At 37.3% G+C, this 72,089-nt stretch overlaps 1 protein-coding gene across 1 annotated transcript; it reads right to left on the bottom strand.

The window, feature by feature from the left end:
• Window positions 1-50,968: 50,968 nt before the first annotated feature.
• Ubqln2 (ubiquilin 2) lies at window positions 50,969-54,427 on the bottom strand. The gene has a single exon (XM_048336334.1). The coding sequence runs from the start codon at window positions 54,137-54,139 to the stop codon at window positions 52,250-52,252; it is 1,890 nt and encodes a 629-aa protein (XP_048192291.1). The 5' UTR covers window positions 54,140-54,427; the 3' UTR covers window positions 50,969-52,249.
• Between the last annotated feature and the right edge of the window lie 17,662 nt (window positions 54,428-72,089).

Here is a 72,089-nt window from a genome sequence, read left to right as displayed (position 1 = left end):
GAGAATAAGAGGAGGAAAGTCCTCAGACAGTCCTCAGTGCTGTCCCAGGCATGCATAGCTAGAAGTTTGAGGTCTTGTTATGCTGGCATGTGCACAATCGTACAGGAAGAATATTTTTTCTTGTCTCCAAGCTTATATAGTTTCCCTGCTTTGGTTATGCCTGAATCTTGCTTGTTCACACATCTCTGATAAGATTTGGTGAGTCACAGAGGGAAAGTTGTGATTTCATTCCTACCTTTTCCTGGGAAGTATTTGGACTTGTACTCACAAGAGCCAAATTGGGAAAATTGCTTTAGGTTCCTTATGATGACTGGAACAATTATTGAGACAGGATTTAATATCAACAGTGCCGTGGAAAAACCTATCATCTTAGTAGGGGCCATCACTCCCATTGTAACACTGACCACACAGGATGCACATGCTGCCATCTATCACATTTCTCCCTCAACTGTTAGTGCCCCACAACTTATGTGACCACATAAGTAGTGGGTATATCTGCCACTGACTCCGAACATGCTATGGACAAATTTACAAATCACAAAGACACTATAAGCAGTTTATATTATGGTACTAGCTACACATAAACTCTGTATCACATAGCAAACCTATAATCCAAGACACATCTTTAAGTGAAAACTGCTTACTACACAGACCATCCCATAAATGTGGTAGATATTATTTGGACTGAGTGTGTAAATTAACATAGCAACATAACAAATATGAAAAGGCATTATGAATTCTCCAAAAGTTCATGACCCTTTAGTAACAAATTTCAAAGATATCAAAGTAGATTACATTCTTGATAAAAGTTGAAAGGAATAATTTTCAAAAAGCTTAAAGATATGCAAAAGCACATAGATAAACTGCTAAATGAATTTATGACAATAATGCAGGATGTAAATGGGAAATTTAACAGAGATGAGAGTTTGAAAAAGAATCAATGAGAAATCTTACAAAGAATGCCCACATCAAATAAAAATTGATTAAAACTCAACATTCAATCAAGTAGAAGAAAGAATATTAAAACTTAAAGGCAATACTTTTGAAATATCACATCTAGGCATAAATAAACAAAAAAGAATAAAGACAACATTCAGTATCTTTGAGATAGCATTAAAAAATCAAATTGCACCTTATTGGCATACTCAAAGTGGAAGGAAGAAAAGTTAAAGGCATGGCTAAAGGTTAAAGGAAACTTATTCAATGAGATTAGAGAAAAAATTTGCTTAATTTTAGGGATAAATATGAACAGCAATATAAAACAGGCCTGTAGAATGCCAAATAGACATACACAGTAAAGATCTTCAGCATTAAATAATGTACACAAACTTTCAAAATACAAGATAACGAAAGCATTTTGAAATCTGTAAGAGAAAACACCGAGTTACATTTAATGACAACCACACTGGATTTACTAACATCTCAACAAAAATCCTATGGGCTAGGAAGGCATGAAATGATGCAAGAGATTACATTGTCCTGAAAGGTAATCCCCCACCAAAGGAAAACTAAAGAATTTTCATGATAAGCAAAGACTATGGAAAGTCTTAAGTACCAAATCAGCTTTCCAAAAAGTTCACAGGACAGTCTCATACTCAGAAGTCCAAAAAAGGTAATGTCCATCTTGATAGTATGTGAAAATATAAATTCCACTATACCAGTAGATTCACAAAGAGAAAATAACCAAACTATCACTACAGTAAACCATTGAACCACAGTGATAAGCTAGAGGGGAAGAATGGAACAAAGAATATTCAAAACAACCAGGCTCAGCTAAGCACTGCTGGCTCTTGCCTGTAATCATAGCTACTCAGGAGGCTGGAATCTGAAGGTTGCAGTTTGAAACCCACTCAAGCAGGAAAATCCACGAGACTCTTACATCCAATTAACCACCAAAAGGCCAGAAGTGGAGCTGTGTCTCAAGTAGTAGAATGCTAGCTTTGAGCAAACATGCTCATGAACAGAGCCCAGGCACTGAGTTCAAGCCCCAGGACTGATGTACACACACACACACACACACACACACACACCCCAACCAATCTAAAGTCCATACTTTTTGTTAACACTGAACTTAAAATGTTTCAGTTCTATAATTGAAAGATACAGACTGGCCGAATGATTTTTAAAAATAAGACCTTGTAACAAAAGAAACTTACCTCACTATACTGGACACATAAAGACTGAAAGTGAATAAATAAAAATTACTATTCCAAGAAAATTGAACAGTCAATTTATATCTGACAAAATACACTTTAATATAAAAATGAAAGAGATAATCACCATAAATTGACAAAAGGGTCAATTCATGCAGAAGACATACTTTATATATTATATGTTACTTCATATATTGTTATGTATTATATTAATATTTGACATTATTATATATCTATTATATAATATACAATATGTAACATTATGTATATATTATTTGACACAAATTCAACAAAAATAATCAGAGTTAAACTATACCAACAGATGAAATGGGCTTACCAGACATTTATAGAACATCCCATCCAATGGCTAATTGGGTGGTATGGCACTTTGTTTTCATAAGTGCCTAGAAATTTCTCCAGAACAGACCATATATTAGGCCACAAGAATATTCTTAACAAATTCATGAGAATTGAAATAATATCCAGTACCTTTTTTGATCACAATGAAATTAAAGTAGAAATGAACAGCAACAGAGACTTGAGAAATTATGCAAATACAGGGACAGTGAACAACAAACATTTGAAATAACAATTGGTCACTTAATAGGTAAGAAAGGAAATGTAAAAATTCCCTGAAGAAAATCAAAATGGAAACACAATAAATCAAACCCTGTGGGGTACAGTCAAAGCAATACTCATATGGAAGCTGATAGTAAGGGAAACATACATAAATAAATAGAAATAGTTACCTCTTGAGACTCAGTTGAGATGAAAGACGAGCAGTTTTCAAAACAAGCACAAACAAAACTTGATACCACTGCATACATTAAAAGCATGTTGTAAGGAAAATAAGGAAGTCTGGATTCTCAGTATGAATTTATCTCGATCTAAATCAGCTCAACCTAAAAACAAGAGATGGCAGTAAAAGTATCTCCACAGAGAAGAAGAATATCAGTCTATTCATGAACTTAATGATGGTTATTGGCTAATCATAGATCATAATTGTTTAGGGACCTATGGAGAAGAAACATCAGAAATACAGTAATGATTAGGTGGAATCAAAGAACAATTGGTATCTCAGCCTGACTTGAGAAACAGGACAAGAAACAGATACTTAGAAATTCTCAGGAAGTTTTAAACGAAGATTCTCTGGTTGGAATTGTTCAACACCTTTCCTTGCACAGGAAATGTGACTCAAAGTTGAATGGGAGCCAAACTTGGAGAGCTGTGAGTCAAACAAATCCAAGCAGTAGAGCGTTTCATTTTAGTTTGGAAATCCACATAAATCATGCAAATAGATTATTTGAATTTCATGGAAAACATTACATGGACATTGCAGTGTCAGATATTAGCAGAGATCATACTAGAAATAGATAACCAAGTCCTGTAACTAAACAAACGCCAAACCTCAATGAATTTCATTCAGTGGTATTAGTTCCAATATTTCAAGAACTAGGCTTGATTCAGAAAAGAAGAATTTGATTAAAAGATTATTTTCAACACTGGGAAAGATAAGAATTGTCACTGAAGGAGACCCTGACATTCTTTTTTTTTTCCTTTGGCCAGTCCTGGGGCTTGGTCTCAGGGTCTGAGCACTGTCCCTGGCTTCTTTTTGCTCAAGGCTAGCATTCTGACACTTGAGCCACAGCGCCACTTCTGGCCATTTTCTGTATATGTGGTACTGGTGAATCGAACCCTTGCCACTAGGCCATATCCCCAGCCCAACCCTGACATTCTTTTTTTTTTTTTTTTTGGCCAGTCCTGGGCCTTGGACTCAGGGCCTGAGCACTGTCCCTGGCTTCTTCCCGCTCAAGGCTAGCACTCTGCCACTTGAGCCACAGCGCCGCTTCTGGCCGTTTTCTGTATATGTGGTGCTGGGGAATCGAACCTAGGGCCTCGTGTATCCGAGGCAGGCACTCTTGCCACTAGGCTATATCCCCAGCCCCCTGACATTCTTAAAACTAGTGTTCCTAGTGCTAATTTTAGTACTGATACAAACTAATCGGTGGTAGTAAACTCAGGGAAATTGAAGGACAGTGATTTGGAACAGTACATATCTGGGGGAATGGAACTTGAACTGATGTTACAGTGAGGAACACAAACCAAAGAGTATGGTCTATTTTCAGTAATCAAAGCCATCCACTGATTCAGAGATAGTGATGCTATTTATCATAATTTTCTAAAGGAAAGTATATCTTTAGAAGAAATCATAAGAAGGTGGCGCTCTGGCTTAAAGTGGTAGAGTACTAGCCTTGAGCAAAAGAGCTCCAAACAACACCTGGGCCCTGAGTTCAAGCCCCACAACCAATAAAAAGAAAAGAAAAAAGCAATCATGTCTGTTAAAGGGAGAGGTATAACTCAGGTCTTTTTGAGTAGCATAGGCAATGCCAAGCTGCTGTATATACCCTAATCTGTAATTGAAGACTCAAGTCTAGAACAACAGTAGACGAATCTAGCAGATCCTCAACTAATGTAGAATAACATCCAACCATCACACTGGACCTTTAAGAGAGAAGTATTCATCCTAGAGAAAGTGGAGATTGTGTTAATCTTGCAGATAGATTCCCATCTAGAATAGGGCTCGCAGAAAAAGAGTTGCTTCTACAAGCAATAGTGGGAGGCATTCACCAAATGATTTCTCATTTAGATAGGTCAGATATTCAAACTTCTGTCACCACAGTTCATCATCAGAGAATTTCCAATAGGTTGTTGAGCCATTGGCTCTCCAATCAATTTTAGTAGATCATGACTAGGTTGAAAAACTGAGTTCTCAGCTGCATCTGAGCCAGAGATTCAGCGAAATTGTCAGTAGTCAGAATGGAGTAACTTAGGCACAAGTCAAGGCAACAGTCAGCAGATTCCTCACAAGACATGCTTCACTGACATGCCAAGGGAAAACCAGACCACTCAGTAGCAGGCCTGACATATTGCCAGTGGGGATAGCAAACACTCTCAACACCCAATTTAGTTGAAACTGGAACACTACTGAGTTGCTTTGCTCACTTCTTTTACTACATGAGGTGATGAAGATAATGATCTGATATATGATTTAAAATAGAGAAAATTGATAATTTTTTACCCAGAGCTATGAGCATAATGGCCTTGATTTCACCTTCACTGTATTGCTTGATGACTCCAAAGACCTGCATTTGTCTAATCTTGGATCCTAGTTTAGGATCCAAGGTATCAAACAATGATTGAAATTTTGAGATCTATTCAAATATTGTATTTTAAGAGAACTGGGTGTTAAAGCATTCTTTCATTATTTTTGTTTTGTTCTGTGCTGGTCATGGGGCTTGGATTCTGGGCCTGGGTGCTGTCCCCGAGCCTCCTTTTACTCAAGGCTAACACTCTACCACTTGAGCCACAGCATACTATCAGTCTTTTCTGAATAGTTTATTGGCGATAAGAATCTTAGGGACTTTCCTGTGCAGCCTGGCTTTGAACTGTGATCCTCAGATCTCAGCCTCCTGAATATCTAGGATTACAGATGTAAGCCACTAGTGCCTGGTGTGTCTGAGCATTTTTGCTCAGGTTTAGCCTTCTACTACTTTGACCGACAGCTCTACTTCTGGTTTTTTGGTGATTAATTAGAGATAAGAGAATCATGAACTTTCCTGCCCAGAATTGACTATAAACCATGATCCTCAGATCTCAGCCTCCTGAGTAGCTAGGCTTACAGGCTTGAGCCACCAACACCTGGCTTATTAAGTAATTCTTAATGAATTTAATCAGGATGAGAAATTATATATCATAGATGGAACTATTTTTGAGGGCTTTTTAAAAATTACTAAAAGGAGGACCTTTATATGAAATTTAAAATGAAAATGTTAAATCATCCAACAGTACAGAGTAGCGAATATAAAACCAAATAACTTTTTTTTTTTTTTTTTTTTTTTTTTGGCCAGTCCTGGGCCTTGGACTCAGGGCCTGAGAACTGTCCCTGGCTTCTTCCCGCTCAAGGCTAGCACTCTGCCACTTGAGCCACAGCGCCGCTTCTGGCCGTTTTCTGTATATGTGGTGCTGGGGAATCGAACCTAGGGCCTCGTGTATATGAGGCAGGCACTCTTGCCACTAGGCTATATCCCCAGCCCACCAAATAACTTTTTAAATGCTTTCATTTTGCTAATTTTGTCATGCTAAGTATTTTTGTATTGGCACAATTTTATAAATTAAAAATCAATCTTCTTTTAATATTCTGGCAGACATTACTAGGACTTCAGGTTTCATAGGCTTATTATACTGTATTCAGATCTTGATGTCTAAGTCTTGGAGAATGCTTCTCTGAATGTTTGCTAACTATATTCAAGTTACTTGAAATGATAATTTAACATTCAGTATAACATGCATGTATATATAGATATATAATTTTAAGGTTAAATAATACAGGTAAAATTCCAAGTTTCATTCTTTTTTCCATGTGTTTTATTAACATCATAAGTTGTACAAGGGTTTCATTTTGATACATCCATGTACACATACCATGTACTTTGATCAGATTTATTTCTTCTGTCACTCTCCCTCATTCTCCCTTCACTCTCCTAAACCAATCCCCAAAAGCTTCAGTGTTCCATTTCCACACCTGTGCATAATGTCTTATGAGTATATTCACCCCTCCTTCATCCTCTCCATTTTCTCTCCGCCCATAGTACCACAACCCAAAGAAGACCTCTTTTACTTCCTGTCAATAATTTTAAGTATGCTAATTGTTCAAAGGCCACGATACTTCATATATCCATATATTGTATTCAATCAGATTGACCTCCTTGTTCAGTATCACTTTCTCTATCCCCCATTAACACCTATTATTCAACAACTTTCAGTGACTTTGCCATCTCCATTCACAAAATGCAACATGTTGCAGTATTGCTTTCCCTCTGGCCTTCTCGTTTCCTATCCACTCACTCTAATCCTCTCAGACAGTCCCATAATTACAAAAATGTTTGTCTCTTTCTCTGTCTCTCTTTTTCTGTGTCAGTCTTTGTCTCTGTCTGTATCACATACACACACATAGACACACACTTATACATATATGCATATGTGTTTGCATATGTATGTTTCACTTTTAAGGTCTAGCATCAACATATAAGAGAAAGCATGTAACCTTTGTTCTTCTGAATCTGGCTTGCTTTTGGATAATAGTGCATGTGGCAGTGTTTAATGATGATAATGTCATTTCTGAGATCAAGTGGATCACGATTCAATTTTAAAGAGATAAGTTGCTGCTGAAGTGCCAGACTTTGAAGTCAGGCCCCATTTTACCACGTGAACCCCATTTTACCACGTGAACCCCACTTTACCACGTGAACCTGAGATAAGCAGGCCCTGTGAGCAGACCCAGGATAAGCCCATTAGGGCACAGTCGGTCTAGAACTCTAACTGCTGGGAATGCTTAACTCTGACAACCCCTGGGGTGCCTCGAACCCTGAGCCAATCAGATTTGTACCTGTATCCTAATCTTGCTTGCTTGAACACCTGATTGTTGTAACTTTGTTCTTTGCCTTTATATGCCCTGTGTAATCACAGCTGGAGGCTCCCTCCTAACCTCCGCGGTGTAGGTGGGTAGGACGAGGCCCGAGTTGCAGCTCGCTTAAATAAAGCCTTGCCTTGCTTTTGCATTTCGGAATGTCTGAGTCTCGGTGGTCTTCTTGGTGGTGGTTTCGCAGCTTGGCACAACACTGCCTCCCAGGTGGCTCACACCTGTAATCCTAGCTACTCAGGAGGCTGAGAACTGAGGATCACGTTGGTGGTGTGGTTCAAAGCCAGCCCAGGAAACAAAGTCCATGAGACCCTTATCTCCAATAAAGTACTTAGAAAAAGCTGGAATGGTGCTGTGGCTGAAGTGGTAGAGTCATAGCCTTGAGCACAATGAGGCTCAAGGAGAGCACCCAGGCCCCAAGTTCGAGAGAGAGAGAGAGAGAGAGAGAGAGAGAGAGAGAGAGAGAGAGAGAGAGAGAGAGAGAGAGAGAGAGAGAGAGAGAGAGAGAGAGAGACTCTTCATATTTAACAAATATATTTAACAAATATTTCTTTGCTTAGAAATAGAGCATGGAGGGCTGGGAATATGGCCTAGTGGCGAGTGCTTGCCTCCTACACATGAAGCTCTCAGTTCGATTCCCCAGCACTACATATATGGAAAACGGCCAGAAGGGGCCCTGTGGCTCAGGTGGCAGAGTGCTAGCCTTGGGCGGGAAGAAGCCAGGGATGGTGCTCGGGCCCTGAGTCCAAGGCCCAGGACTGGCCGGGGGGAAAAAAAAAAAAAAGAAAAAAGAAATAGAGCATGGAAATTTCAGGACATATAGGTTATTAACCTGACTTCACCCTCTTGTAACTTTCTGAACGTGTGAATAACTATTTGAATTAAGATAGTGTGTATGATTTATTTTGTTTTAAACCTTTTTTAAAAAGTCTACAAAGAACTAGCTGCATAGATAAAATGTTAAGTTCATTTGGAGATCCAGAAACTCCAAATAAAACAGAAAGAAATTTATTAAGAACTTAGAACCTATAACACAAAGCGTGCATTGAAGATCTATTCCTATTAATAAATATTAAAGGATTAAAAAATCTAATGATAAGTCTCAAGATCTTAAAAAAGCAAGAATGAAACAAAATTCGAAGAAAAAAAATACACATGAATGAGTTAAAACAATATAAAGAAATTAAACAGTTCTTCAAACCAAAAACAAACATTGACGAACTTTAACTAGACTACACAAGAAAAAAAGAGTGAAGACATAAATAAATAAAATTAGAAGTGATGAAAGGAACAATACACCTGATGCTACATAAATTAAAGGGATCATGCTTTGAAATTTTATATGCTCAAAATAATTGAAAGAGAATATTTTGCAAAATTGTATACTCATAAATTGGGAAATCTAGAAGAAATTAAAAAATTTATGGACACATATGACCTACAACAATTGAACCAACAGGGTATAAAATCCTGAGTAGATCAATATATTATTACTTGCTGTCTAACAATAATTAAATTCAATTAGAAATAAAAAATTTCCCAGAAAAGCCCAGAACCAGGTGGCTTAAATTTTAACACGCTTTTAAAGGAAGATTAATACTAGTGTTTCTCAAGCTAGTCTACAGAAATGAAAGGGAAGGAAACCTCCAAACTTAGCCTATGAGGCTAACATTTCCTTGATACACAAACTTGGGCTGGATTCTGTCAAAGGAAAACTATAGACCAATATCCCTGGTAAACATAAATGGGAAAAATTCTTCGACAACATACTAGAAATCAAACCCAGCTTATCAAAAAGATCATACAATGATCTTTAGTTTTTCCCAGGAATGCAAGAATGTTTCAACATTTACAAATAAACATAACACAGCAATAAACAGAATGAATACTTTGTTAATTTCTCCAAAAGGCCTAAAATGATCATCTATAAAGAATTTCCACCCCATTTAGAACCTGGTGATCTCTATTTCCTATACTCTCGACCTCTAGGGTAATTAAATGGGTGGTATCTCTCCATAGAATCACTGCTAAAATGAGTCAGTTTGATTCTATTTGAACAAAGTATGCTTTATTGACAAAGTTCACAATAGTGCCACTATTGCACTAAATAGAGACTTAATTAATACTGTTTTGAGATGATAAACACAGGAACCAATATTCAAACAATATTGACATCTATTCAGAAACATGATTCCAGTCCAACTGAGATGAAACCATTCCCTTACACGGGATATATCAGTAGGAGAAAAATCAAAATAGAATGAGGAAGTAATTAAATTTGGTAGCTTAGCATGAAATCCTGGAGAAATAACACTTAGGTAGAGATTTTCCATAATCCCTTATCTGTGTAATTTAACAGTCAGCTACTAATAATGAAGTATACAATCATTCCTACTTAAGGGAACAGGTAAGCATTAGAAATAGCACTGCATGTAAGGCAAATAAAGGTTGTTGTAGAAAGATTTATCATATATATATAGAAGACATGAACTTTCAAACTATCAGAGAGAAACTGAGAACTGAACCGAAATTACTAATTTGACTGATATAAATTTTTTCCTGTACCAGTATGAAATTAATGTTAGCTGTATGTCTATCAGTCATGGATATTACTTGATTGTAAATCAAATGTTATTTACATTGACAGATGCAAAAAGTGACAGATTGCATGGATTTGCATTCAAGATTTAGCACAAACTAAATATAGTTCTATATTTTCTCTCCAAGTATCTCATAATTTAACTCAAATAATAGATTACAGATTTGGTAGAATATGTGTCTTATATTGGAAACATGACTTGATGGAACTACTTCCATTGGCCATGGATTCATGCATAAGGATAATATGACTTACATAATTAATAGATATTCACGAGAAATATACTGATCCATGCAAGAAAAAAATAATTACACCAAAGCTTTAGACCTGTGAGCACCATATGTTGTTTATATACTAGGCATTTGTTAAAAAATAAAACAAAAATAAGAACTGAAGAATAATTCTCAAATTGTGAAGCACTTAGAAAAACAAGCTATTAAAGCCAATTAACTAATCACAGGATATTATATGATGAAGGATAATTTTTGTGTATTACTAAAAAAGAATCTGTTCTAACACCAGTGATATTCACTAAAGCTAGTATTACTTTAAAATTTAAATTAACTCTGTCCTAATATTAATCAACTTCATCATATGTGTGTCTTTGGACTTGTTGAATACACACAACATTAGGAATGGGTCTAAGAGCAACCAGGCCTGTAATACAAATTCTATGGAAAATCTGACAGTAACAAGTTATATCAAAATGGGTAATAAAAGTGGGAAAATTACAATTCTGTCCACTTATTAATGAATAATGAAAGATGTGACTAATTATATGTGCTAAATAAGCTCCCAGATGCAACTATAGAAGGTACTGGTAAAAATTATGAAGAAAAAAATGTCAGAGTAAACCCGATAATTACGGAAAACAGACACAACTGAGATCACTGAACATTTCTATATTGTTTTACACCTTTGACCTCAGAAAGTTTCCACAGGTTTGTCTGTAATTAATCCTACCAGAAGCCCCTGATTCCTAAAGAGGCCGTACATGTTACCTCCTGCCAGGTGGAGCTGCCATGGTTAACAGTAGATGAAGCTGGAGAGGAGTTCAGAGGAGACATTTGCAGATCTCTGTAGGGAGTCAAAGCAATAGAAAGTCAAAACAGTTGCTTATCCAATGGAATAAAATGTTCTTCAGGATGGCCTCCCTGCTGCTGCTCTTGGCAGATAGGCAGGAAGATACCAAGCAGGGGCCAACACTGAAGGGCAAACTAGAATTGATTACCATTTGGCTTCACTTAATTAGGACTTATTTCAGCTGGGTCAGGACTCTCATTCTTTCTGCCATCACAGATTTGTGTCTTGGACACAAACAGGCATTCTTTTATGGATGGAGAAGATAATAATAATAGCAATCTTTATGAGATATCTCTTTTATGTTCCAGACCTCTACACTTTATTTCCCACTTAATCTTGCAATTCATTTTACCCTATAAGGTATGCCTGTCAACCAAAATGTTCAGAGTACCATTGATTTGGATCCTCACTGGACCCAATAAACAGAACCAGAATAGAATTTCACCAGAAACTGCTTATTGGCTGTTGCAGGAGAGTGTGTAGCCAATTAATTAGGCTGCAACTAATTAGTTGATTGACTAGGCTGTAGCCAATTAAGTTCCTTTCTATATCTCACTTGTGTTTTCCTATAAATACATTCTGATCACATCGTTTGGGAGATCTCAAAATCCTGCTCGTAATCTGGAGTCCATAGCTCATACTTGTCCTCCTAGCTACTCTAGGAGGCTAAGCTCTGAGGATAGGGATTCCAAGGGAGCTCCAGCAGACAAATCCAAGAGATTATTATTTCCAATAAACCAGAAAAAAGCTGAAAAATGGAGCACCAGCCTTGAGTGAAAAAGCTACATGAGAGCACTTAGGCCCTGAGTTCAGCCCCCAGGACAGAAACACACACACACACACACACACACACACACACACACACACACACACTCTGCTCTGATTCTTGGAACTACCTAATTCATAAAGTTTTTGTTCTGTCCAAAGTTAATTGTAAGTTAATTGGCTTAAGGAAATTTTAGCATGTCATGTTAACTATGTTTTACAGATATAGAAACTAAGGCCCAAAATGTATAGACAATAAAGAATAAAATATAGGGGCTGGGGATATAGCCTAGTGGCAAGAGTGCCTGCCTCGGATACACGAGGCCCTAGGTTCGATTCCCCAGCACCACATATGCAGAAAACTGCCAGAAGCGGCGCTGTGGCTCAAGTGGCAGAGTGCTAGCCTTGAGCGGGAAGAAGCCAGGGACAGTGCTCAGGCCCTGAGTCCAAGGCCCAGGACTGGCCAAAAAAAAAAAAAAAAAAAAAAAGAATAAAATATATAATCCAGCTATCTCCATATGTAAGTAATCAATTATTAACTGGGTTAAATATTAGAGTCAGTGAGGGAGACGAACTTTAAAATAATCAGATGCTCAGACCAGTTCTAATATCAGTTTAATCAAAATAGGTATGGAAGCTGTGGGTTGTGAACCCCAGGCATTAGGACTTTTTAAAAGCTCCCTAGATCGTTCTAAAGAGCAAGGTAACAATAACTTTTTCTGAAATGTCTCTTTCCACTACATAGATTTTCCCCATCATAAAAATCACCTGGCTAGCACTGATGGCTCACACCTATAATCTCTAGCTACTCAGGAGGCTGAGATCACAGAATTGCAGTTCGAAGCTAGCCTGGGCAGGAAAGCCTGTGAGACTCTTAACTCTAATTAACGCCCCCAAAAGCCAAAAGTTGAGCTGTGGTAGGAAGCTATGTAGGCCCTGAGTTCAAGGCCCAGAACTAACACAGAAAAAAATCACTTAAATTGGTTGTTAGGAATACAGATTCCTATTATTTTTTCTTAATTTATTTATTGTCAAAGTGATGTACAGAAGGGTTACAGTTTCATACGTAAGGCAGTGAGTACATTTTTTATCAAACTTGTTACCTCCTCCCTCATTTTTCTTCCACCTCCCCTCCCCAACTCCCCCCCCCAGTTGTCAGTTGGTTTATAGCATATAGTTTTATAAATATTGCTGTTGCATTTATTTGTTTTTTATCCTTTGTCTCTCCATTTTGGAAGGGGCGCTGTGGCTGAAGTGGTAGAGCGCTAGTCTTGAGCTGATGAGCTCAGTGATGGCGCCTAGGCCCAGAGTTCAAGCTCCACAACTAACAAAAAATAAACTTATTTATTGGACTTGGAATGTGGCTTAGTGGTAGAGTGCTTGCCTAGAATGCATGAAGCCCTGAGTTCCATGCCTCAGTATCACATAAACCGAAAAAGCCAGAAGTGGCACTGTAGTTCAAGTGGTATAGTGCTAGCCTTGATCACAGAGAGGCTCAGGGACAGAGCCTAGGCCCTGAGTTCAAGCCCCAGGACTAGCAAAATAAGTAATTATAATGAAATATACACAGCTTTCATACCATAAAAATAATTAGTAGTCATTTGGTAAAGATTCCTACTATTTTTATCTGATTATTTTGATTTAGTAAGTATAGGCAGAGACCGCCAAATCTTAGTTTTAACTCTGACTTTGTAGATACTGTGGGCTTTTTTGTTGATTGTGAGTCTTGAACTCTGGGCCTAGGCACTGTCCCTGAGGTCTTCAGCTCAAAGCTAGCATTCTACCACTTGAGCCACAGCACCACTTCTGGTATTTTGGTGGTTAATTGGAAAAAAGAGTCTCACAGCCTTTCCTGCCTGGGCTAGCTTTGAACCGTGATCCTTAGATCTCAGCCTCCTGAGTAGCTAGGATTACAGGTGTGAACCACCAGCACCCGTTTTATTGTGGGCATTTTTATATGCATTTTTCCAATCAAGATGGAAAGTTTCTAAAGAATAGGTGCAACCTCTATCTAATTTTTCAAAGCTTCACTATGCTTAGTATTTTTACATAGTTGCAATCAAAAGGTGATTATTAAAGTTATTATTTACAGGGCTGGGAATGTGACTTAGCAGTAGTGCTTGCCTAGCGTGCACAAAGCCCTGGGTTCGATTCTTCAGCACAACATAAACAGGAAAGGCTGGAAGTGGTGCTGTGGCTCAAGAGGTAGAGTGCTAGCCTTGAGCAAAAAGAAGCCAGGGACAGTGCTCAGGTCCTGATTCCAAGCCCCAGGACAGGCAAACAAACAAAAATTATTATTTACAGCCAGACACCTGTAATCCTACCTACTAAAGAGGCTGAGACATGAGGATTGAGGTTTAAATTCAGTCCAGGAAGGAAAAGTTGTGAGACTCTTAAAGCAGCAATAAACAGAAGTGGAGCTGTTGTTCAAGTAGTAGAGCACCAGCCTTGAGTAGAAAAAGCTAAAAGATGGGCTGGGGATATGGCCTAGTGGCAAGAGTGCTTGCCTCGTATACATGAGGCCCTGGGTTCGGTTCCCCAGCACCACATATACAGAAAATGGCCAGAAGTGGCGCTGTGGCTCAAGTGGCAGAGTGCTAGCCTTGAGCAAGACTAGGGACAGTGCTCAGGCCCTGAGTCCAAGCCCCAGGACTGGCCAAAAAAAAAAGAAAAAGCTAAAAGATAGCATCTAGACTCTGAGTTCAAGCCTCAATGCCAGTACACAAAAAATTGTTATCCAACAAATAATTATTATTTATTACTAATAAGTACCATAGGGAGATAGAACCAGATGATTTGGATTAACTTCAAATAGAATGAATAAGCATCTGAAGCTTATAAACACATCTTCAATATTCACAGTATACTAGACAAACTACCAAGAGGCTCTTCTTTAGTGGTGTAACTGAAGGTCAGGGTTTAAGTACAGCTGTCAGTAAACTCCTATTTGCAAAGCAGAATCTTTTCTATGCAGAAGGAAGTAGTTAAATTTCTTCTAGGATACTTGGTCAAAAGTGTGGATTTCTTTTTGCTTACTAATGTGCAGAAGAGTAGTGGTTCTTCCTTTCTCAGAATTTCCTGTAATATATATCCCATTCATAGGAAGGAAGGAAACCTGTAAAAATCTGCAACTGTCCCTATCACACCAAACACATGACTGTGACAGATAGAAGTTTGTCTCCCTCTGGTGCTCTGTTGTAGACTACAAGAGACAAGGATGGGTTCTTGTTGCATTTCATCCTTCATTTCTCTACAAAATAACAAATATCAGAGAGTAAAGCATCCAACATGCTTTCCACTTTCATTCTACAAGAGATATTTCATACTCAAGCAGATTCAGGGTGGGACAGCTACTATAAATATGCAGAGTACTCAATGAATGATAATGAGCATGGAAAACAGAAATGTATATACACTGAAAGTATGCAAATAAAAATAAAGATCTGGGACAACACATCTCAAAGCTACTCGTGACCTTGAGCTATTCTCTCAAGACAGAGAATGTCAAAAAATGGATGCATCTTTCTCGGGACGAATGTGGTCAGCAACTGTCGTAATCTCAGTACTCTGGGACTTGGCTGATGGCACTTTCCCCTTTACCTACTCCTATACACGAAATGAAGGTGCCCTCTCTCCCAGAGCAATGTTATGTCAGTGATAGCTGAAATAGGGATATGAGCCAGGCACCAGAGCTCACATCTGTAATCCTAGCTATTCAGGAAGCTGATATCTGAGGATCACGGTTCAAAGCCAGCATGGGCAGAAAAGTCCATGAAATTCTTATCTCCAATTAACCACCAGAAAGCCAAAAGTGGAGCTCAAGTGGTAGAGTGCTAGCTTTGAACACAAAAGCTTAAGGGCAGCACCTAGACTCAGAGTTCAAGTCACAAGACCAGGTAAAAAATAAAAGGGAAGGAAGGAAGGAAGGAAGGAAGGAAGGAAGGAAGGAAGGAAGGAAGGAAGGAAGGAAGGAAGGAAGGAAGGAAGGAAGGAAGGAAGGGAAGGAGGGAGGGAGCGAGGGAGGGAGGGAGGGAGGCAGGAAGGGAGGAAGGAAAGAAAGAAAAAAGAAAGAATAGGGATGAGAAAGTATTTCCATCAAAGATCCCAAATGAAAAAGAGCTAAGTAATTTTATTATATAAATAAGTAGAAATAAAATACTTTATTTCTGGGTTGTACTGGGCATGTTGTTTTTGATGCCTGGTACAGTTCGAGTTAAAACATAACCCTTTTAGCTCTGTATTTGTTGATAGGCCACTTGTTTCACTATTTCTACCAGGAACAGTAAGGATGGGATAATGCAGCTATAATATTCAATATACATATGTGAAAATGCAGCTAGGTAACTTGAGGAGATGGCTGGAGTTGGGAGAGATAGGGGAGAATGATGAATTGGTGATATGGACCAAGATGTATTATACTCATAAACTAACATGTTAAAATAATATTCCTTGGTACAACTCTTAAAGATAATAAAGCTGAGTGTTGATGGCTCATGTCTATAATCCTGACTACTCATACGGCTGAGATCTGAAAATCATGGTTCAAAGCCAGCCTAGATAGAAACAACTGTGAAAAAATGTCTGTGAAACTACAAATAGCCATCAAAAAGCCAAAAGCAGAAGCTGGCTCAAGTGGTAGAGTGAACAGGCCAAGCAAGAGTTCAAGGACCTGTTCTCAAGCACAAAAATAAATGATAACAGAAAATTCTTTTTTCAAATAACCCTATTTATTTATTGTCAAAGTAATCTACAGAGGGGTTACAGTTTCATATGTAAGGCAGTGAGTACACTTCCTATCAAACGTTACCTCCTTTGTTTTACTCCCTCCTTCCCCCCTCCCCAGTTCCCTCTCCACTCTCCCCCAAGTTGTACAGTTGGTTTACAGCATATTGTCATGTAAGTATTACTGTTGCACTGGTTGGCCTTTTACCCTTTGTCTCTCCATTTTGGTGGATAACAGAAAAAATTTAAAAATGAAATTCTCTATAGGGAGAAAACCTCTATAAAACAAAATTTCCCAGTATCAGATTACTATTTTACCATTTTTATTTCCCAACCTCATTGCTATATAACTGCAAATATCATTTTAAAATACATTCTAACCTAGTGCCAGTACCTCACATCCATAAGCCTAGCTACTTAGAAGGCTGAGGTCTGTGGATCAGGGTTCAATGTTAACCCAGGCAGGAAAGTCTATGAGACTCTCATGTCTACTTAACCACCTTCCCCCATAAAAACAAAGCTGCAAGTGGAGTTGTGTCTCAAGGTGTAGTGCAGTAACCTTTGCAAAACAAAAATGCCCAAAGATAGCACCTAAACCCTGAGTTCAAGCTGCAGGAACAACCACACACACACACACACACACACACACACACACACACACACACACAAACAAATACAAACACATATACCATATACATATTTGTACATATATACTAAATCATAATCACACACTATATATATATATTAATTCATAATATATATACAAACTCATTAGATGATAAATAGATAGACAGAAAGAGATTCATATAGGTGTCTACAAATAGGCCCACTCTCAAATTCTGTTATTTTTGTTGTTGTTGTTTTCTATTTATTTATTTTTTGTTTTTGGCAGTCCTGGGACTTGAACTCAGAGCCTGAGCTCTGTCCCTGGCTTCTTTTTGCTCAAGGCTAGCACTCTACCAGTTGAGCCACAGAGCCACTTCCAACTATTTCTTATATGTGGTGCTGAGGAATTGAACCCAGGGCTTCAGGTATATGAGGCAAGCACTCTACCACTAGGCCATATTCTCAGCCCCTTGTTTTTTATTTTTGTCATTCCTGGGTCTTGAACTTAGGGCCTGGGCAATGTCCTTGAGCTTCTTTCACTCAAGGCTAGCACTCTACCACTTGCACCACAGTGCCACTTCTGGCTTTTTCTGTGTATGTGGTGCTGAGGAATCTAACCCAGGGCTTCATGCATGCCAGGCGAGCACTCTACCACTAAGCCCATCAAATTCTGTATAGATTGAATTAGCTAGATTTCTCCACAGTATCAAGACTTCATGAATGCTATATGTTTGCTTATGCTAGCTATAAATTATGAATTATCTTTCCAGGTAGGAACCTCAGCTGTATAGAAGAGAGCAGATATCTCTCTGAGTCTGTTAATTGTATGAGAATCTTATCCCAGTTTGACTTCAAACTGCAGAAATCCAGTTCTTTTGTGCCATACCACATAACTATCAACCAACAGTTTCCGTCCAGTGGAATAACCTTCCCAATACATCCTACTGATGACACAATTGTATGAAGAAATGGAACTTTTTTCAAGACAGTGCCCTCTGACTTAAAATAATTAAGCATTCTTTTCAAACAAGGGATCACCCAGCTATTGCTGGTACTGTGAAAATGTTCCTATAGTACTTTCTTAGCCAGACACTTAGAATTGCTGCTTCTTGCAACCTTTTATTGGGCACTGATCCTTAATCCGCCAGCATCATTACCATTGCCTTTGAAGCTTGTCTTGAAGACAAAAAAGCAGAAGCTGAAATTCCAAAGGACCGCAGCTACTCAAACCTTACCCGACTGCTTAACCTTCTAGTAGTCACTAGTAGCTCCTGCGGGCTACATTTGCAGAGGGGCAAACCTAGTTCAAAATATTATATTCATATCAGGGTCTGTAATCCTAGCTACTCAGGATGCTGAGATTTGAGGATTGTAGTTCAAAGCTAACCCAGGCAGGAAAATACATGAGACTCTTATCGCCAATTAAGCACTCAAAAAAGCCGGAAGTGGGGCTGTGGCTTAAGTGTTAGAGTGCTAGCCTTGAGCAAAAGGAAGCCAGGGACAGTGCTCAGGCCCTGAGTCCAAGCCACAGGACTAGCAAAAAAGATAAAATAAAATAAAAGGGACAAAAAGAGATGCTCAGAGAACCTAGAAAATAATTTAATGTGAATGAAAAGTGAAAGAAAACATGCCCAAATGTATTAGATCCAGCAAAAGCAAGAAGTTATGGGAATATTTAAGTCAGGAAATTCCTTCATTTTGTTTTAAAAAAGAAAGACACTAAATCAATAAATCAATAACCTGATTTTACATCTTAATGAACTAGATAAAAGAAGAAAAGAAGTATTAAAGATTAGTGTGAAGATAAACAAAATAGAAAGTGGAAAAGTCAACAATGAAAATCAATAAGAAAGCTAGTTCTTTGAAAAGGTTAACAGAGTACATAAATCTTAAACTAAAAAAAGAGAAAGAAGACTAAATTTGTCACATCATAAATTACACTGTAGACATTACTTCCAATTTAAAAAATAGGAATAAATAAAATATTTATCACTCTATGCTTAAATAGTAGATAATTAAATGGAACATATTTCTAGAAACACATGTGTTACCAAAATTTTAAACAAAATAGAAAACACAAATGTATAACGTAAAAAAATCACCTTTATATTTATTAAAAATATTATTTACAAGATTATAGGTTAAGAAAACATAAAAACCAATCAAAATTTTCACAATAAAATCTAAACTCAGAATTAAGATGGCTTGCAGCCCCCCTTTTGGGTATCTACCCAAAAGAATACAAGCAAGGCCACACTAAAGCCACCAGTACAACTATGTTCATCACAGCACAATTTGTCATTGCTAAAACATGGAACCAACCCAGATGCCCCTCAGTAGATGAGTGGATCAGGAAAATGTGGCACATATACACAATGGAATTCTATGCCTCTATCAGAAGGAAAGATACTGCCCCATTCATAAGGAAATGGTAGGACTTGGAAAAAATCATACAAAGTGAAGTGATCCAGACCCAAAGAAACATAAACCCTATGCTGTCCCTCATAGGGAATAACTAGTACATGATTAGGCTAGTCAAAGCAGAAGATCACAATAGCCCAATAGCTATACCCTTATGAACACATAAGATGATGCTAAGTGAAATGAACTCCATGTTATGGAAACAAGTGTTATATCATTGTTGTAATTATTTTGAACATGCCATGTGAAACCATACCTTTTTTTCTTGTTTGTTTTGTTTTGTTTCTCTTGAATTCCCTTCCTGTGGTTGTACCCCTAACACTGTATCTCATCTGAGTACCCTGGATACTGTACATACAGGTATTACAACTACAGAAGGGAAAGGGAATATCAAAATTGAGAGACAAAAGATAAAAAGACAAACCATTCCAAAAACAATACTTACAAAACTATTCGGTATAAACCAACTGTATATCTCATGGGGGGAGAGGGAAAAGGGGAGGCAGGATGGGGGGAAGTGAGGGAGGAGGTAACAAGTTGAACAAGAAATGCACTCACTGCCTTACATATGAAACTGTAACCCCTCTATACTTCACTTTGACAATAAAGAAAAAAAAAATTAAAAAGAACAAAGCTAAAACTCACTTATTTCCACTTAAATGTGATTTACCAAATATTAATGCTTTAAAGTTTTATTGTTTTAATTTTCATGATGCCAAATAACTAAAATATATTTTGACCCTACCAAAATTATACTGACTCTAGCACAATTTGTGTTTATAAATCATAATGAATGTTTATGGCTTTGATCTGTGTTCATGTATTAATTCCTTATTGTATAAATCCCTTTAAGGGTTGATTTTCTGTTTTTGCAGAGATTTGATAAATGACTTTTTTTGGTGTAATCTAAAATATAGGAAAATAAACTTAAAATTTCAGCACTATAAAAAAAGAATTAAGATGGCTTGACTAGTTCTACCAAACATATAAAGTTACCAACAATTTTCTTTTTTGTAAATAATACTTTACTTTATTGTAAAGGTGATGTAGAGAGGCGCTACAGTTACATAAGTAAGGTAATGAGTACATTTCTTATCTAAAAGTGTTACCCCCTCTTTCGTTTTCTCCCACTTTTCCTCCCCACCCCACTCTCTTCCCTCCCAAGTTGTAAAGTTCATTTCCAACATAATGTCTTGTGAGTATTGCGGTTGCATTGATTCACCCTCTGTCCTTTGAAATTTTTCTTCATAAATTACTGCAACCAAGAAAAATTCCAATTCCTCCGTGGCCTGATGAAGCTAATGACTCAGGAAACATATTAATGAGAGAAGATAAAGCTTAATTAATAACAAGCCAGCCTGAAAGATGGCAGGTCAAATACTTGTAGTGTTCACCATGCTGTCAACCCTACATGAGCCTTTTGTGTGAATTTTACAAGGATATTGGTACAGGTTCCAGAAGGTTAGATGGCAGGGCTGCTTGCTAATCTTATTTTGTTTTTTGAGACAGATTCTCTTGAGGTCTCAGCCTTGCCTAGGGCACAAGATCCTCTTGCGTCAGCCTGGTAAGTGATGGGATTACAGACCTGCATCACCACACCCATTTCTTAATTTTGCTTTTGTAAAGGTCTTTGAGGTCTGCACCCTGTGAACCTAAAAGGAAAACATAAATGATTTACAAGTCTGTTGATCTGTGACTGGTTTTTATTATGGCTAATTCCTGCTATGTGCTCTTCTGGCTAGACACCACTCCAGGTGTGACCTTTTCCCTAGCCTGGGATTAGAAAGCGTTTGAAGAGTGCACTGTGTTCCCAGTTAGCCACCATGTGCAGTTTAATCAGCAAAAAGAAAGGAAACAAATCTAAATTTGGGGAAAAATTAATTTGTGCCGGGAAATGTTCTTTAAATTCATTACACAACTTCACTGTTATAAAGACAGAAGAAACAAAACAACTTTTAAATTCATTTTATAAATCTAGCATTACTCCGATATCAAATTCAGGCAGATATCACTTGAAAAGGAAACTACACGCAAATTGATTGGAATACATTGTACACAGGAATAGAAATGTCATAGTTACACACACATACATATTAATGTATGCTAATTTTTTAAAATGAATGTTTTTATTTTGTTTCTCTGTTTTTTGTTTTTGTTTTTTGTTTTGATGCTGGAAATTGAACCTGGATTTGTATTGGGGAGGTTAAGGAGAGGTACAGAAGAGGTGGAGCAAGGGTGAACAAAGACAATAGTGGTTCTCACTAGACACTATGTGGAAAATGAACTGTACATCTTGTAGGTGGAGACAGGAGGGAAAAACTGGGAGAACGTGAGGAAGAGAAGACATGCTTCAAAAAAGAATTGTGCTTCATCACCTGATTCATGTAACTATAGCCCTCTGCATATCAACTCTGTAATAACAATAAACAAAACAACAATAAACAAATAAATAATAAATCAATAAGATAATGTTTGCTAATTTAAAAGGAAAACCACACTGGACACCCATGGCTCATGCCTATAATCTTAGCTACTCAGGAGGCTGAGATCTGAGGACCATAGATGGAAGCCAACCCGGGCAGGGAAGTCTGTGAGACTCTCCAATTAACCACCACAAAAGTAAAAGTAGAGCTGAGGCTCAAGTGGTAGAGCACTAGCTCTGAACACAAAAACTCAGGGACAATGCCTGGGCTCTGAGTTCAAGCCCCAAGACCTACACACAAGAATAAGGAAAAAGGAAGAAAAAGAAAAAAAAAACACTCAATATCTCTGACAAGTATATACTCAAAATTGAACAATACTGGCACACCAATTTCAGCAGTATATTACAAGAATTATATATCTTGACCAAGTGATTCTTTCCATGAGCAACATAATAGAATGAAAGGGACAAAAAGATAAAGATTTTTACTGATGCAGAAAACCACTTGACAAAATCCGACACCATTTGATGTGTTAGATGGTTAAAAAAAAAAACACATACTAAGAATAAAAAAATAGTTTCTTCAGTATAAAACAGGCATCAATGAAAACTCCATAAGTCATATCACATTCAGTAGTGAAAAACTGAAAGCTTTTCCTCTGAGTTTAGAAACAAGATAAGAAAAACTGCTTTCGTGTGTGTGTGTGTGTGTGTGTGTGTGTGTGTGTGTGTGTGTGTGTGTGTCCATAATGGGTCTTAAATTCAGGAGCCTTGTGCTCTTGCTTCACTCAAGGGTGACACTCCACCACTTGAGCCATAATTCCACTTCCAGATTTTTTCTGATTATTGGAGATAGGAGTCTCAGATTTTTCTACGCAGGCTGGCTTTGAGACTTGATCCTCAGATCTCATCTCCCTGAGTAAGTAGGTGTACAATTGTGAGCCGCCAGAATCCATCCCACTTTTCACTACTTCTGATAAACATTATATTGAAAGTTTAACTAGAGTAATTAAATGAGCAAAAATTTCCTAATTGGAAAGCAGTAAGTAAAATTATCCACTCTCTGCAGAAGCCATAATCTTATAAATAGAAAAATCCAAGCAAATTCCCCCACACCTACTGATACTACTTAATTTGGCAGAAGAACACATTAGAAGACAAACACTAATCAGTTGATTTTCTAAAGTAGCTACAGACAATAAAAAGGATATAAAATAAATTTCCATTTATAAAACTGTTAAAAAGAATAAAATACTTAGGGGTTGGAGGTGTGGCTCAGTTGGTGGAGTGCTAACCAATGAGCAAAAGTAGTGGCAAATATTGAGTCCCAGTCTCAGACCTAAATTTTTATTAAAAAAGAAAAGAATGAAATAACTAATCTCAAATCAAAAATATTTCACTCCTATTTTAAAAACAGAAATGGGAAAGCAGGGGCTGAGAGAATGGTTCAAGTGGCAGACTGCCTGCTTAAAAATGGAAAAGCTAATTCTGAATTGCATATGAAATTGCAAAGAAACTTGAAGAGACAACATAATCTTGAAAAGACAGAACAAAGTTGGAAGGCTCACATTTCCTAATTTCGAAACTAACCATAAAGTTACAATAATTAAAACAGTTTAATACTGGCATAAAAACAGTGGCCTATAGATCAATGAAATGGAATGAGAGTCCAGAAATAAATTCACACATCTATGGTCAGTTGATATTCTGTAAAGGTGTCAAACACATTCAATAGAAGATCAGTAATAAGACTAAATGAATAATTCAATAATGGTGCTGTGAAAAAGAATATTTACATGCAAAAATGAGGTTGGCGTTCTATCCCACACTAGAAAAAAAGTAGTGAAAATATTAAAAATAAGGTTTACGCATAAGAGTTATAACTATAAAATTCTTGCAAGGATACATGGGTGTAAATCTTCATGATTTTGACTTGGCAGTTGTGTCTCAAAATAGGAATCAAAATCTCAAGTAGCAAAAGATATATACAAATTGGAGTTATCAATATTAAAATATTTTCATGCATCAAAGGACATTATTAAAGAAAATGAAAACCCAACCCACAGAAAGAGAATAAACCCTTGCAAAGAAGTAGTTAGTGTCCAGAATATATTTTAAAACTCTTAAAATTCAACAACAGGAACACTAAAAGTCCACTTCCTTACAAGGAAATTCAGAGCAAGCCGAGTATGTGTGTGTGTGTGTGTGTGTGTGTGTGTGTGTGTGTGTGTGTGTGTGTGTGTGTGTCCGCGCATCCGGGGGTTTGAAATCAGGTCTGGGCACTGTCTCTGAGCTTTACATGCACAAGGCTAGTGATCTAGCACTTGACCAATAGCTTCACTTCTAGCTTTTTGAGAGTTAATCGGAGACAAGAGTCTCATGGACTTTTTTGCCTGGGCTGACTCCAACCGCGATGATTAAATTTCTTCCTCCTGAATAGCTAGGAATACAGGTATGAGCCATGAGCACCCAGCCAAGTAAATAACTTTTGGACATGAAGACAAAAAATGGATGTTCAAGTTGATTGTGAAAATGGGATACAATTTAACAGCCACATTTGTGAAGTTCATTGGCAATTTAATTAGTCTGGCTTAATTTAAATCAACTGTGGTATTTCTGTCCAATATAGGAATATGATCTTAAGTTACTTCAATAAAACCAGTGTACTGTTTATCATCTACATTTGGAGTATGTTTTCCTTGCTTTTTTAGATCTCATACACACACAAAGAGATTGCAAAAGTAAATGGTAAATGGCATTAAAGTCACAGACCTGTTGTAGGAAGAGCCTATCTATCCGTTCACAAAAAGGCCTGAGAAATCCGTCTTTCCTTTGAGATTGATCTCTCTCTTTCTCTCTCTCTCTCTCTCTCTCTCTGTGTGTGTGTGTGTGCGTGTGTGTGTGTGTGTTGATTTTTGCTAACAGCCATTCTATTTTTTATTTGGAGTGAGATGATATCTCACTACAATTTGAAAGTACATTTCCCTGATCAGGGACATTCTGAGTGTTAATCTTTTGTTAAACAAATTGAAGATATTTGCCTGCAGTACCTAACCTGTCTCTCTACTCTGTTGTTTCCTGTGCAGATTATTTAATATAAGTGTTAGTTTTTACTTCTATGACATATGTTTCTGCGGTCCTGTCAAAAAAAATCTAGGAATCCACACATGGTGAAACCAACAAAGGAAACTCTTAGAGGAGGAATACAAAGGTGCAGTGCCTATGTGCATCTGATCATACAAAATAATATTTATCAAAATGAACTCCAGGAAATGGAAATGAGGTTTGTCTTTGTTGTTGTTTTCTTTTTGCCTTGTTTGTCCATTTACCTGTCTTTGGGAGGGTAAGGGCACAGAAATTGGAGGGATAAAGGGTGAACAAATATATCATTGGTACTTGCTAGACACCATGTTGAAAATGAACTATACAACTTGTAGGGTTGGGGGTCAGGAGGGAAACATTGGGAGAGAGTGAAGGAAGGGGTGACACTGTCCAAAAGGAAATGTACTCATTATCAGACTTACGTAACTGTAACCCCTCTGTACATCACTTCTATAATAACAATATTTTTTAATATTGTAAGGAGGGGAAACTTTTACCAGCAAGTGTTTTTCTGATATTTATAACTTCATTCATGTGTCACACTAAATAATCAGCACAGGTCCATGGTGTCAGGCAACTGTCAAAAACCATAAGAGAAGCAAATTTGTCTCCCATTATGTACTACATGATTTTGAGGGTCTTACATGGTCCTCTGGCAGATTATCCCACCCAACCAAATGCTAATGTCATGAGGTACTTGGTCCTCTATGTGTTCTTGTAGTGATTTCATAGTGTAAAGTCTTACATTTAGGAAGTTGATACATTTTAGCTGCTTTTTCTGGATGGTAACAGATAAGAATACAGTTTCATTTTCAGCATATGTATTTCAGTTTTCCTAGAGGCATTTATTGAAGAAGCTGTCCTTTTCCCAATGCATGTTCTTGAGGCTTTTGTGACAATTACTGACTACATATACATGTAAAAAAATTTCTAGGTAAAGACTCACTTTAAATGTGAAGATGGAAATAGATAAAAAATGAAGAAATGAAAAAAGGTATTACATGCTAACAGTAACCACAGAAAATTATGGTGGCTATATTAATATACAAAATAGACTTTAAGTCAAAATTGTTTTAAAAAAGTATATTATTTATTGATTAAAGAGTCAATAAACCAACAAGATAAAACAAATTAAGAACATATCACTACCGAGCACCAGTAGCTAGTCCTATAATCTTAGCTACTTAAGAGGCTGAGATTTAAAAATCATGATTTGAGCAAGACTGGGTAGGAAAGTCTGTAAGATTCTTATCTCCAATTAACCACTAAAAAAAGTCAGAAGTGGCGCTGTGGCTCAAGTGGTAGAATGCTATCCCTGAGCAAAAAAGCTAAGCAATAGCACCAAAGTCCTCTGAGTTCAAAGCCCAAAGCCCCAGGACCAGCATACACACACACACACACACACACACACACACGTATAGGCTGTAGCCTGGCACCCATGGCTCACACCTGTAACCCTAGCCTCTCAAAAGGCTGAGATCTGAGGATCTCAGTTCAAAGCCAAACTGGGCAGGAATGTCCATGAGACTTATCGCCAATATACTACTCAGAAAAGGACAGGAGTTACATAGTGACTCAAGTAGTAGAGTGCTAACCTTGAGCAAAAGAAGTTCAGGGACAGCACAGGGCCCTGAGTTCAAGCCTTATGACATGCAAAAAATGTATAGGCTGGGCACTGGTGGCTTAACATCTGTAATCTTCACTGTACAGGAGACTGAGATCTGTGGATTGAGGTTCAAAGCTCGCCTAGGCAGAGACGTCCAAGACTTTTATCTCCAATTAACTGCCCAAAAGCCAGAAGTAGAGATGTGGCTCAAGTGACAAAGTGCTATTCTTGAATGAAAAAGCTAAGGGGGAGCACCCAGGCACTGCATTGAAGCCTAAGTACTGACAAACACACACAAAAAATGTATATCCATAGGCCATAGTGGTACATGCCAGGAATCCTATCATTCAAGAGGCTGATGCAGAAGGATTATGAATTAAAGGCTTGCTTGGACCACATAGAGAGACCCTGCCTCAAAAATAAAAATGTAGCTGGACACCAGTGGCTTATACCTGTAATCTTAGCTACAAAGGAGGCTGAGATCTGAGGATCACAGTTCAAAGCCAGCCAGGGCTGAAAAGTCCTAGAGACTCTTATCTCCAATTAACTACCAGAAAATTGGAAATGGTGCTGTGGCTCAAGTGGTAGAGAGCTAGCCTTGAGCTGAAGAGCTTAGGGACCGCACCCAGGCTCTGAGTTCAAGCCCCATGACCTACTAAATACATACATACATACATACATACATACATACATACATACGTACATACATGCATACATACATACATACACACATAGACCAAATAGCAGAATCATAATATATGTAAAACAGGTATTGACAGAACTAAAGATAAAATATATAGTTCTAAAACAATAGAAACTTCAAGAATCTACTTTTTCTTGAAAAGGAAAATGGAAGACTTGAATGAGAATGTAGAATATTTAAGTAGACATAAAAAACATTCGATCTAATAACAATGGAAAATATATTTCTCTCAAATAAATATAGAATATAGTTCAAGGTAGATATTACATATAAGCAATAATCTATAAATTTAAAAAGACTGAAATCATACAAAGTATCTGACTAAGATGAAATGAAGTGAAAAATCCACAAAGGGAGAAAATTGGGAACAACACAACCATAAATAACCAGTGAAGCAGACAAATTAAAAAGGAAACTAAAATCCTGTGAGAAGAATACATATCACAAAACTTCTCTGGTACAACCAAGCAGTGCTCAAATTCAAGCTGAAATTGTTTATATTTAAAAAAGAATGAAGGGGCTAGGAATATAGCTAAGTGGTGCAATGATTGCCTAGCATGCATGAAGCCCTGGGTTTGATTCCTCAATAACAAATAAACAGAAAAGGCCAGAAGTGCTGCTGTGGCTCACATGGTAGAGTGCTAGCCTTGAGCAAAAGAAGCTCAGGGACATTGCCGAGTCCCTGAGTTCAAGCCCCAGGACTGGCAAAAAGAAAAAAGAATGATTTCAAACTAACCTATATTTCATCTTAGAGCAGTATAAGAAGAAGAGAAAACTAAAAGCTGGGCGTGATACCATCTGTAATCCCAACAGTTGGGAGGCTGAAGCAAGACAACTGTGAGTTGGAGGCCAGCAGATTACTAATCAGTCCAAGGTTAGTCTGTACTACATAGCGATACCTTAATCTCAAAAAATAAAACAAATTAAAACACAAAAGAAACAAGGTAGAAAATTATTAGTAAAAAAGATACAGTAAATAGTAGGACAAAGATAAATCAAATGGAATTTAGAAAAACGGTAGAGAAAAATCAATAAAGCAAAAGGTTGCTTTGCTTAAAAAAAATGTAAGTTGTCAAACTGTCAACCATATTGACCCAGAAAAAAATAATACTGAAGACTCACAATACTACAGTCAGAAAGAGAAGTGGTGAAATTGTTATCAACTTCATAGAAAACATAAAAAATATTCTTAAAAATACAATAAAATGCACATAAAATATTAGATAAAATATGAGATAGACAAATTCCTTTAAAACACAAACTGCCAAAGCTAACATTATCATTTAGTCAATTGTTAATGAAAGAAAAACTTATGGACTATCTGCATGTTAAAAATACTACACACTAAGTAAGATCTGTTCCTAAAGTAAATGATAATACAAATGCAAAAAAGTACTATAATATAATACAGTAATAAAATGGTTGGGTAAAGATAAAATAAATGAAGCAGTAAAAGGCATTTTACAAAATTCAATACTCTGTCATGATAAAGAAAATTTAAAAAAAAAACATGCAATTAACTTGGAATAAAAACATTTCAGGCCTGCCCTGGAAAGGAGCAGGTGTCCAATGCTAGGTGCCCATTAGCAGGGCCTGGCAGGTAGAGGTGATGTTCTGGGCCTTGGGAAGGTCTAGGGGAAGAACCAGGGTAGAGGCTACACCTGGGCCTCCGCAAGGTCTGGGGAAGGCGCCAGGGTGGAGGCAGCACAGAAGGAGAAAAAAAAGCATTTCAAATTTCTGACTTCAAAAAGAACCAATAGCCCCCTCATCGAGTGGGCTAAAGACTTACAAAGAGACTTCTCTGATGAGGAAATGAGGAAATGGCCAGGAGACATATGAAAAAATGCTCTACATCACTGGCCATAAAAGAAATGCAAATCAAAACAACATTGAGATTCCATCTCACCCCAGTAAGAATGTCATATATCAAGAAAACTAACAATAACAATTGTTGGAGGGGATGTGGCCAAAAGGGAACCCTACTTCATTGTTGGTGGGAATGTAAACTGGTTCAGCCACTCTGGCAAGCAGTATGGAGATTCCTCAGAAGGCTAAATATAGAACTCCCCTATGACCCAGCAGCCCCACTTTTGGGTATCTATCCAAAAGACCACAAACAAAATCACAGTAATGCCACCAGCACAACCGTGTTCATCGCAGCACAATTTGTCATAGCTAGAATCTGGAACCAACCCAGATGCCCCTCAGTAGACGAATGGATCAGGAAAATGTGGTACATATACACAATGGAATTTTATGCCTCTATCAGAAATGATGACATTGTCCCATTTGTAAGGAAATGGAAGGACTTGGAAAAAGTTATACTAAGTGAAGTGAGCCAGACCCAAAGAAACATGGACTCTATGGTCTCCCTTATTGGGAATAATTTGCACAGGTTTAGGCAAGTCACAACAGAGGATCACAAGGCCCAATAGCTATACCCTTATGAACACATAATATGATGCTAAGTGAAATGAACTCCATGTTATGGAAACAATTGTTATATCACAGTTGTAACTACTTTCAACGTCCCATGTGTATATGTAGCTTCTATTATTGATGATGTTCTTGTATCACCTTCCTGTGGTTGTACCTACACTATCTCTGTAATCTTATCTGAGTATATTGGAAACCGTGTATACTGGTATTGAATGCAGGAAATTGAAAGGGAATACCAAATTTGAGAGACACAGGGTAAAAAAAGACAAACAACTACAAAAGCAATACTTGCAAAACTGTTTGGTGTAAGTGAACTGAACACCTCTGGGGGGGGGGAGGGAAAGGGGGAGGAGAGAGGGGGGTATGAGGGACAAGGTAACAAACAGTACAAGAAATGTATCCAATGCCTAACGTATGAAACTGTAACCTCTCTGTACATCAGTTTGATAATAAAAATTTGAAAAAAAAAAAAAAGAAAGAAATTCTACTACTAGGATTGAGGCCTTGGGAAAGGCTCATAGGAACAATCTGAGCAGTGTCTATCTCCAAATTCTAGCTGTGGGGGGATTGAAATCAATCAATAACCACGGCTGAATGAGACTCTATTCAATAAGCCTAGTGAACTTACTGGGACATTGATCAATATACATTGTAGTCATAAACTGACATGTTGAAAGCCTTTTGTAGAAGTACTTAAGGATAATTTTTAAAAATTGTAATACAGCCAGGAACCGGTGGCTCATGTCTGTAATTCTTACTACTCAAGAGATTGAGATCTGAGAACAATGGTTCAAAGCCCGTCTGGGCAGCAAAATACATGAGACTCTTATCACCAATAAACTACCAAAAAATCTAGAAATGGAGCTGTGGATCAAGTGGTAGAGTGCTAGCCTTGAGCAAAAGAATCTCAGAGACAGTGCCCAGGCCCTGAGATTGATCCCCAGGACCAGCACAAAAAAATTATAAGACATAAAAAGAACAAATGGATCTGCAGTAGCCATCTGGACAGAGTTCATCATTTACTCTTCAGAACATAGTGGCAAGTTACAAAACAACAGCCTCAAATTTTAAAATCCATCCTCCTATCTAACTGGAATTTTGTATCCTTTGACCAACTTTTTCCTGACCCTGGTAACAACTCAGTACTTGCTATTTACTATCTCCTCTTCTGCAAGTCAAAATATTTTTAGATCTCATGTATGAATGAGACCACATAGTATTTTATATTCCTATATGTGCCTTAGTTTAGTAAACTAATGTCCTGTAGGTTCAGCCATGTTGTTGGAAATAACATCATGAACGTTTTAAAGGAAAAATAGTATTGTCTTGTGTATATCTGTCACATTTTCTTTATCTACTCATATAATGGATACTTAGGTTGATTATATATCACACTTTTTGCTCTTATATAGATGTCTCATTCACAATATGTTTTTCTCTCTCCTTTTTTTTTTTTTTGGTTAGCCCAGTAGTGAGATCGATGGGTCATATGACTGTACAATTTTTATTTTCTTGAGGAATCTACATAATGTTTCCTATTAAAAGCTAAACTAATTTACATTCCCATAGTGTTCAAAGGTTCCCTTTTCTACATATCCTGAACAATACTGGTTATTACTCATCCTTTTCTTTCTTCCTTTCTTTTTTTTTCTCAAATTTTTATTATGAAACTGATGTACAGAGAGGTTACAGTTTCATACGTTGGGCATTGGATACATTTCTTGTACTGTTTGTTGCCTTGTCCCTCATGCCCCCCACCCTCCCCCCCTTTCCCTCCCCCCCAGGTGTTCAGTTCACTTACACCAAACAGTTTTGCAAGTATTGCTTTTGTAGTTATTTCTCTTTTTTTACCCTGTGTCTCTCAAATTTGGTATTCCCTTTTAATTTCCTACTTCCAATACCAGTAAACACGGTTTCCAATATACTCAGATAAGATTACAGAGATAGTGTAGGTACAACCATAGGAAGGTGATACAAGAACATTATCAATAATAGAAACTACACATACACATAGGACGTTGAAAGTAGTTACAACTGTGATATATCACTTGTTTCCATAACATGGAGTTCATTTCACTTAGCGTCATCTTATGTGTTCCTAAGGGTATGGCTATTGGGCCTTCTGATGCTCTGCTATGGCTTGCCTAAACCTGTACTAATTATTCCCAATAAGGGAGGCCATAGAGTCCATGTTTTTGGTTGGTCGTGGGGCTTGAAATCTGGACCTGTTACTCATCCTTTTGATGCTAATTATTTTATAGGAATGAGCTGAGATATTATTTTGGTTTCAATTTGTATTTATCTAATTATTAGCAATGTTGAGTGTTTTCTTCATGTAACTGTTGGGCATTTCATGTCTTCTTTTCAAAATTGTCTACTCAGATTCTGCATTTTATTTTTCCATTTCCTGGACCTCTCTCCATTTTCAAACAGATTCTTAATTTTGTGCTCTTGAGTTTGTTATGACCTGACTCTGAGCTCTCTCTCAAATGCTCATGTGTAAAGTCTTGATTGTTAGTCAGTGGTACTTTTCAAAGGTGACTGGATCACAGGGCACTCACCTTATAGGTGTATTAATCCACGGTGAGTTTATAGTTACATGGGCTACCAGGAGGTGGCTGGGGGATAAGTTGGAAAAAGTAAGACACTGAAAGCATGCCTTAGAAGTGTATATATTGTTTCTAGGCCTTTCTTTCCACCTCTGCCATGGCTCAGGGTGGGAATTATTCCAATCTAATTTATATCCTTATTATAAGAAGAGATTGGGACATATGCAAAGATACAGTAGGGATGTCTGTGCATTTAGGACATAGCAAGGAGACAGCCATCTGCAAGACAAGAAGCAAGCATTCATAGGAAACTAACCCTGCTGACACCTTTATCTTGGACAACCATCCTGTAGAACTTTGACAAAATTACTTTATAATTATATCATTTATATTCTTTTGGTGTGTGCCAGTCCTAGGGTTGAACTCAGGGTGTTGGTACTGTCCCTGAGCTTTTTAGGCTAGTATTCTACCACTTAAGCTACACCACCACTTGTAACTTTTTGGTAGTTAATTGGAGATAAGACTCTCATGTACTTTCCTTCCTGGGCTGTCTTTGAACCATGATCCTCAGATCTCAGCCTCCTGAGAAGCTAGGATTATAGGCATGAGTCACCAGTACCCAGACATCATTTATATTCTTTTAAGTTATCCAGTATATGAAATTTGTTATGGGAGCCATAGGAAATTAGTAAAATGGATATCTTATGAATGTCTTTTATCTATTAAAATTATGAATAAGTTCCAACTCACAAATCCAAAGACAATTTAATAAATTTTTGTCCTGGTTCTTGGACTTGAAATCAGGGACTTGGCACTATCCCTGAGCTTTGTTGCTCAAAGCTAGTGATCTACCACCAATCCACAGCTCTACTTTTGGCTTTTTGGTGGTTAGTTGGAGATGTGTCTCTTGTCTGGGCTGGCTTTGAACTGTGACCCTCAGATCTCACCTTCTTGATTAGCTAGTATTATAGGCATAAGTCACTGGGGCCTAACAGCAATTCAAATATTTAAAAATAGGAAAATCAGGGTGGGAATGTGGCTTAGTGGTAGAATGTTTGCCTAGCATGCATGAAGTACCTCATTACCACATTAACAGAAAAAGCCAGGTGGTGCTGTGGCTCAAGTGTTAGAGTACTAGCCTTAAGCAAAAGAAGCTCAGGGACAGTGCTCAGGCCCTGAGTTCAAGGCCCAGGACTGGCAAAAATAGGTAAATCAAAGGCAAAGGGAATGGTTCAAGTAGTATAGTGCTTGGCAAGCAAGCACAGGACCCAGACAAAAAGTTCCTAAGACCTCCATCTCAATAGAAAAAGTTGTAATTGCAGACCTGTCTGCCATTCCAGCTGTGATGAAAAGTGTAAATAGAAGATTTGTGATTCAAGTCATCTTAGGCAAAAGCAAGATTTCATCTAAAAAATAAAGAGCAAAAAGAAATGAAAGCATGTAATTCAGAGAACACAAAAGGAAGACAATCAAGATAGAGGAAGAAGCTCAGGAAAACAGGGATGGGAGGATTGTAGTTAGAGGGCAGCCAGGGCAAAATGTTAATGAAGCTATCTCAATAAGTAACCTGGGCAGGGCTGGGAATGTGGCCTAGTAGTAGCATGCATGAAGCCCTAGCATGCCTAGCATGCATGAAGCCCTGAGTTGGATTCCTCAGCACCACATAAACAGAAAAAGTCAGGAGTGGTACTGTGGCTCAAGTGGTGGAGTGCTAGCCTTAAGCACAGAGAGGCTCAGGGACAGAGCTGAGGCCCTGAGTTCAAGCCCCAGGACTGACAAAAAAAATAACCTGGGCGTATTGGCACATGTCTATACATGAGAAAGAAGGATCATGGTTCAAGGCTGTTACAGGAAAAATCATGAGACTCTATCTGAAAAGTAAAGCAAAAAAGGATAAGAAAGTTTGGGCTTAAGTGGTAAAGGACTTGCCTAGCAAATAGGCCATGAGTTCAAACTCAGACCCTGATATCACACACATAAAAAATCCCACAAAGAAATAGCACTTTACAATCACTAATGACATAAAGCAGAAGACACACACACACACACACACACACACACACACACACACACACACACACACACCAAATGCTAGCAACTGCTCTGCTCAAACCTCAGCCTACTGAATAACAGAATACTAAGGATTAGAGGCATGAGCTACTGGTGTCTGGCTCCCTGGCTGAATTTTATACTTTAAAATAAAATGTTTCTGTAACTGATTTTGGTACCTTGGATATTGTATATACGAGTATTGGAACTAGGGAAGGGAAGGGGAATATCAAAATGGAGAGACAAAGGATAAAAGATAAACCAGTGCAACAGCAATACTTACAAAAGTGTATGCTGTAAAACCACTGTACAACTCAGGGGAGGGTGGAATGGGGAGAGAGGAAGGCAGTGGGGATGAGAGAGGAGGTAACAAGTTGGATAAGAAATGTATGCATGGCCTTACGTATGAAACTGTAACCCCTCTGCACATCACTTTGACAATACAGAAATAAGTAAATAAAAAATAAAATGTTACATCTAATTCAACATAAAATTGTGAATTCACCCTCAGTAATAGTGAATATAGGAAATTCCCAAACATGGATGGATTTCATGAATATAATGGTGAGTAAAGAAAATAGATATAAAAAAGCGCACACTGTTTCTATGAAGTCCTGAAACAGACAACATTTCTATTTGTTTTGAAGTTACCTTGGACAGATAATGACTGGAACACGATATTAAGAAGATTCTGGGAAGCTAGTGATATTTCCTGTCTTTAACTGCATGCAAATTACATAGGACTGTTTATTTAAAAATAAATTCAGTAACTTAGCCAAGCACCAGTGATTCCTGCCTGTAATCCTAGATACTCAGGAACTGATATCTAAGGATTCTGTTTTGAAGCAACCTGGGAAGCAAAATCCTTGAGACTCTTATCTCCAGTTAACCACCAAAAAAGCCAAAAGTGGAGGTATGGCTTAAGTGGTAGGGTGTCCACCTGGAGTGCAAAAACCTAAGAAACAATAACAAGGCTTTGCCCAGTAGCAGTACAAAAACAAGCAAACAAATAAAATTCAGTGATTTGTAGAATTATGTTATGTACAGATTTTTATATGGATGTTACCCTTCAATAAAACAGTAGCTAAGTAGGTGTTATATGTTACCTGAACTTTGACATATTAAGATAGAACTGAAAAATCCATTTTTAATATTATTTCTGAGTTTAAAGAAGTTATTTATGACTAACTCAATCAGAGAGATTAGCTGTAGCAGTTTGAAAATGTGTGTGTGTGTATGTATGTGTGTGTGTGTGTGTGTGTGTGTGTGTGTGTGTGTGTGTGTGTGTGTGTATTGGGTTCAAAGCAAGCCCAGGCAGGAAATTACATGAGACTTTTATCTCTAATTAACTATCAAAAGGCCAGAAATGGAGCTGTGGCTCAAAGTGGTAGAGCACTAGTTCTAAGCACAAAAGCTCAGGGACAATGCCCAAATCCTGAATTCAAGCCCCAGGACCAGCACAAAAAAAAGTTTGAAAGGAAAAAGTATGCCCTCATCTTGAAGGAAAGTTGGTTGGTTTTCTCTCACAAATCTTTTCAGACTGGTACCCAGCGTTAACTCACCAAGGTCCATGGCCTCTCCCTTTTTCCTGAATGAGTTAGTGGTTTAGGCTTTCTGGTCCTTGAAATCATAGCAAGCTGATAGAGCATATAAGATAGTGATGTATCTAAATGAATGCCTCCAATTCTAAGTCTATTGTGTGAAACGTAACTCACCAGAGGGCATATCTTTTGGGCCAAAATGCCAGTATACTTTTTTTTTACAGTAGAAAGATGTCAAGGTAACACAAATAATTTGAAAGCTTCTTGAAGAATATGAAATTAAAATTAAGAAAATGATTATTTGATTTTAAGACCAAATAACATCAAATGGAAAAGACAGATATAAGATTAAAACTACTACCCCCTTTGATGAGCAGAATCTTTTGCCTCAGGGACTTATGTTTATATATATATATATATATATATATATATATATATAGAGAGAGAGAGAGAGAGAGAGAGAGAGAGAGAGAGAGAGAGGGAGAGAGAGGGAGAGAGAGAGAGAGTTTCTATGTTTATATGACTCACCAATTTATCTGAGTGTATGTGTGATATATTCTCTTTATAGTCATGTCAAAGATTTTGGTTAATTGTAGGCATAGAATTTTTAATCCCATTCAGTTTTACATATTGTATTTTGCTGTAACAGCTTTCTCTCCTGGAGTGACAATATTTCCCAACCAAGGCACCAACCATCTATCCTAGTACCAATATGGGGAACTTACAGGGGACAAACAAATGACGTAAACTGTTTATACAACATGACCAACAGTGTAATGAACCATGAACAAGGGAAAACTAAAAGTCAAACTGGCAATGTCTGTCTTTGCTCAATAGCAAAGGGGTTTTACAGGGCAGAGATTAGCAAGATCAGAATATCTCTTTGATTCCTTGATTCCTACTGAAAAACAAATAAATATATAAACAAACAGAAGAATCTGAAATAGGTAAGTTATATCTACTTTACCATTGAAGGCAACAAATGAAAACAACACTAAAATGTTCCACTAAGAGCAGGGAGAACTGGAAACAAGAATAAGATTCTAGAAAAACAAAGAATACATCATTTGATGTCTTACAATGTTTCCATTATGATCATCCCACCCCATGCTCAAGTAATGTTTTCCAAGAAAATTCAGGATAGGGATTTGGCTAACATTTGGAAAACATTTCCCAAAGCATGGATATATTTTTCCTTCCTGGAATTCACTTAGGAAAAATCTTAAGACTCAAGTTATACCATGAAACATGAAAACACCTTATATTAGCCACCTCTGGGGCTATACAATTATAGTTGCAGCTACTCAGGAAGCTGAGGTGGGAAAGAATCATTTGAGCCCAGAGGTTCAAAATCAGCTTGGGAACAGAACAAGAACTTATCTCAAAAAGAACAAAATAAAATAAAAATGAAATTAAGTAGTAGATCATGAAACTCCCAAATTGATCCCAAGTAGTTAAATGAGCTTCTTGCCTATGAGAATCCTCATTTCAGCTAGCTGAAATCCAGTGGAAGAACAGAAAATACCAGGCATATACTGTCAGTATGGAATTGCAAATACAAGGATACAAGGAATTGGTTATACAAAAAAAAAAAAAAAAAAACAGTAGAGACCAAGCACCAGTGTCTAATGCCTGTAATCCTAGCTATTCAGGGGGCTGAAATCTGAGGATTGGAGTTCCATGCCAGGTTGGACAGGAAAGTCCATGAGACTATAATCCTCAATTAACCACCAAAAAAAGCTAAAGTGGAGCTGTAGCTCAAGTACTAGTGAACTAGAATGGAACAAAAAAAGAGAAAAGCTCAAAAGCAGTGCCCAGGCCCTGAGTTTAAGCAGGACCTGCACACACATTAACAATTCCTTTTCATATTAAATATTACATGAATATAAACCTACTTTAAAGCCATTTCGTCTGTTACAATCTGTTCATATTTTGTACAAATAGGTTTTAAGTGCAAGTGGTTGTGCAATTTGAACATAGTCCTAAGGGAATCTATGTGTACAATTAACCTATGAGAATGAGCATTTTAGGTTTGTGCCACACTTGAACATCAATATACAGTCAAAATCAATCATATTTTTCTTTTTAAAATTTAATTGGCCAGGCACAGGTGGCACAGGCCTGTAATCCTAGCTACTCAGGAGGCCGAGATCTGAAGATTGCCATTCGATGCCAGCCTGCACAGGAAAGTTGATGAGACACTTATCTCCAAATTATCATCAAAAAGAAGCTGGAAGAGCAGCCTTTGGCTCAAGTGGTAGAGCACTTGCCTTGAAAAAAAAAACTCAAGGACAGTACCTAGGCCCTGTATTCAAGACCTAGGAGCAGCAGGAAACAAAAATAAAATTAAAAAAAAAACAGAAGTTTGAGTAAAATTTAGAATAAAAATTGTAAATCTACAAATTATAAATGCAATAATAGCACATGAAAAACAGGAATACACAATTAAGGATGAATCAATATGCTAATAATGTCATTCAACACATAAGTATGTCAAAAAAGATATGTCAACTCTGATAAATGCCAAAAATCATTTAGGAAAATTCAGCATTTATTCTTGACTTTAAAAAATATAACTCTTGCATTAAAATACTAAATTCCCATAACTTGGTAGATAACATTTATTAGAAGTCAATTGGAAATACTCTTGAAGATGACATGTGAAATCCATTACTAATAAGTCAGGAACAAAGCAAGGAAGTCTCCTACTCACACTATTATTTAGCATTATTCTGAAAATTCTAGTTAATGCAATATGAGAGCGGAAAGAATTATGGAAGAGATAGACTCGATAAAAGAGCATTCTGCTGAATGCTGGTGGCTCACATCTGTAATCCTAACTAGTCAGGAGGCTGAGATCTAAGGATTATGGTTCAAAGCCGCCTTGGGCAGGAAAGTCCATGAGGCTCTATCTCCAATTGAGATCAATTAGCAGAGTGCTAGCCTTAAACAAAAAGCCAAGTGAGAGTCCTGAGTTCAAACCTCAGTACTGGCATTCCCTCCCAAAGAAAACCAAAGTCTAACTGGAGGCATGGTTCAAACTGTAGAGGGTCACCTCTGAGTGAAAAAGCTAAGTGCAAAACCCAAAGGAAATCTCCTGGCACTGAATTCAAGCCACAGTACTAGCATACACACACACACACACACACACACACACACACACAGAGAGAGAGAGAGAGAGAGAGAAAGAGAGAGAGAGAGAGAGGCTATAGAAAAGAATGGACAAACAAATCAGTAGAGCCTAACAGACTTCATAAGCATATAGAAAGGAATTTAGTAAAAGAAAAATATAAGATTTGAATTCAATAGAGATAGATAGTCTATCTAATAAATTATGTTAGAACTTATTATCCATTTGGAATGAAAACTAATTCACCTCCTTGAACCATACACAAAAGTAAAACCAGAAGAAGAATTTGTACATCAAAAATTACAACAGGAAAATGGAGAAGACTCTATATAACTTCAGAACAGGAAGTGTTTCTTTCTTTTTAAACAAAAAAGATATTCTAAAGAGAATATTGAAAAATTCATATATTAGCAAATCAGAAAGCAGGGTACCCAGTTCCTGGATTCCCTCCTTGCATAGGAGTTCATTTCAATTTTGTTCACTATTTCTTTTGTTCATTGAAATCTGATATCCAATTTAAAGGTATAGAGTGATGCTGGAACCTTTATGAAAATGGATGAAGAAGCAATTTTATACAAAGTTAACAGACTGATGATAAAGATATCCTGGCAGGCTGAGAGAAAAAGTATTAATATACTTAATATATGAATATCATATATTAAGATTTTATATCAATATGAACACACTAATGCCCTAGTAAAAACACATACTTATTATAGAGAGCATATTTGTGATTTTTTCTTCTTATTTATATCACTTATTTTATTATCCTTAAGTAGTTGTACAAAGAGGTTTTAATTCAACATGTCAGTTTGAGTACAATACACCTTTCATCATGCTCCCTCACCTCTCTCAAATCTACCCATCACCTCAATTTACTTACTTTTGTTTACACTTATGTACCTTGAATATTGTGACTCATAAGAACAGTATATTCATATAAGAAACACAAATGTTCATTAAACATATAGAAAAATGTTAACATTCTATATCATCTAAATATGCAAACAGAAAAAAAGCAAAGATGTATTTACTTACATACTAAATGTCACAGGCAGGAACTAACACAAATACAGGATGAAATGGAAAGTTTGCATATTTTTATAGTAAGGATCTAAATGGCTATAGCCTTTCTGGAGGGTTAACAGGTATTGTCTGATTATATTTTAAATATGTGAACCTTTTAAGCAAACAATTCTACATAGTTCAAATGATAAGAGTACCTATCTAGCAATTGCGAGATCCTGAATTCAAACTCCAGTAATTAAAAAAATATAAAAATACATAAAACTGTGAGAACATTAAATTTGAAAAGGTAAGCATTTTTTGTTTTTCTTCATTGTATTTTAAATTTTAAACTTACCTTATGAGTATGTATCCTTAAGGAACTATTATTTCTTTTTTGCCAGTATTGGAGTTTGAATTCAGGGCTTCTTGTTTGCCTGATTGACACTCTACCACATGAGCCACACCTCCAATCTGGCTTTTTGCTGCTTATTTTATTGATGGTGTCTCAAATTTTTCTGCCCACCAGACTTTGACCATCTGTTAGATCTCAGCCTCTTGAGTAGCTAGGATAATAGGCATTTGACTCCAACATAGGACTAAAAAATTCTGTGTGTGTGTGTGTGTGTGTGTGTGTGTGTGTGTGGGTGGGTGGGTGGGTGCTGCGGCTTGAAATCAGGGCCCGAGCACTTTCTGAGCATTTTTTCTCAAGGCTAGTGCTCTCACTTGAGACACAGGTCAATTTCCACTTCTTTGGTATTTAATTGGAGATAAGATTCTCACAGACTTTCTTGCTGGGTCTGGCTTTGAACTATGATCCTCAAATCTCAGCCTTTTAAGTAGCTAGGATTACAGGTGTGAACCATTAGCACCTAGCTAAACAATGTGAGTTTTTTTTTTAAGTTAAAGAGTAAGCATGAATTTGGAAAACACCAAATCAAATCAAAGAGGCAACTTATATGTGAACATCCATTTTATACATGATCATCAAAAACCACAAGTGGTGACTTTCACTGGGTAAATAACAAATTGGAGTTTGCTAATGAAGAGGAATACTATTTAGTGATTAAAAATAAATGGGGTAGGAGCCACAAAGACATGAATGACTCTAAAATGCAAATTGTTCAGTGAAAGAAGCCACTCAGAAGATTTATACACTGTATGATTCCAATTATATGACCTTCTGGAAAAGGCTAAACTCTAGCTACAATAAAATTTGTTCATTTCCAGAGTTTCAGATTATTGAATAAGTAGTACAGATGAGTATTTAGGAAAGTATATGATACTGAAATGGTAAATACATGATATCATTCATTAGCCAAAACACAGACTTTTAGTGCATAAACAGTGTGTGTGTGTGTGTGTGTGTGTGTGTGTGTGTGTGTGTGTGTGTGTGTGTTGGTATTAGGGCTTAAACTCAGGGCCTCATGATCTTGCTCAGCTTTTCTCTCATGGCTGGTACTCGGTCATTTGAGCCAAACCTCCATTTACAGCTTTTGTTGGTTAACTGGAGTTGAGCCTCATGAACTTCTCTGCCCACACTTGCTTTGCATCAGGATTTTTGGATTTCAGCCTCCTGTGAAACTAGGATAACAGATGTGAGCTCAAGGGCACCAGGCTAAGAGTGAATTTTCATGTATACAATATTTTTCTTCAAAAATAATTTAGGAGAGTGAGGGTTCTAAGAGGTGAAATACACAATGTGAAAGAACATATTAAAGTATATGAAAATTTCATTGAAGTGTATAAAAAGTGCATATTTAAGTACCTTGGGAAACAAATGCAATCTTTAAGGCTACAGGTAAACCAACCAACCAAACATACTATACTTTATTTAATGAGGTTATTTCCCTGAGGCAAGGTACAGATTATCAGTTCTGATACTGATATTTGTGATAGAACATGGTTTCTCACTGTTTTAATAAAAGTTTCCTGACAAGTAATGAAAGATGACTTGGATGATCCACTTGGATTATTAATTGGTGTGTGTGTGTGTGTGTGTGTGTGTGTGTGTGTGTGTGCTGGTGGGCCCAAACTTAGAGCATGGATGTTATTTCATAGCATTTTCTTTTTTTTTTCTTTTTTTTTTTTTTGCCAATCCTGGGCCTTGGACTCAGGGCTTGAGCACTGTCCCTGGCTTCTTCCCGCTCAAGGCTAGCACTCTGCCACTTGAGCCACAGCGCCGCTTCTGGCAGTTTTCTGTATATGTGGTGCTGGGGAATCGAACCTAGGGCCTCGTGTATCCGAGGCAGGCACTCATGCCACTAGGCCATATCCCCAGCCCCTCATAGCATTTTCTATCAAGGCTGGTTCTCTACTACTTAAGCCACAGTTACACTTCTGGCCTTTTGGTGGATAACTGGAAATACGGGTCTTAGGGATTTTCCTGCTTGGGCTGGCTTCAAACCACAATCCTCAGACCTCAGCTTCCTAAGTAACTAGAACTACAGGACTCATCCACTGATGACCAACCATTGTCTATGGAGTAAAAGATTAGACTTGTAATATCAGTAAAATTACATTTGGCTTACAAAAAAGATGTAGGTGATTATATATAAAAGAACTGTTTATAGAGACATATATACACACATGTCTTTGATTTGCTTATTGAGAAGGTCTGTAATCAATTAAATCCCAGTAATAACAAGCATGCCTAAAATTCAGTTGTTTGCTTCTAATATAATTTCTTGTGTCAGTCATGGGGTTTGAAGGCACTCTACCACTTTAGCCACAGCTGCACTTACAGGTTTTCTTACTGGTTAATTGGAGATAAATAATCTGGTGGACTTTCCTTCCCAGGCTGGCTTTGAACCACAATCCTCAGATTTCAGCCTCCTGAATAGCTAGGATTATAGGCATGAACCACCAATGCCAAGCTTGCAAATCTCTTCAAAATGAAACCAGGGACTCTAATAGAAGGATAGGAAATATACAAAGCCATCTTAGAAAAACTAATAGTGCTAGTAAGCAAGAATATAATTTTAAAAAATAATACAGATGGCAATATTTGAATGGCTCATGCCTATAATCTTAGCTACTCAGGAGGTTGACATCTGAGGATCATAGTTCAGAGCCAGCCCAAGCAGGAGTCTGTGAGACTCTTATCTCCAATTAATCACAGAAAAAGCAGTAAGTGGCTCTGTGGTTCAACGGGCAGAGCGCTAGCCTTGAGCATAAGAAGCTCAGAATCAGCTCCCAAGCCCACAGATCTAGCTTCAGGACCAATGAAAAAATAAATTTAAAAAATAAATAAAGTGGGGCTGGGAATATGGCCTAGTGGCAAGAGCGCTTGCCTTGTATACATTAAGCCCTGGGTTCGATTCCCCAGCACCACATATATAGAAAATGGCCAGAAGTGGCGCTGTGACTCAAGTGACAGAGTGGTAGCTTTGAGCAAAAAGAAGCCAGGGACAGTGCTCAGGCCCTGAGTCCAAGGCACAGGACTGGCAAAAAATAAAAAAATAAAAATAAATAAAAAATAAATAAAGTGATACAGATGGGTCAACCTCAAAAAGCATTGAATGGCCACAACTGGAAATATTAAGGAAAAATCATTGAATTTTGTTATAGCCCAAAGTATAAAATAAATATTATTGAGTCCATATGGACATAAAGTGCTCAGGGACAATGCCCAGGCCCCAAATTCAAGCCCAAGGACTGGCACAAACACACACACACACACACACACACACACAATCTAACTGATACTACCTCCAGGGTAGTCAATATCAGTAAGGTCATACTGATACTTATTGCTTTAAAAGGTCCAAATAACAGATATATTATAATTGAGGACATTACACAAAATACAGGCACTTTTCAAGTCTGTCAATATCGTCAGAAACCAGACAACTCTGAAGTGTTATCATAGTAAGAGTGTTAAAGAGATGTGATAACTAAATATAAATAATATGGTATCCTGGATAGTTCGCATGAGCAGGAAAAATATTAGTTGAAAACTAAAGAAATCTGAGTGAAGTATATACTTAATAATACTTTGATTTACTTTATCACCTTTGTAGCAAATATACCATACTAATATAAGATCAACAACAGGGAGAAAGTTAGTATAAAGTATATAGGAACTGTCTAATAATTTTTGTGTAAATCTAAAACTATTTAAACTCACATTTTATTTAAAAACAAGTCAAAAATAGGTAAATCCATTTAGATACAGGAACATACCCAGGTATGTAAGCAAGAGTCTAAGTGAAGTAAGAAGGCAAATAATCTCCCCATGGCCTCTGATCAGATGACATGAGGTACACTTAGTTCAAGGTCCATGCGGAAGGCCAATATTTACAGGGCAAATATATGAAGCTACTTACTCAATGTAAAAATATATGGAGGGAACCCTCAATTAGCTAGCAAAAACAAAGTTGTACACGTGTACACACACACACACACACACACTTCTGATTCAATTCACATTCCTCAAATATGGAATTTGATGTATATTTTAGCCTGTCACTAATATAAGGATGCTTTTTGTCCAGAACCTCAGAATCCTAGGGCAATTTATGAGGCAAGCTCTCTTGCCACTAGGCCATATTCCCAGCCCTAGCAATTTATAAAGAACATAAATGACTTACCATCTTAAGATAATAATACTCATTTGGGTGCATCACATAAGGAAAAGCACAAATTTTCTAAACAGATCACTCTCAGGTTTTATTTGTCAAATGTTAAAAAACGGCCTTCATCATGATTTAACCTACTCTGCCCTACTATTGCTCCCCCCCACCCCATCTATGATGGGCTGACATCATAAGGGTTAAGTGAAAATAAAATTTTCCTCCCCTACAAGAAATGGCTTCTAGTCAGGTACCAGTTGCTCACACCTATAATCCTAGATACTCAGGAGGCTGAGATTTCAAGATGGAGGTTTGTGGCAGTCCAAGGAGGAACATCTGTGATATTCTTATCTCCAATTAACCTCCAAAAACCTAGAGTGGAGATGTGGCTCAAGAGGTACAAGCCTTGTGCAAAAAACTAAAGGACATTATCCAGGTTCTGAGTTCAAGCCTGAGTATTAGCTCACACGAAAACATGGCTTCTGCTGTCACTTTACATTCTTCAATCAGTTCCAGCTTCCTCTCACACTGTATACTTCAGGGTATGGGAATACTACAAAGAGAAAAAATATCAGAGTACCTTTGTACTCTCCTCAACCAGAATCCTTCAATATAAGCACCTCTACTATTTTCCCACAACCACGCTCTCAGCACTTCATGACATTTAAGATCTGGTACTCTGGATCCTTTTCCTAGGTATAGCATTCAAATTAATATGAACAATAAATTTACTTTGATTGTATATATCAACACAGGTGTGCACTCTACTTCTGAGCTTGCTGTTTATTACTCAACTAAGAAATGCAGGATAGAAGTCTGTGTAACATTTCATCCAGAAACAACTTTGAGTCCAGACCTTGCAACTTCAATAAGAAGCCATGCAAAGCATCTTGGAGTTTCTCTAATCCAAAATTCTACCTGCATAACATCTTCTTGAACATTTCTACAAAGTGAGCCTTTGCTTAAACATCTCTAGAGGAAAAAGTATCTTCAATTAATTGCTAGAAAGCTCCTAAGAATAAAGAGCCAAAATTCGGATTCCTTGTATCATCTGCATTAATCTGCCCTCTGGAGGTACTCCAAGTAAATGTCACTGTTCTTTTGCCTCCTAGGTCTTCAATTACTTGAAAATATCCAAACTCTTCTTTAGACTGAAAGCATGCTTGACCTTTTCAATAATTGTTCTGTGTCTGCTTGTAACTTAGTCTCCATTTCAGTCACTTTTCAGAAGTTTTTATCTATCTTATTTGCTACATTCTGATATGATCCAATCTCCCAAAATAAGCTATCAACTACAGAAATAAATATTCCTTCTTTGTTCTAGGCACCATGTCTGTTAATGAAGCCTAAAACTTCATTATACATGGGTGACCTATAGCCTCGTATTGATAACTCAGGTTGATCTCTTGGTGAATTAGAATCAGCGTCTTCTGCATAGATACTCTTGTTAAACCACATAGCAGGCAACTCTAGGTAATTGTGTTTTGGAAATACATATAGCAATTCATAGTTGATTTTATGCAATTTATTACTGCTATATTTAGGTTTCTTTCTCAGATTCTAAGCACTTTTGGGGTCTTACCAATGAACTAATGTTCAACACATTTATTCTGCCATCTAGTTATGTATTTTCTGCAATGGGATAGATATGCAAGTTGCTATTTTCATGCTAGTCATTAAGTATAACCCAGTGGGACAGACCTGAAGTGAGAAATTTCTGCTCATATTGACTACTACACTTTGAACACATCTGTCCAAATTACAAATTCATATGCGGTCCAGCCATTATCATCAAACTCGTTACTCCATTTTATTTTCAAGGATACTTTTAGGAATTGTCAGATGCCTTAGTGAGGTACTCAGTGTTTACTGCCTCCTAGGTCTCTGGAAGGCATCAAACATCCTGCCAAGCAGCTGAAGCACAAGTGGTCCAAGTGATTGCCAATTAAAAGACATACCGTAAGTATTAGGCCATCAGGGACAGATGTATTAAAGGGCAGTTTCAAATATTAGTCATAACTTGATAGCCAGAAAAGCTAATCTCTAAATTTCAGTTATTGATCTGTGACAAAGCTGATTTTCACATGTACATTCTTGTGTAACCTGCTCTAGGATGAATAGCAGCAATAATATATTTATTTAACAAGAGATAATACACTGCCTGAACAACATCCAGGCCTGTCTGCAGGTATATAAATTCCTAAATCTGATAGGTTAATAAATAGTCCAGCATAGCTTAGTAGAATTGGAGAGGGTGTATCATGGATTAGTTAACACACTGGAATCTCAGAACTAGGTTTAAATATTGACCCTTCCACTTAATAGCAGTGTGACCTTATGGAAATTATTTAACATCAGTTAGCTTGTTTTCTTACCTATGAACTGGAGAAGATAAAGCAGTGCCATCTTCTAAAGTTATTGTAATTGAACATAACAGAGACTATGTTAATGATATGGCTACCACAATCTGAGAGAAATTTAGTGTAACAAGACAGTCATAAAATCCATGTTAGAGGAAAGTAATCATTTCTTTTCCTCTATCATGCTTATCAATTATTGTTTTAATTATTGTTTTAATTATGATTATGATGTTTTAATTATGATTTCTCTGAAATCGGGTTTGTAAGGTCATATTAGGCCAAGTCATTCTAGAGTTGAATTTTGAAAGTGTTATCTTAAAGATCCCCATCCTGTGCTCAAATAGCTCAGTACAGCTGGACTTCTATGCTTCAATTCATACTCATTTGAACAATAATATTGTCCTTATATGTTCAGAAAAACATGTTTTTTTGAGGTTGGATTGCTCAGACTGTTCAGTATCAGGGTTTAAAGCCACTTTAGCCAAGGGTTTTCACTCATCCTCAAAATGTCTAAAGACTATGTCCATTACTTGGTAAAATAGGCTCTTTGGTATGGCTTGTCTGATATCTGCCAAATTATGATTCTGTTTTCTGTATTTACTAAATTGTTTTTTCCTCAATTCTCTTAACAGATTTGGGGGGAAATAACATAAGAATAAATTCTTAATATTTGCACTCACACAGATCAACTGGGAGACAAAAATCTGAGCAAAACCTGTAGAAATAATAAGAACAGAAGAACTCTCAAGGAACTTCTGAAACACATAATATTGGTGTAGCCGTGTTAAATATTACCAACCTGAGGAAATTATGTGATATCTTGACATATGAGGAAAATCATGGCAGAAACACACTTAAACTTTCTAGTTTAAATAAACAAGGATTGGGTGGAGAAAGTAATGGCGAATTTAAAAATCTCTTGTATAATAAATACTTTTTTTTTACTTTACAAGGACTGGGGAGGGGAGAAGGCAATGGAAAAGTCCAGGATGAGAAACTCTTAGAAGGCAGAGGAATACTGAATTATATCTACTGCATTAAAGCTTCCCAATACATATATATGTATATATATTTTTAATATAATAATACCTAATTAGAAATGTCAGACTCACCAGAGTCTACACTTTTCCATTTACTAAGTTAAGCTGAATGATAAAAAAAAAATTGTCATCAAGTAAGTCTGATTCTTTGACTGGAGCTACATCATCATCATCATCATCATCATCATTTTATGCTGGTCCTGGGGCTTGAACTCAGACTGGGTGCTGTCCCTTAGCTCCTTTTTCTCAAGGCCAGCGCTCTATCACTTGAACCATAGCGTCACTTCCACGTTTCTGTGATTAATTGGAGATAAGAGTCTCACGGACTTTCCTGCCTGGGCTGGCTTTGAACCGCACTCCTCAGAGCTCAGCCTACTGAGTAGCTAGGATTACAGGTTTAAGCTATCAGTGCCCAGCTGGAGCTACATTACTAGAGGATAATATTAAAATTCTGGACTTGAGACTTTTGTGATCATGAGACATCACTGTTGACCCTACCACCCTGATCCCTGGGTTAGGCCCTTACAGCAATTTCTCTCCATCTGTTCCTATTTTGACACTGCAGATCAATAAAGTTTAAAGCAAGCTGCCCTCTCTCATAGGGCAAGGTTAGCCACACCCAAATAGCTATTTCTCCTGATCATGGTTTCTCAACTGACTTGGTTTTAACGTGATGCAAGAGGCTCCTTTAGTGAACCTTTAGTGTATGTTACCCTTTAGTGTATTTTAATGTTGTATATCTGCCCCCTACTGTCCACTCCACCCACAACAAATGGAGAAAGTACACACAGGATACAAGCACATACCTGCAGTAGAGGACAAAGGAGCAAAGAAGTAAAAATTTCAGGTGGTGAAATGCTCCTGCTAGGATAGCCTCCAGTCTTAGTTCCCTCTCTACCACCATATCCTGTGAAATTGCTTAGTCTGTAATATAAACTTCCACAACCCAGAAAATTATAGGGTGATAACCCAGTAAACAATGATATGACGAGTCACTCCACTCTTATTGTTGGTAAAGGGATAGCAAATCAGGATATATACCTTTTAGGTCAGTAGTGAATAAATGGTGTGAGAAATAATGTACCAATAATAGATGAAAATAAAATTTAATTAAAAGAGTATAAAAAGAACCTGCAATATGAGAAAATCATACCCCATAAGTGATAGGAGGAAGAACAGGTAAATCTAATTTAAAAGATGCTAAAAAGTTATTTTAAAAATCAAATGAACTAGAAAGCAGAAAAATAATAGACTTAATAAAGTCTTTGACCTTTTCAGGAAGAAAAACAAAATATATTAAAATTAAATATTTGGCAAAGCTAACTAAGGAATGTTCTGTACCTTCAGTATTTAATGAAACTTATCTGTTAAATTGACTGAGCCAGGCCTCATACAATATCCACATTCTTATGGCCACTTATTGCTATTTTCTATTCCTCTAGCTTTAGCATTTATTTCTAAAATTATCTAAATCTTTAAAGTTCTTCAATTTATTGTGGAAGCATATTTGGAAGGTTAGTTCAAGTTTACATATCATATAGGAATGAAATAATAAATCACCATTGCCTAAGCTATTGTTCTGAGAAATACTGATAGGCCAAATGTAAATAGGTATATTTTCTTTTTTTACTATTAAAATATAATAACCAATATTTATTGTACAATTAATCTCTAATAAGGACTAGAATATACAGCATTTATATACTTGCCTGTCAGAGGATTTTTCTTCATAACTCCATTTAGAACTGCTGCAGGAGATATATTCTTGTTAAAAGTATTTAGCACTGTTAGAAAATGTATTTAGCCTATGCAGTCAATAACTATGTTAGAAATTTTGAAAAAGAGAATATATAACATCACTAATATGATTGCTTGCTTACCACAAAAACCCAAGGATCAACTGAGTATGTAAAATTAATATTTTCATAAATTGTTCATTTAAACATCTCTGAAAATAAAGCTCCTATATTGTACAAAATAACCACAAAGGAGTTCCCACTAAGCAGTATTATTGTGCTTTTTATATGTGTATATTACCTAGAAATATAGCTGTCACAAATTATACAGGACTTAAGAACCTCTTGATAGATATAAAAAGTTTTAAAAATAAAGCAACATTTTTCTGGAAAGCCATATAATTGCATAGGTCTTGCAACTATTTTTATTTAAAACAAGCCCAACCAAATTTTCAGTAATTGTTATTGGAAAACTGCAATGCTCATCTGATAAAAAAAAAAACATGTCAGAATTGTCAGAAAATTTTAAAAAATGTGTGGAATAGGAGGAGTCACCCTAAGAGATATAAAATCTTATTTCTAACTCAATAGCCACAGGTTGGATGATATACCAGGGCTACAATGTTCAGTAGAACTAAAGACATTTCAAATACAAAAGAAAGGAATCTGTATATTTCAGATATGGGGGGAGGAGAAAAACATCAACAAAATTAGATACGCCTTTGGGGGACAGTAAGTTAGAACACTTAAATCCAAATAATGATTTCAGATTAAAGGTGAACTGTTGGATTATATCTATATTCTCTTGGGGTGGTCTAACATATCTAAACATGACTCTAGGGTCAGAAGGCAAAAAAGGAGAAGATTTATCCGTTTTTTATTTTTTTTATTTTTTTAGTCATTTTTAATGCATTTTCCCTGTGCACAAGAGAAATAACTGATTAAGTCAAAAGATACACTTTCCTTTATACATAGCAGTTAAAGAAATGCAAACATCACATGACACTTCCAGCAAAAGTTACATTTCCAATTACAACTCAAAATGCATATTAGGGTCTCTTTATGGGAGAAGCTGAGAAGGAACTCTTAGGTAAAAAGCACTTTCCTGGCATTACTACACTGACCCTTCAGGGTGCACAAAGATTAAGGTCATATACAGTCAATCTGCAAATGTTGACACAATGTTACACTGTTTAAGTTTTCTGTACAATTAAATGTATACTTAAGAGATACCAGGATAAACATTTCTACTATATTTTAACTGAACTTGCCTAGCCAACATTTTCACTGAGAAATTTATCAAATATGCTGTAAGATTCTACAAAATTGTGACACATACCTAAATCCAGAAATAGTTCTTACGTTCTTTCTTATTTGGGTTACACATATTCTGCTCAGATTCTACAGTAATACTTCTAGATGTACAGTTTCAATTGTGCTTACTGTACTGTATACAAATAATAGCAAAAATGACCAATGAATGGTATAAATCTTACAGCATTTTGCTAGCAAAAATACATGCCAAAGTCACAATAAGCAATATTGTACCACAAATTAGAGCTTCAAATAATTTGCTTCTGTTTTTAATATCTTCATTCTACATTAAATTACTATCATAGGCTAATGTTTAAAATGCAAATAAACTGGACATCTGTAGGACAAAACTTGTTCACCCAACTGTGAAGGCTGTTAACCTGTTTCCAAAAATCACAATAAATGCAGAATAAAGAGAAGTGTTTGCATGCAACACCTTTTGAGTGAAACAGCATTGATTCCCACCATTCAAAACAGAGAAGGAAGGAAACCAAAAGAAGGAAAGAAGGAAGGAAGGAAACAAAGAGGGAGGGGAGAGGGCAGGCGGGAAGGGAGAGAGGGTGGGTGGGAGGGGCGAGGAGAAGGAGAGGCGAGAGGGGGAAAAAGAAGGGGAGGGAAGGAGGGGGAGGGAAAGAGGCAAAGAGGCGGGAGGGTAGGAGGGGAGCTGAAGGGGGGGAGGGGAAGAAGCTAGAGCGAAGGACTCCACCTTAAAATGCATATTAGATTTTTAACTAGACAGATTTAAAAGAATCAAAATGAAAGTAAAGCAAGATGTGTGTGTATGTATGTTTAAAGATTTAAGAACCATTATCAAAAATAAGATACATTTTTTTCAAGGTACAGAAATGTAATTACGATGGCTGGGAGCCCAGCAGCCTCTCAATGGCTGCATTGATGTCGCCTCCTGTTGCTATTAGGGCCTGCAAGTTTGCTTCACGGTTTAAGAACCCCATGGCGTTGAGCTGTTCCAGTTGCTGCTGAAATCTGACTTCTGGATTCGGCAGCTGTGGAGGATTTGCTCCAGCCAAAGCCTGCACCATTTGCTGAATGAACTGCTGGTTGGGTCCAGATTCCGATGTTGGAGTCGTGGTCTCACTGGCTGCAGAGCTGGTCACAGTGGGCGCGGTGGGGCCGCCAGAGCCGGTGGTGCCAGGAGAGCTTGCAGGGGGGCCAGTGGGTCCTATGGGCCCAATAGGGCCTATCGGAGTAAAAGGAACTATAGGACCAATGGGGCCTATAGGAGTGACTGGGCCTACAGGAGTAATTGTGGTTCCCAGCACCCCCACCCCCACACCTGGAGTGAAGCTTGGAATGAGGCCAGGCGCTTCAGTGGCTAATGTCTGTAGCCCCTGCTGGATCTGCATTAAAGCCTGCATCGCTCTGGGGTTTGACATGGCTGCCAATGTATCTGGATTCTGCATCTGCTGCAGGAAAGCCGGGAGCTGGGGACGCATCTGCTCCTGCAGCTGAGGATTGGCCGTAAACAGTGGGCTACTCAGCATCATCTGTGCAGCCAGATCTGGATTCTGGCTCAGCGACTGCATCATGTTTCGCATGTAGGGTGCGGACAGCATATTCTGAATCAGCTGAGGGTTTTCAGTTATCTGTTGCAGCAGGCTCTGCATGCCTGGAGTACTGAAGATGCTAGCGACATAATTAGCTGCAGCCACAGTGTTCCCAGTAGTATTGCTGGAGCTGCTGCCAGACCCGGTACCACTGCTTGTAGTGGTGCTGGTGGTCGTAGAACTCTGAGTAGCCGGCGGTGGCGCCCAAGGGTTGGGCAGTGGATCCCGATTTTCAGTGCGGGAAGGCTGAGTACCTTCCCCAGAGGAGGAATTGCTCCCCACCGAGGCAAAGGGGTTACCCCCAAACTGCTCTTGTGCGGCATTCAGCATCGGTTCTTGAATGTCAGTGTACATGCGCCGTAGAGCATTGTAGCCACCTGGGATGCTTTCGAGATTGCTGAGAGCCAGATCTTGATTTCTCATCATCTCTTGCATCATGGCTGGATTCCTGGCAATTTCGAGAGTCTGCCTCATTATATCTGGGTTGTTGAGCAGATGACTGATTTCTGGGTTTCTCTGAATCAATTGTTGCATCTGTGGATTGGCCATAATGAGCTGCCTCATCAGATCGGGATTCGAAAGCATGCTCTGAACAAAGGGATTTTCCATGATTTGGATCATCATCTCGGGGCTGGCCATTAGCTGCTGCTGCATCTGGTTCTGAAGCTCAGAGAAGTTGGTGGTGCTCAAACCCAGACTGCTAAGGCCTGCAAGTCCTCCCAGGCTCCCCACCCCAAACGGGTTGCTATTTGTGGTAGTAGGTGTGGTGTTACTTCTGGGAGTCGATGCTGTGGTGGTAGTAGTAGTTGCCGCACCAGTGCTAGACTGCGTGGTGGACTGGCCCTGCTGAGGTCGGTTCTGGCTTTTGATGACAAGGTGAACGGTCAGTCCATCATGGATGCCATGCTGGCTCAGGGTATCTTGATCTTTTAAGATTTTTCCGGCAAAAATCAGCACGAGCTGGTCGGTTTGGGATTTGAAGCGTTTCGAAATCGCTTCCTTGAACTGCTGCACCGAGCTATTCTCGGGCACCGCGAACTCCTCTTTCTCTTTGGGAGTCTTCACAGTGACTTTGATGATTTTGGGCTCGGCCGGGGCAGCAGCTGCCGAGCCTGGGGCCGGAGCTGGGCCGCGGGAGGGGCGCGGGGGACCGCTGCTCTCGCCATTCTCAGCCATGGCGGCCGCGGTGACGCAGGCGGGCAGGGAAGGCGCTGGTGAGCAAGAGAGAGCGCGAGGGAAAGAGGAAGGAAGGAGGCGCCGCTGCAGCGGGGCTGGGCCTGGCCGGGCGAGCAGCGCGGAGCACAGTACCTCAGTGATGGAGACTGCGGTTCCCCCCGGTCCTTGGATGGAGACTGGGCTTCAGCGTAGGCCGCGAGCTGAGGTCTCGGAGCTCAGGTCTCTGGGCCTTCTCCACCGCCGCCTTGTGATCTGTCCGCGCGCAGTCCCAGCAACTCCTGCAGCCGCTCCGCCCGCTCCTCCCCGCCCCGGCCCCTCCCCCAGCTCCCCGCCTCCCCGCCCCACTTTGCTGACGCGGCGCCAGGCCCTGATGGATAGATTTGACTCCGTGGAAATTAAAAACTTCGGCACTGACTGAAAGGGGAAGGGGAAAAAAAAAGAGGGAGAGAAAGAAACAAACAAAGAGAGAGAAGGGAATGGACACAGCAGTAGACGATCAGTGAAAAAGAGGAGAGGCAAGGAAGGAGGGAGGGGGGAAAGGAAGGAAGGGGGAATGGAGGGAGGAGGAAGGAGGGAGGAGGGAGAAAGGGAGGGAGATAGAGAACAGGGACCGGGAACCGGGAACCAGCTTTTTCTTTTTTACAAGGCATTGAAAAACCAATGGAGAATATGCATAGATACGTACACATATGTATGTGTATATATATGTGTGTGTGTATATATATATATATATATATATATATATATATATATATATATATATATATACAATCTGTAAGGCAGGGAAAGGGTGAAAACCTGGATTGGACGATTCCCATGTAAAAGACGAAAATTGAATAGTAAAGAGCTCTGACAAAGCAAAAAGAGACATGGAACACCCCAATGGGGGAAGGGAAGAAGACAGGGCAGGAGCGTGCATTTTACAAAAGAAGTGCAAATGGCCAATAGGCATATAAAAGGGCGTTTAAACTCACTAGCAATCAAAGAAAATCCTATTAAAACAATGAGATTTCACTTTCGGTTTATCACACTAGCAAAGATGAACAATTATGATAAAGCTTGTTGACCGAGAGCCCAGAAAATGCACTATCATGCTAGTTGACAGTGTAAATCGTTTTAATCACAGGGTAGTTGGAAAATACAAGGGGACATTTTAAATAATTCTGCCTTTATTTAGAAATACCTCATCTACAGACCTCATCTAAGAAAATGATCGGATAAGAATGTAAAAATATGTATGTATAAAATGTATTTACACTGTAGCATTTAAGAAATAATAAATATTTTCAATGTCTGCTTACATGGGGTTAGTTAAGCATACTATAATTTTACTACACAATAAAATAATATGCAATGTGTTTTAAAGATGGATGGTTATGTGATCTAAAATATCTTTAAAGGTGTACATAAAATACACTGCATGTACAGGAAAATCATGGAGTGTTTTCAACATTGGCTTCATATATTTCTGCCCAATTAGGAACAATACAGGCATGAACAATTCAGTGTAAAATACATTAAATATATTCCAAACTGATTTTAAACAATTTGTCTGTGTATGTGCAGAATATAAATCTGGAAGGTTGTATACTAGTGTGATATAATGGTGATTTGTGAATGTTGAAATTACAAATAATTCTTATTTAATATTGTAAGATTTCAAATTTCCTGTTTTTTATTAGCAATCACTGCATTTATGTTTCAGAATGAAAATGCAGGTACAAATTGACAGGCACACAATAGTGGTGGCAGACATTTAAATATCTGATTCATTACTGATTATGTGAGATAAATAAAAAATGTAGAAGCACTGATGAAGAAAACATGAATATTAGAAGAAATAATTTTAAACTTATGTACATATTTCAAATTCTGATTTAAGCCATACAGAAAATCATTTTTCTTTCTCAAATACCTGGGGACAATTTAACAGCATTTTCAAGTCATTAGGTCGCAAAGACCTCAATAAATCTGGAGATAGGGAAAGAATACAGATATGTGGTATCACTCAATGATTACAGTTACATGAAATCATTATATATCATATGGTTAATGTGAATTACATAATTCAGAGTTAAAAATGAATAACTTTAAATAAATTAGTATGCATAGATTTCTGAAACTTAATTAATTAGCACATACCTTGCATCAATGGTATCTATACATGCATTCAAATGTATATGAAATGTTCTATTTGAAACATACTAGAAGACTTGTGGGTGTGTAGGTCAATGGTGGAGCACTTACCTAGCATGTGTGAAGCCATAGGTTCAATTCCCACCTTGACTAAAGAATGAAAACAGAAGTATATTGTAAAGAGTGATACCAAACTTAAACCCATAAGGAAGAGGAAGTGAAGTGGGATTCAGGGTAGTAACTAAAGGGAACTTAAATTAAATCTTTAAAAATGTATTTTATCTTTAAAATGGAAGCAAATAAGACAAAATATCAGTAATAGTTAATCCTAGGTTATGAGAATTCATATTCACGTGTTTTATAATGTCGTATTTTAAATTTTCTCCCAAAAAATGAAAAATTGAGAAAATGTCACAGGCCATCTTTCATTTCAAATGAATAAACCCAGTTTTTTAATAATATATATATTTATTATCAAACTGAATTACAGAGAGGTTACAGTTTCATACATTAGGCATTGGATACATTTCTTGTACTGTTTGTTACCTCCTCCCTCATTCCCCCCTCCCCCCTCCCCCTTTCCCTCTCCCCCCAATGAATTGTTCAGTTCATTTACACCAGTTTGTAGTTGTTTGTCTTTTTTTACCATGTGTCTCGATTTTGGTATTCCCTTCCAATTTCCTAGTTCTAATACCAGTATACCTGGTTTCCAATATACTCAGATAAGATACAGAGATAGTGTAGGTACAACCACAGGAAGGTGATACAAGAAGATCATCAATAATAGAGGCTACAGTTACATATGGCACGTTGAAAGTAGTTACAACTGTGATATAACAATCGTTTCCATAACATGGAATTCATTTCACTTAGCATTATCTTATGAACTGTTCATAAGGGTATAGCTATTGAGCTCCTGTGATCCTCTGCTGTGACTTGCCTAAACCTGTGCTAATTATTCCCTATAAGGGAGACCATAGAGTCCATGTTTCTTTGGGTCTGGCTCACTTCACTTAGTATAACGTTTTCCAAGTCCTTCCATTTCCTTACAAATGGGGCAATGTCATTCTTTCTGATAGAGGCATAAAATTCCATTGTGTATATGTACCACATTTTCCTGATCCATTCTTCTACTGAGGGGCATCTGGGTTGGTTCCAGATTTTAGCTATGACAAATTGTGCTGCGATGAACATTGTTGTGCTGGTGGCTTTAGTGTGATTATTAAACCGAGATTTTAATAGTGAAAGTGTGAGGTGGAAAAAACAACCACTTGAAAACTAAAATAAAACTGAGCACTTGTGTATGTGTGTTGGTTTGGGAGCTTGAACAGGGACCCCCCTCTGAGATGTTTTTTGTTCTAGGCCAGGATTCTAGCACTTGAGCCATAACACTAATTTAGGCTTTTTGGTGGTTAAATCGAAGATAAGAGACAGATTTTCCTACCTGTGATGGCTTGGAACCCTGCTCCTCAAATTTCATTCTCCTGAGTAGGTAGGATTAGAAGTGTAAGCTAGCAGCACCCTGCATAACTGAGCAATTTTAAGACAACATATAAATCAAAATTCTTATGGTATGAATATACAAAAATAATGATGAGAAAGAATATTTCAACAGTTATGTATGTATGTCAATTATTACCATTTTTGTGTTAGGAACTTGCTAAGAATACAGATTTTAACTGTGGATATTATCTGCTAAGGCCTATAAGCTCAGCTACTTGCCAAGCAATACAAAGGACTATGGACGTGGCTAAGTGGTAAAAATGCTTTGCTGGAGTTCCTGGGTTTGATTCTTAGTACAACAAAACATTTTTGACAAAAGAATGAAGACCTTGAGAACTCATCACAACAAATTGAAGAATCTAAATTCTTATCAAGCTTCAGTTTAATAAAATTTGATTTACTCTGCAATATGTGGATAAGCTCAGAATCAAATTTGTATAAAGACTTTAAACAATAAAGAGCGAATATAAGTGAGTTAAATATTCAAATGAGAAAGACAAAAAATAAAGAGAGAAATAAAGTGTCAGATACAAAATAATAAAGGTAAACATTAATGAACATACAATAAAACAGAATTTAAATAAATATAAGTTCTTTTAAGAAACAAAACAAATAGATAACCATTATTATTTCAGTGGTTCTAAGCTTAACATTTCTTCACCAATGTACACAACGGAGGAATAAAAGTGCACTCCCCATAAGTCACTGAGTTCACTTATATTACAGATTATGTGATTGAAATTTTTCACATTTTATTCCTATCTGTAATATAAAATTAAATTACTTATGATCAAATCAACGTTGCAATGATTTATGTTTGATCTTTTTATTAATGAGAAACAGCATTAATTAGTCAAAATGTAAAGAGTAAACAACAAGACAAATACACAATATATGAAGGACATATGTTTGGAAAGTATAAGGAAATTCTAACAATCTTGGCTAATATAATGCAGAGTTAAAATGAAGTAACAAAGAAAAACTATGACTGTGTTACTTTTCTAGGATGGTATCTGTGGCCAAAATTTATTCTGAAACAGCAGAAAAACTTAACAGCAAATAAGAGACATGAAGGAAATGAGCACAAAATTAGATATTTCCCAGAAATCAGCTTTATTGTTACAGATGGCAGTTAGCTTGTTCTTACCTTCTCTCTTACCAAATCCTACCAAAATAATAGATGTGGTTATCAGAAAAATAAAAAGCACCTAATAGTTTGAGACACTAAGAAAGAATGCCATCTATGAATCTACATGCTAAATATAAAAATAAGCTATAGATGAACATTTACATCAGGCAATTTACAGGAAAACACTAGCACAGATGTTTATATAATTCACCATGATAAACTTTCTATGTCAATGAAGAAATCTATAAATGGAAAGGCACACTCTCACACACACAAACACACACATTTTACAAATTGATGCAAAAAAGGAACACTGCAAGGGAAAATTAGATATCATTAACTGGTATATAAAAAGAAAGAAACATTGAAAAAAAGGAAGAATTTAGACGAAAAGAAATAGGAGAAAAATTTTTTATTTTCTTTAACTGAAAAACCAACAGAAGCCATGTGCTGGTGCTTGCTCACACCTGTAATCCTAGCTACTCAGGAAACTGAGATCTAAGGATTGCAGATCAAAGCCAGCCCAGGCAGAAAAGTCTCCATTTAACTGCTCTTTGAGCACAAAAGAGGCTCAGGGACAGTGTCCAGGCCCTTAGTTCAAGCCCCACAAAAAACAAACAACAAAAAAAAAACAACCTGACACATTACTTTGTTATAAAACTTAAAGGGGGTTGGACATATAGTTCAGTGGTAAAGGGTATGTCTAGGATATACTAGGCTCAGGGAATAATTTCCAGTACTACAATGGAATGAATTTTTAAAACTTATGCTGTATTCAGCTTTGACATTGTTAAACCAGACTGCCTAGGATTGACCATAATAAGCCCTACAGAAAGAGGAGGAGAAAGCAAATTGTGGGAAACAAGTATTTCATATATGTTGAGAATTAAGTTACTTGGCAGTTGTAATGTACCTGAAGGTCAATTTGCAAATAAACTTTAAAAGTTTATCAGGCTGGGCTCTTAATAGTTCATGCCTGTAATCTTAGCTACTTATGAGCCTGAAATCTAAGGATTGCCACTCCACGCCAGCCCAGGCAGAAAAGTCAATGAGATTTGTATCTCTAGTTAACCAGCAAAAAGCTGGGAAGTGGTGCTGTGGCTCAAGTGGTAGAGATCTAGCCTTGAGCAAAAACACTCAGAGACAGTGCCCAGACCCACAGTTCAAGCTCCAGTACTGGCACGTGCGAGCGCGCGCGCGCGCACACACACACACACACACACACACACACACACACACACACACATTTATTAAAGCATACAGATAATTTTACTTAGCAATTATACTTTTAGGAAATTATCTTGAGGATGTAATTTTTGCTGTTGAAGTCTTGAGGTGGTTCTACTAATTAAATGTGTTAGGTTGTCTTCCTGGAGTATATCTATAGAAGGTAAGGGAAATCCTACGATTCCTAACAACTGTTATGCACTTGGGAACAAATAGTAATGGTCAGAACTGGAGAATAATAAAATAACATAATGGCAAGAGGATAGATTTTAGCCAAGCAGACTGGGATCACAACTATAGCTTTGTCTTTTATGGCTGGGTGGCCTTTGAGCAGCTTATTCATTTCTCAGAATCTCAGTATCCTTATCAGGACAAATGAGACAAATGCACATTCTCTTCAAGGTTCTAGTAGTTACAGAAAGTACATGAGAAAGATAGTAATTGCTGATACATACCACTCTCTGAGAACAAAATAAATGCAATAAATTTACTCTTGTTAAACAAAAAATTCAATGCAAAAAAGTTTAAAAAGAGCAAATATCCAGTCTATTTAGCACATATATATTCTGTGTTCCTTATAATCTAATGTTTTGTTCTTTATCATTTAATTTTCTTATAAATAATGCACAAGTCATTATTTTTCCTGATCCTGGGGCTTGAAATCTGTGTTTGGGCACTCTTCCTAAGCTTTTGTGCTCAAAGCTAATGCTCTACCACTTGAGCAACAGTGTCATTTCCAACTTTTTCTGAGTGGTTTTGGGGCTCTTTTCTTTCTTTCTTTTTTTTGCCAGTCAGGGCTGAGCACTGTCCCTGGCTTCTTGTTGCTCAAGGCTAGTACTCTACCACTTGAGCCACAGCAACCCCTCTGGCTTTTTCTATATATGTGATGCTGAGGAATCAAACCAAGGGCTTCATATGTACAAGGCAGGCACTCTACCACTAGGCCATATCCCCATAGCCCTTCTGAGTAGTTTACTGTAGAAAAGAGTCTCACAGACTTTCCTCTGGGCTCACTTTGAATTTGATCTTCAGATGTACACCTCCTGAGTAGCTAGGACTACAGGTGTGAGCCACCAGCGCCAGCACCTGGCCAATCTTTTTTTAGGAAATCCTATACCCATTTTAGACCTCTAGGGCATAAGTTACAAATTATGGGGGGGCTTTGCCTTTCAACATCTAAAATTCAAAAGCTTCCCAAATAAATAGAAGATTTCTCACTTTTCCTTCAAAACTAAATAATCAGGCAACGCTGGACACATATTTGAAGGGCCATAATTTTACCAGAGCTGAATCATGTCTGCACTCCTTTGATAAGGCATGTGTTCTGATTTGCCAACATCCACCAGATCCTCTTTATATTGTTAATTGCATGGGCTTCTAAAGATTGGATTTTATTTATTTATTTTTTTGCCATTCCTAGGTCTTGAACTCTAGGCCTGGACCCTGTTCCTGAGTTTTTTGCTTCTTTGTTTCAAGGTAGATAGTCTACCACTAGAGCCACAGCACCACTTCTGGCTTTTTTGAGTAGTTTATTGGAGATAACAGTCTCACAGATTTTCCTGCCCAGGCTGGCTTCGAATGGCAATCCTTGTATTTCAGCCTCCTGAATAAGTAGTATTACAGGCATGAGCCACTGTCACCCAACTTGGGTGTTTTAAAATTATATTTTATTACCTTTAAGTTGTACAAGGGGCTTACAATTCAATATGTCAGTTTATGAGCTCCATGCATCTTAATCATCCCTTTCATCACTCTCCCCATCCCTCCCAATGCCCTGCTTTTTCCTAGTTCCATAGGATATGCATTGAAGATTCTGACTTCATTTTTGCCTAACCCTCCTCCTCTCTGTCTGTCCCTTTTTTACTGCCAGTACTGGGGCTTGAAATCAGAGCTAAAGATTTTTTGCTCCAAGCTAGTGCTCTACCACTTGAGCCACAGCTCCACTGTTTGGTGGAGATATGTCTCACAGACCTTCCTCTCCAGGCTGGTTTTGAACTGCAATTCTCAGAACTCAGGCTCCTGAGTAGATAGGGTTATGGATGCGAGTCACCAGTGCCCTGGCAGCACTGGAATCTTTGATCCTTTTAGAAGCTTGGACTTCCCCTTTCTTTGCTCTATGTCCTGAAGCCCTATAGTATTGAAGGGAATTGGGTAAGGCCAAGAACATAACTGGATTACTCCCTCAGACTGTGCAGTATTTGCTCTACTGAGAGTATGAATGCGTCTCTATAGGGGCCAACACTTTTTCTGATAATGTTGCTGCTGCTGTTGATAGGAGTTAATTTTTTCCTGCAATTTATCTTCTCAGGCATTTTATGCACCAGTTCAATGACTGTGAGAGACTTGCAGTTGAAAACTAGAACTTGAGAAAAATATGAGAAGAGAGGGCAAATGTGCCTCATTGTACTTTGTCAAAAAAAGATTTCATATTATAAAGTGTGGCCTAAGTTGCATCTCATGAGTGTCTTTCAAAAGAATTTTGAACTAAGTTCTTTTGAGATTTATGAAATCATTAGGAGATTAGAACACAATGAAGGGAAAGAGGAAAATGCTCAGGTAGGATTAAAATAAGTGATATAGAAGACTGACTTTGAAGAAGAAAAGGAGGGCACTAGGCATTTCATGGGAAGATAGAAACGAACTGCTATTTTCAATTTAATTCACAACAGTAAGGTACAAATGACTGACAAAATGAAAGTGTTAGAAGATGAACCTATCATTTTAGTGGCTATATAAACTGAATATCTTTTAGAATGATGGGTATGGGAAGCAATGGCTCAGCCTATAGTCCAAGATACTTGAGAGAATGAAATCAGAGGATCATAGTTCAAGGCTAGCTCAAACATAAAAGTTTGTGAGATTCCATCTCACTCAATGACTGTGAGTGGTGATCTTCTACCTGTTAACCCAGCTACAGGAGATGCACAATGTCTGGGTACAGTGGGGTACCTGTCATACCAGATAGACGAGGAAGTAATGGTAGTAGGATTGCAGTCCAGATCTATCTGTACATAAAGTGGGACCCTACCTTTAAAATAATGCTCTTAATAAAAGGCTGAAAGAACAGCTTAAGTGGTAGAGCACCTGTCCTGTAAGGACAGAAACCAGAGGTCAATCCTAATGTTAAAGAAAAAAAGAATAGAATGGTAGCCATAGGGGACTTTGTAATCATTTAAAATTTTCTGTGGCTAAATTTTAGGTTTGGCTCAGGGACAGATTCAAGGCCCTGTATTTAATGGTAGCAACACCATGCTCTGTGAGTAATGCAAATAATTAAAGCAGATGTTAAATTTCTGAGACAGACCTATGAAGCCTATTTAACTTACAACATTGTTAAGAGTTGACACTAGCTCTATTATTGTCAGATGGGAATGTGTCACCATGGAAAACACTATATGTGAAGCCTCATAACAAATTGCAAGACAGAAATACACCTGGCAGCAACGGGAGCAGATGCTTCCTCAACATGCATTGTGTGGAGATTCCCAAGATTGAGGCAGAGTGAAAAAAGCTATACAAAAGAAGATACTTGGAAATCACTAAAGGCAACAGGGAAATAAAAAAAGGCCAAAACATAGATGAATTATAAGGCAGATCTCTTCAGGGTAACTATTGACAGAAGGCAATCTATATATGAGGTAAATAAGAAAGCTGGTATTTATCTATTTATTTTTAATTTGAGTGTCTAGCACTGGGACTTTCCTGCCCAGGCTGGCTTTGAACTATGATCCTCAGATTTCAGCTCATGAGTAGCTAGAATTACCGGCATGTGCCAATGTACCCAGCAAGTATTTATTTTTACATATCTTAATATCTTAATGTTTTTGGTTTGGCATCTGCAGGTGGCACATACTGGTAAATGACGTATGTCTAGTCTCATCAGATATTGAAATTTCCAAGGTACAAATCTATGGAGCATTCAATAGACATAGGAAAATGTCTTCTAGTCTGTAGATGGTGGAACTAATAGAATTAAGAAAGTTGAGTTCCTGGGTGCTGGTGGGTCATTCCTGTAATCCTAACTACACAGGAGGCTGAGATGTTAGCCCAGGCAAGAAAGTCTGAGACTCTTATCTCCAATAAAGTACACAGAAAAAGCTCAAAGTAACCCTGTGGTTCAAGTGATAGATTGCTAGCCTCGAGCACAAAGAAGCTCAGGGACAGTGTCCAGACGCTGAGTTCAAGCCCCTGGGCAGGCAAAAAAAAAAAAAGAAGAAAGAAAGAAAGAAAGAAAGAAAGAAAGAAAGAAAGAAAGAAAGAAAGAAAGAAAGAAAGAAAGAAAGAAAGAAAGAAAGAAAGAAAGAAAGAAAGAAAGAAAGGAAGGAAGGAAGGAAGGAAGGAAGGAAGGAAGGAAGGAAGGAAGGAAGGAAGGAAGGAAGGAAGGAAGGAAGGAAGGGAAAGTTGAGTTGATATTAACAGTTAACATTAAAAATTTGAGTTAATGTTAAATGTTAAAAACTTGAGTTAAGTTAAAAATTAACATTAAAAATTTGAATTTGTGTTAAAGTCGTCTGGGACAGTAGATGTAGAAGTAGTAACACTGCCATCTAAGGAAAGAATCTCCAGTCCTGTCTTCATAAAGTCTTTCCAAACAGTAGGAGGTTGAAAACATCTTAAAAGGAATCTGTTTCCAGATCTTCCATTCCAATTTGTCTTTTTTCCTAAAACTGAAAAGCTAGAGAATACCTCTGAGGTCAAGGCATCCCCTTTTGCAATGGACTTTTCCCTACTTTACAGGATGAAGACATACTTCTGTCACACATCCAGGATTTTGCTGTGGTACATTCCACATTGCCTTTGGGTATAAAAACCACAAGAGACAACATGAAATATGTATTGGTGTCTATATTGAGAAACTGAATAACTCTAATGACTACATAATAATTCTTCCGCAAGTCTGTGATTTTTCAATTATTTGCTTTGGGCAAAATTGAAGAAGGACCTAATTGAGTTATTAGCTTGTAAGTCATTAAAATAATTTATGAAGCCAAGAGCCAGTGGCTCATGTATATAACCCCAGCTATTTAGGAGGCTGAGATTTGAGGCCGGTGTTTCCACACCAGTGCAGACAGACAAATTCGTAGACCCTTATTTACAAGTAACTAGCAAAAAATCAGGAGTGGAGGTATGGATTAAGTGGTAGAGTGCCAGCTGTGAATGGAAAAAAATTTTGCAAGGATGTAAGATCCTGAATTCAAGCTCCAGTAAAAGAAAAGTAAACTAAATTAATTATGAAGATAAGTTATTATGTTGGTTTTGTCCTATTATTTAGAAGACAATCAATGATAGAAATTACTGACAGTGACATGTAGATTTCTATCTATTTAATAAACTTCATTGTTTATATATACTACAAATAAGATAAGAAAAGTTAGAATTGATTAACAAGAAAAAAGTCTCCAAATGAAATTCTGATTACCCTTACACATATTTATCAAAGATTGTAAAATATTTGTATTTTTGACCAGTTGTACACTAACAATAATTTTAAGACAATTTTACAACTTAATTTTATTTTGTTTAACTCTTACGGTATAGAAGTGTGGACATAACGACAAGGGAAAGGCTTTTTAAAATGCTAACATTAGTTCAGGGCAAAAATTCTAGAGAAGGAAGAAGCAAGTAGAAATATAGATCAAAGGGAAAAGGAGAAATATACAATTTACAACTTTTAAAGAAGAGTCTAGCAATGTATTTTTAAAGATGAATGAAATGGATCCCAAATTATTACAGTAGTTAAAGCCTAATGGGTATAGTTAAGAAAGTGACATATAATTTATTTCAAAATGTTAGGGTTTTTTGTCCAAGATCAGTATTTGAACTCAATATCTGACTCTTTCACTCAACAACAGGCACACCATCGCCTTAATTCATGCCTCCAACCCCTCCAAATATTAATATTAAATCCTTACAATTATAACTTTTGCAATTTTATAAGTAAATGGATGTTGACAAACTTTAGATACATGTGTCAGGATGTTTGTAATTCTTTGACATTCTTTCATGGGAATACAAACACAGGTACAGAAAGTTACACATTGAAAGGTTGCATTGGAAGTGGAGCGTGGCTCAAGTGATAGAGCACCAACCTCAAGCAAAAAGTAAGGGCAACACTCAGGCCCTGAGTTCAATCCCCAGTGCTAGCACAAAAAGATGAAGAAAAGGAGGAGGAGGAAGAGAAAGAAGACAAAGGAGGAGAAGGAGGTAAGATTGCATTGCAAGTTCTGGGCTCCTGCCAATATCTGGAATAGTTCAGGACCTGAGAAACTGACTCAGCAAATGAAAAAGCAGATGAAAGAGCATCAATTTCTTCATTATCAATGAGAAACAGCATTTTGACACTGACTGGAAATAGTCATGTGTATGAATTCAGCACATTTCCTCTCTGAACACCTAAAGGAAAGCCAAATGAAAATTAAAAATAGAAGATGAGATCTATTTTATTGCCCACTGCTTGTAAATTGTAAGTCTAAGACATCATTAATCAGAATAGACAAGCAAAATCATAAGAACAATGTGTGATGAATGGTTGTTAAGTAAACTATGACTCATAAACAAAAGTTTAATGCCATAAATTTTTGTGAGTTTGAAATCTCCTTATATATATATTATATTATATTGTATTTATATATAAACTTTAAGGTTTATAAAGAGGGATTTTATTGCAACATGATAGTTTATAGTGCAATGCATTTTGATCAATGTCACTCCTTTCATCCTTCTCCCTCATCTCCTCCAACCCAACACATTCTCACAATTTACATAGTTTCATTTTCATATATATGCATTGAATATTATGGCTAAATACGGTTTTGCTTGGACTTGAAAATATTTGAGGTTATATTTCTGTGATATATTTATTCATTGGGTACTACTAATGTTAAGTTTGAGGACTCAGTTCCCATTATGCTGTGTAACTCATTCTTTCTTAAGATGCTTATGCTGTGTAACTCATTCTTTCTTAAGATGCTTATACATTCAGGTCACTAAGTATTTATGCTTCAGGGTTCTGAAAGCAATTTTGTTTCCTCATATGATTTTTGCAGCTGTTTTATTTGATTTATGATGTGTTGGCCTCATAATTTAATTCTTAAAAAGCAATCAAATAGCTCTCATTTCTAAGTTTTGGAATGTAGTACAGTGGAAAGGAAAAGTATTATAGGCTCTTATTCACAGTGCTGTCGAGGAAGAGCAATGCCAATGAAATAATTCAGTATAGTATTTCCAAGTTGAAATTAATAAATTAGTAATATATTGTTTTGGGAGTTCATTGGATTGTGATGCTATATGATATAGTCATACATATATACTTAGCTCATGTAGGTGAGAAGTTAGTGTATGGTGTAAGCGTAACTCAGAATATACGGAAGTAATCCAAGAGAGAAAAGCTGGTAATAGAGAAATTGGAAAGAAAATTTGAGAGGGGATAAATATTGCACAATGGAAAAATCATATAGAGAGGAAAGGATGAGGTATCATGAAATGAAGATGAGACAAACAATATTTAAGTGGTAGTGCCACTGGTTCTAGATGAGACCTAAATTCTCTTCAGAAGGGAAAAAGGAAAAAGACTGGGGTAGGATAAAAATAAAGACTAGGTCAATAGATACCTTTAGGGATCTAAGAGAGGAGTATGTGAACGGTATTCTGTTTTTAACACAAGTGCAAGTAGGTTATAAAAAATTTTATACCAAACCTGCCATTGGGCAAAGACAACAAATTGATTTTTGCTTATGGTTGGGTTTTGAGAATTTTCTATTGCTTTAATCAACAGCTAAAAAGAATGGTACTCATAGATAGGAACAATTTTATGTACTTAAGAAGTGTAGAGTCTATTTTCTGAATACTGTGCTTTATAAAATAAAGTAGTGGGGTGGGGGAGAGAAAAGCTGACGTAGATATTTAGCTACTCATGTGAATCAAGGGACAATCATATTATTCATGTGATGAAATTCTAGCAATGTGTCAGAGTAAGTTAAAGACAATAAATGAGAGGAGGCCTTTGGTGAATGTAGGCCAAAGAAAGCAAGAAGTGTGTCAGTATGAATATATACTTCTTTTCTTTTACTGCTACCACTCAGCTATCTCCCAAGTCCTATATTTCTTTTACTAAAATGTTTCTAAAAGTCGCAATTGTACCTTTGAATTCAAAAACCTTAGTGTTTTCCCCAGTGGCTGTACTTGTAGCATTAAGAACTGTAGTGCATCACTTTCTAGAAGGTTTTTATGATCATCCATATAGAGTCCTGGAAATCTTTCTGGTGAGGACAAGTGTTTAATGGGAACAAAAGAATTATGAGAAATATTCTCAGAATAATTATGATGCTGTGGTGATCATCAGCTAAGGGATGGCAATTAATTCACAAGTAGGTACTAGCAGGTACTCATTATTCTCATTTGACAAATGAGAAAAATAAGTTATAGAGCTGTGAAGTCACTTTCCCCAAGGTCATATAAATACTAACTAGTAGAATTCAGATTCAAATCTAATCAATTTGAATGGAATGTGTGTGTGTGAGTGTGTGTGTGTGAGAGAGAGAGAAAAAGAGAAAGAAAATGAGACAGAGATAGAGACCAAGAGGCAGAGACAAAGAGAGAGAAAGAGATAGAGAGGGGGCAACTAACAAAAATAGTCACTATGTAGTAGTTAAATAATTAGGAATACTGACCTAATAAAACTGAAACTCTCATACCAGCATTATAATGCACTCAAAATGAATAATTTTAAATCAATATATTGAACTATAACTTATACACACCACACACACACATACACACACATATTTATATACATCATGTATGCAGAGCTCAGTGAGCCTTCATAAACAACAACCACATCAAGGAACAGAATACAAGGAACAGATCGAGCCTCTCAATAGTAACCTTTATGCACCTTTCTCATCACAACACTCTCCAGAGATAAACTACATCCTAATTTTCATCACAAGAGTCCAGGTTTTGCTTTTGAACTTTTCATAAATGAGGTCAATCATTATATATGACATACTGCCTGCCTTCTTTTGGTCAGATTTATGTTTGCAATATTCTGTGTAGTAGAAGTCTGTGCATTATCATCACTGAAAATGAATACGTTAAAAATCCCTCTAAAACTGACCAGATAAGGGGTGTGTGTGTGTGTGTGTGCTTCAACTCCCACATGATCATGAGAGTGAGCAACAAGTATTTTATAGAGTAGTACTCTGTGTGTGTTTTTCTATGTTTATATTTTAGGTCTAACTTCCACAATAGGAAATGCTAAAGTCATATTTATAGCTTAGTGCTAATGATACACAAAAAGAACACAATAATGACTTAGGAAATGGGAAATAAGTTAATGGAGGAAAGACCTTAAGAAGAAGAGGGTTTCTGAATATAAGTGCAATTAGTTTTTGATAGGAGCAGGAGATCAACACTTGTGGGATTAGAAATTCAATTAGGGGGAGATAAGGAAATTGTCATTACTTTTTGCCATTACTAGGACTTGAACGCAGGGCCTGGATGCTATCCCTAAGTGTTTTCTCTCAAGGTTGGCACTCTACCACTTAAGCCACACCTCCACTTCCAAATTTTTGCTGGTTAATTGGAGATAAAGGTCTCCAGAGCTTTTCTTCTTAGTTTGCCTTTGAATCACAATCCTCAGACCTCAGGCTTCTGAGTAGTGAGTATTACAGGCCAGATCTATCAGTGCCCTGCTAATTGTTTTGTAAAATGAAATTTCCGGCAGCATTAGTTGAGAATGAGGAGGGAAGAGGATAGGATTTTTTAAAAGAATGGATAGACTTTCTTACTGGGAAACTTAGTAGGATACTAGGCAGTGCTGAATGCCTATTTGAGATGTCTAGTCATTACTTTTCAGTACAACCAGGCAATTTAACTGTGATCTTCCTTTAAGTAGCAAGTCATGGCATATTATTCTTTTAACATACTCCTGGATTTTCTTTCATAGTACTTTATTTATACTTTTTGTAATAATTATTAATACATTTTTTGCCTCACACAAAGAATAATTTAATTTTACTATTTACCTACAAATATAATGTCCAAAATTATCCCCACATTATCTCCAAATGTATTTCCAAATGTAGTGTTGGATATAACAAAAACATCTTTTACGTGTTTTACTTTGACTTATAAGAGCTGAGTACTTAATATAGTTTTCTCTCTGAATTTGATTTTGTATTTTCTTGTTCCAATATAGGGAATCGTTTTTTCAGTCAGTGCTACCACCACTATTAGTTCATGCCTCTCATGTTATACTGAAGATTAAGCAATGGGAGACATTGTTGAGATGTTTGGGTAAGATATTAATGCTTCACAGAATGAAAGAGGAGTTGTAGACAAGTGGAAAGGCTACAGTGGGTATACATATGTAGGACCTTAACTACACACACACACACACACACACACACACACACACACACACATATATGTTCTCAAGTGACTATTGAAGATGGAAAGATGAGGCAGAAAAAGCAGAGGACAAGCCAGGCTCCAGTAGCTCATGATTATAATCCTAGCTAGTCAGGAAGCTGACATCTGAGGATCACAGTTTGGAGTCAGCCCAGGCAGGAAAGTCCACAAGACTCTTATCTCCACTTAATCACCCCCAAAGCAGGAAGTGGAACTGTGGCTCAAGTTGTACAGAGCTAGTACTCAGCAAAAAATAAAAAAGCTAAGGGGACCGTACCAAGACCCAGCTGTCAAACCTCAGTAGCAGTGTGCGCATACATGCACGCATGCCCGCACACACACTCACAAAAACAGACAATAGTATTGGAAGAATGATGTTGGCAAGGATTACATGCTAATGTTTAAAAGAAGAAAGCAGGTGGCAGCAAAAAGATAGTCAAACATATGGGTCACAGAACCCTAAGAGTGCCTAGTCATAAAATTTAAAAGGGGAAGAGTTGCCAGGCACTGGGGGCTTACTCATATAATCTAGCTACTCAGGAGGCTGAGATCTGAGACTCACAGTTCAAAGCCAGCCTGTGCAGAAAAGTCTATGAGATTCTTATCTCCAATTAACCACCCAAAAGCTAGAAGTAGAGCTGTGGCTCAAGTGGTAGAGTACTGGCCTTGAGCAAAAGAGCTCAGGGACAGAGCCCAGGCCCTGAGTTCAAGACCCAGGACCTGAACCCCCCTCCCCCCCAAAAAAAAGAAGTGCGGAGAGATCTAATGGCTTTCATTCACAAAGTGAAATCTGGAATGTATATTTTTGGCAATATTTCCAGTAAAAGTTTTTCTTTGTAAATATATTTTAAACTGAGATATTTCCTGATTAAAATGTGAATTTCTGCTCTCAAAAATTCTGGAGATGATATGTTGAACATTTACTATGTCACTCTTGAAGTTCTCTAACACGAATTATCTCATTTACATATCACATAAACTCAATGTGGAAGATACCATCATTATTTTTATTTTGGAATCGAGGAAACTAAGACAGAGAGACTAAGTGGCTTGCTTTAAGTCACAGAGCCATTGAGTGGCACAGTCAGCATTCAAATTCAGAGACTGGATCAGAGCCAACATTCTTTTTCATTAATTAATACCTTGATTATATAAATTTATGGGTATAGTGTGATAATTAGATGCCCACATACAGTATAAAATAATTAAATCATAGCTAACATTTCTATCTTCTTAAACATTTAAAAATAAAATGAACAAGTAATAATTGTATGTATTTATGAGTTACAATGTGATGTTTCATTTCACATGTATAGGTACTGACCAAATCAGGGTAATTAATATTTTCCTTTCCTTATCATTAATTTGTGTTTGGAACCTTCAAACTCCTCTTTTGTAGTTATTCATAAAATATACAATAAGCAGTTGTGAACTGTAGCTATTGCACTGTGCTCTAGACCTCTACAACTTATTACATTTATTTAACTGTTCTTTGGTGTCTACTATCCAATCTCCCTTTATTTCTATTCTCCACTCTCTTTCTGG

This window comes from Perognathus longimembris, chromosome 28 (assembly GCF_023159225.1).
Source record: "Perognathus longimembris pacificus isolate PPM17 chromosome 28, ASM2315922v1, whole genome shotgun sequence".
Classification (NCBI taxonomy): domain Eukaryota; kingdom Metazoa; phylum Chordata; class Mammalia; order Rodentia; family Heteromyidae; genus Perognathus; species Perognathus longimembris.
The sequence above is the reverse complement of the archived record's forward strand: the minus strand, read 5'-3'. Positions and strand labels throughout refer to the sequence as shown.

Excerpts from the sequence above, each read along its gene's own strand:
- Ubqln2 (XM_048336334.1), bottom strand. The coding sequence starts at position 54,139 with ATGGCTGAGAATGGCGAGAGCAGCGGTCCCCCGCGCCCCTCCCGCGGC.